Source organism: Gymnoscopelus braueri (assembly GCF_963280865.1).
Source record: "Gymnoscopelus braueri genome assembly, contig: SCAFFOLD_297, whole genome shotgun sequence".
Lineage (NCBI taxonomy): Eukaryota > Metazoa > Chordata > Actinopteri > Myctophiformes > Myctophidae > Gymnoscopelus > Gymnoscopelus braueri.
In genome coordinates, this window is record NW_027660943.1 from 1 (window position 1) to 72,089 (window position 72,089).

The following is a 72,089-nucleotide window of genomic DNA, read 5'->3' on the forward strand; positions in this document are numbered from 1 at the left end:
CAAACTGAAGGAGACATGTGGAGATGTAGGTGAAGGTAAGCTTTGTTTGACAACACTGTGGTTTACACAACCTATAATTTGTGGTGAGCAACATGTTGAAACAGGAAAGCTATAGTACACGAGAGAGAGAGAGTGTAAGTGAGAAATAACAGTATGTTATTTCACCCCTGGACTGGCCCGTTTAACAGACAGACCACGGTGCGATGGCACATTTCCATTTTGGCAAAGTGTCCCGCAAGCAGAAAGTAATCGTATAAACCAGCATTTGCTGAGGTTTGAATTGCTCAAGGTGCAGTAGTTTTACTGTTCTTGAAGACGGAAGAGGAAGGTCTGGGATGAGAGTCAGATTGTCTCCATTTTCAATGTATACATTAAATGATTGCCATAACAAACAAGTATGTGTACTGTTTGTATATGAGTGTGCGTGCGTGCGCGCGTGCGTGCGTGCGTGCAGGTGTGTAGGTGTGTGTATGTGCGTGCGTGCGTGCGTGCGTGCGTGTGTTCGTGTGAGTGCGTGATTACGTATATGATAAAGCATAGAAGTTGATAGTTGTTTATCACGTCCGTGTACACTTTGAACAAAAAACACTTTACTGTGAGTCAAAACACACTTTGTTAGTTTGTTTCGTCTCACTAACCGTTAGAATGGCGGGTTGACTTACCGTATCCATTATCAAAGAACTCTGTGACGTAGCGTGCACTGCACGGTGACCACGGGGACGTCTTGTTGAGGTTGACAAACAGCGGGGCCATCAGATGATGTCCCCCCAGGTCTCCAAACAGCCTCTCACACGTCTTGGAGTCATCGTGAGGCATGCTCAACACGTGGCCTAGAGTGGGTGAAGATGCAATGAGAGTAATGTATCAGTTCCTCACCCACAGCCTGTGTGCACCGGCACACAGCATGGTATTGGTGTGCTGTGTGCCACGCCAATCTTCTGTTCTACTTCCTTCTGTCCCCCTTCCCCTTCTCCTCCTGTAGTGTGTCATACAATAATCTTACACTTAGAATCGGAATCCGTAACGTGGGATGTGTTTGTAGTGCATGCGTTTGTATTCCCACGGCAGACCAGTAGAAGAATTGCTTCCAAACTTAAATAAATATAAGACAGTGTGTGTGTGTGTGTGTGTGTGTGTGTGTGTGTGTGTGTGTGTGTGTGTGTGTGTGTGTGTGTGTGTGTGTGTGTGTGTGTGTGTGTGTGTGTGTGTGTGTGTGCGAATCGGAGGTCACTTAGATTAATGTTGAGTCGGTGTGTACATAGTCTGTACAAAAACATTGTCTGACTTCATAATTTCCTCTGGTCCCCTGCCAAATATAATTAATGATGTACAGCCGGATGTCATACTGTAATTCAACCACTGGTTGTCGAGGTGGTTTCCACATAATAACGTGGCCTTTATACGTGTATATATACAGTATATGATGTTATATAACGTTATAAATAAAGTGGCCTTTATAAATGTTAGGGAAACCTGCTCTGATTAGGAGAGAGGACATCCATCCAACTTGGGATGGTGTGAGGCTCATTTCTAGATGAGTTTATTGACAAACCATGCTCATCATGACCATCTACAGTTGGGACCAGGAGGCAGACTTGTACAGCTGTACACATTGTTCTGTGCTCCTACAACAGCCATGATGAGCCAGAGCCACCCACCCAAAACCCCATAGATTACACTAGAAGGTGATGGGGACAGCTGGGAGGAGGGCCGGCAGTGTCAAGGGGTACAGGTCTGGCCTGGGGCGGGGCGGGGGCCATTTAAGGTAGGAAGTGGCCAAACGCCCGAAGGGCACTTTTTTCTAGTCATAATAACCCAACTCAGGGGCATTTCAGCACAAAACATCCCTGCCAGAGAGTCACCTTCACCTTGCTGCACCCTAAAGCTGTACACATGCTTAGTTGTCACACACTGAAAATTGCCAATCTACAAGCTCACAACGCATCGCAGGGCAACACATTGTGAGCTTGTAAAGCTGCTATTTTTGGTGTGAGACACCATGCACGGAACGGAGTTTATGAAGCCCTTAACTGTCCTGCTGCTCCTCACTGCATTTCCCATACCTCCATTCACATTCTAAACTTAATGTGAAGAATCTCCAGCTATTGAATACGTCACTGGGAATGGAAACAGAAGCCAGTGGACCTCTGGAAAAACACCATAGCTATGAATCATGAATACAAATTCTTTCTCTTTCTTTTCCTCCATTTGGAATTGTGGGAGGAAGGAGTGGAATGGTAGAGAAAGATGTTCTCTTATGTTATTATTCATTCAATACAATTAAAACATATTCAATACCAAAATAGCTATTAGCAGATATGAATGCTGATCTATATTCAACAAGGGGAACAAAATAATCTTGTGTAAAATCTACACATCGGAAAGCGGAAAAGAGCTGCAATGCTTACTTGGATTAATTGTATCAATACAGTATGGAACCACTAAAGCAATTGGCCCTTTCCTTAAAGGCCCAATCCGGAATTTGTTTTGAACATATAAATTCATGTACAGTACTGTACATTGTTAAATAATTAGATTTGTGTTCATTACCCAAAATATAAATCAAACTACAGTATAGGTCTCTTTTATTCAAATGCTTACAGTACAAACATTACCAACCAAACTATAACATATACTATTATTACAACAATACAGAAAATTAGTCCTTCCATCAAGAGCTTAGTCATTCACGTCTCCACCTCTGTGAATTTTTTTGGGTGGTGGGGGCTCTTTGTTCACGTTTGGATTAGTGACTTTAAAGCGGCAATCTATAAGTTTGGTGTTATCTCCCGAAAGAGAGGTAATTGCAACTGTAACACCCAGGATTCAACCCCCAAACATCTACTGCTCACCAGTAGGTGTCCTACCCAACACCAGGGTCCAGACCACCTCCAGCCACTTCAGATGTGCTAGTTATTATATTGACATAACTTTACTATACAGATTGGTTAAAATAGCGTTTGCTTCATTAAAATAAGTTCCGGATTGCACCTTTAATATTACATCCACATCAGTTGAGCCTTTAGCACACAGAGCAGCCATCTTACCCAGCTCGTGCGCAGCAGTGAAAGCGGCTTGCAGGCCATTGTCCTCAATGACAGAGCAGCTTCTTTTGGGATCACACATCGTTCCCACGTCGGCCACACCTAAAGTGTCACAACTCTGGTGTCCACAGATGTCCTGGAAAGTTAGAGAAGATCATTTGTGACAGCAGCTGGACATTTTATTTTATTATTTCTTTAACAGATTATGAAAGTGCAGACTCTAAGCATTCAATTAGAGTGTCATGCATTGAAATCTGAAAATAGTTTTAAGAAGATATGCTTATGTGGATGTTGATACATCTAGAATCCAGTCTCCAGCCTTGAGTCCCAGGCTGCAGTGGACTTCACATAAGACAAACATGTTAACACATGTTTCACTGTTCAGGGAGACATTCATCATTCTGAAATTGCTATGTACTGATAACAATGGTCCTCTTCTAATGTATCCCAGAACAGAAGATTATTAGTGAAAAACCAGGAACACAACAACATCTGTCCCTATGACTCCCTGATTTAAAACTTTAACAAAGGATTATATCCGCAAAGACGAGGGGTTCGAATCCTCCACGGTGCCATGAATTACAACAAACACAATTGGCCGTGTTTGTGGGAGAGAAGCCGGACGGGGAGGGCGCTCTTTGTTGCTGCACTAGTGACTCTTACAAGGTGGTCAAGAGCGTTTGTCAACAGAGGTGTTGTTGACTGTGAGTGATAGAGTGTTCCTCCGCATGCACTATGTCCTCCCCAAATGAGAAGAAACACCATGCGATTCCATGTGTATCAGAGAAGGCAGGTGGTTCCAGTACCATCACTAGGACCAGCCTGTCCGAAGACCAACCAGTAAGGGGTCAGCCGCAACAAGATTACACACAAGTATGTGGGGCGATTGGGGCATTGGCATAACGACAACATTGGGGGAAAAGGCGGAAATATTGGCAAAAATAAATAAAAAAGAAACAATCTAATCTGAGATGAGATAAACCCCTGGATCATATTAGATCACATGAACATTATCTGGGCACTGTAGCTCTGGACATTGTACTAACAAATTAAAGACATTTCTACAGTTCTATTCGTCCACATCTGGCCACGGCTGTCAGCCAAAAGCCTAACAGGTAAATGTAAACTGTATGAAGAGCAGCTGCTGCAAGTGGATTTAAAAAGATAAACTGAAGTGAATTTATGGAGTAGTCGTTGGCATACTGCCATCTGTGGTGGCACATTGCATTGCACTCTCTAGTATCCTGCCAACCCCACTCCAAATATTAACCACCTTAAATCCCTATTCTGGAGGGTGAAGGGCGAAGAGTTTTGTGTTGAGGGGGAAAAAGGAGTGAGCTTGTGGATTGGCTTGGCAAAAAGATTTGGTGTTGCGGGAAAAAAGGACTCTGGTCAGGGACTCTGGTCAATGAACAGGGTTTTTAAAATCAAACAATTCTGAGAGCTGGGGTGGAGGAGTGCGTGTGTTATTTTTTCAAACATAAAATGACAAATCTTCATGTTTGTGTTGAGTTTTAGTTTTTTTACATGCTTCCATCGTAAAAAAAATGCAAGCGGATATATAAATCTAGGCGTGCTGTGGCAGATGAAAAACAACAGCATAGTGGATCAGAAAATGTATTCCAAACAAGGGTGACCTCTGAATCTTTCCCCTCCTGATGGCTGCCTTTGCAAGACAGAGATGAATGCGTCCTGGGCCCTCAGCCCCAAAACCACAAGACAACCTTAACCCTCCATGATTCAAAACACATCTGGACCCTGAGCAGCAGAGTTCTGCACAGCTTGTACACCTTGTTCTGCAGCCGTGTCAGTGGTGTACAGTACAAAGTCAAAGACACACATACGTGCATCAATCTGTGTACTGTAGTGGTACTCAAACTTTTTTCATGTCAAGGATCCCCAAATTGATGTGAATTTGGCTGCGGACCCCCATTTGAAAATAGTTTTTGTGCCAGGGACCCCCATACAAGATTTGTGTTATTATATTCCAAATTTGTCAAACATTCTCAAGATTGTTTTTGAAAATAGCAGATCTACAAGTGCACAACTTTCAAATGCATTGCTTTTGCACATAAATAGATAGACCAACAGCGCAAGACCCACACACACACACACACACACACACACACACACACACACACACACACACACACACACACACACAAATGAATGCACGCACGCACGCACGCACACGCACACACACACACACACACACACACACACACACACACACACACACACACACACACACACACACACACACAAATGAATGCACGCACACGCACGCACACGCACACGCACACACACACACACACACACACACACACACACACACACACACACACACACACACACACACACACAAAACTAAATGCCTGAGTTGTAAATTGTATATATGATGCAAGACCACAAACATCCACACGTGCAAAATGTTTCCACTACGTGCAGATAGCATGGAGTTTAGAGTTTCAAAACAGTGGCCGTGTGGTCTCCTCTGAGGAAGAGGAACATGGCACACATTTCTGGACAGTCAAGCTGGGCTCAGCCTGGCATTCAAGCCCAGTGATGTCATTACAGTGGCGCTAAAGTTAGCTCAAACGGCAGGAGCCTTAGTTTCAAACCACTCCACCACAAAAATTTAAAAACAACCCCTTGAATGATGTCTCCTTGATTGAAGCCCACTTACTGCAAGCCCATATGTTCTATGCATTTCATTTACGTACATATAAGATCAGATTGCACTCTTCAAATACCAGACTCATTCACTAAACACTTCTGCCACTGTCAAAACGGTCAAACACAAACTCAAGCTATGAAGACAGTTTGAATGTGGTCTGTCCTCTCTGTTCTGTCTGTCCAATGAAGCAGAAATACATGAAGAATAATCTTATAACATAAATAAGCTGCTGACACTAACTCAATTGCTTCATTTATCTCAATAATGCAGCATTGTATATGGTAATTCATTGTATTGCATTGTTGCAATAATGGTGCCATGTTGTTTGCACTGTTTGTCTCGTCTGATCTCATGTGTCTTGATGTGTGTTCAAGGGTAAACACACGTGCATTAATACTCAGGTGCTGAGTCCAAACACATCTAACATTAAATGCACTGAATCTCTGTATGTATGTATGTATGTATGTATGTATGTATGTATGTATGTATGTATGTATGTATGTATGTATGTATGTATGTATGTATGTATGTATGTATGTATGTATGTATGTATGTATGTATGTATGTATGTATGTATGTATATGTATGTACGTATGTATGTATGTGTTAGAGATGCGCGAATGGGGTTTATCATCACCCAAATCCGCATATACAGTAGATGATCATTATCCACCCGCCATCCAACCGCATTAATTATGCCATCCTATTTCTAGATCCGCACCAACCGCATCAAATTATTATTATTTTCCTGACGTTAGTTTTCTTATAAACAATGTTACTCACCACTGTCTGATGCGATGTAGTGACTGTACAATACATATCTATGGTAACAAGAAGACGGAGCTTCATTCACTTTAATTTCTTTTTATAAGCGACTTTTGGGCTAATTTGGCGCTTGTTTTGGGCTTGTTTTCATAGACCTGGCTGCTTATTTCTCTCACTAGATCTGGCAACACCGGCTGCATGCTGTACACTGTTGTCGACAACGTGCAGTAGGCGGCTAATTTGTGCCTGATGTAAAATGACGTAAAATAATACAAACGCACGCACGGCATGATTTCGTGCTTTTTAAAAGCTATGATAGGCCTATAGATTGATATCATTCATTTAATTCCCGCATTATTTCCCCCGCGGTTTATCCAATATTAATTAATAATTATATTTGATTGACACAAATCCACCCAAACTGCGAGTTAACCGTGGCTAAAACCGCGATCCGCGCATCGCTAGTATGTATGTATGTACGTACGTCTGTAATCCACGTATCTCGATAACCGTTCGACCGTCCGACTTCAAATTCGGCACACACGACACAGACGACCCGAGTGAGTGCAGTGCCCGGAGTCGACTCGGTCGGATAGGCGGATGTCCAGAACCACAAGAAAAGGCTCTGGCTGTGGCCCAAATGAGCCAAATTGATTGCCATGGCAACCCCAGCCTAAGTTGCACTTGCCAAATTCCCCACACCTGCCCTTTGCCCCATTTGATTACTAGTCAGTCCACTTCTCACAGTCAGTTTGCGCTCTTCAGACATTCTCCACACATTCACCACTGCACGAGGACTTTCCACAACTGCCAATCCCCCCATATGCCCATATATGGGCAGGCCCATATATGCCCATATACTGATACCATCAGGGATCTCCATATATGACCATAAAGGGACTAGGACAGACAGATATAGAGATCTCCATATATGGCCATAAAAGGGATACAGACAGACAGACAGACGGTTAAAACAGGTGTTATGACAACGGGTATAACAGGTATTGCATAACAAGGTTTTACAACTATTTTCATTGTTGTAAAAGTAGGCCGGTGCCCGACTGGCACAGGTCTAGTCTAACATAAAAAAGACATGAACTTGCTTACATTGCTGATGCTTACTGAACACAACAGTGAGCATCATTTTTACGTTAGATATGCATCATGGCAATAAGCTAAATGTTTTTTACTTTAGACACAAACTGAATTGAGTTGAAATGCCAAAATTACATCATTATTATTATTTATTATTATTCTTGTAATTAAGCTGCGGTATTTATTAGACTAATGGTCATGGCATAATGTTATGTGGCTGTGGTCATGAAGGAGAGCCTGACCTCTCTGGTGAACAGCAGGGCTGTGTCATAGTGCTCAGGATGCCTCTGGCTCGGTGGATTGAACAGCTGTTGCCAGGAGCAGAAGTTCCTGAGCGCCACGCCCCCGTTGCTGGAGACAGCTGGACCCACTTCTGGATCCTCCACCACCAACATCTTCGCCACAACCATCTGAACCGAGTTCTTTATGCTGGGGTGCTTGTAGAGCTGAGCAGCCATGGACACCAGCGTCAGAAGGTAGTGCTGCAGAGAGGAGAGGAGAGGAGAGGAGAGGAGAGGAGAGGAGAGGAGAGGAGAGGAGAGGAGAGGAGAGGAGAGGAGAGGAGAGGAGAGGAGAGGAGAAAGGACGGCAAAACACAAATGCAAAACCTTTCCTTTAGCCTCATACATACAGTAGGTCTGCACACTGTGGTTGGTACCCGATTGCTCTTTGCAGGAGCTTGTCAAGTTCAGAGGCTATAATGTGCTTCAGTGTGATGATTATGGCATGATGTAATGAAGGATATTTAACTTATATATATAGTATAGTTCGATAAAGGGCTAAATCAATCTGTAATTTGTCTTGTTATGAAGTCTATCTCACCATGCATCTTAGAGCCTCTAATATTCCACCAGTAATTATTTAACAGATGTAACAGATATAGTCCAAGCAATCTGCTACTATTTTAGAGTGCATCTCGTTTTTAAGGTTGCCCCTCCTTTACTCCGGCTCTAAATTAGGCTACTTGAGGACATTTAAATGGTGTAATCCAATTAGGAAAAATAAGTCAGATGCTCCAGATCTTTGTTGGATGATGCTTAGAGGCTGCTGCCAAGTAGTGACCAAGCCTGGATGAATGTGGAATAGCACATTGCTGACATTTCTGTGCCCTGACCTCTTTTCAGCATTTGGAAAACAGTGAACCCACTCATTTCCTATCAGGTCATCTCTACTCTGACGCCACCTGGACGAGAGGAATACTTAGCATTTGATTTAATTCTGGACCAGAATTTTACTCTCACAGAAACAAAAACAAAAAAAGGTTTATGCCCCAAGGGCAACATTTTAGTTTCATTTCCGAGATATAAAATAGCATGACGTACAACATTTCCATTCTCCTGTCCTGGTGACGTGTGCATGGGATTGACTTTGACACCATACAACACCACTGGAAAGGTCAATAGAATAGCTCAAACTAACATGGCAAATTGTTTAATGCTTTCTATGTGATCAATTGCTTAAATAATAATAATAATAATAATAATAATAATAATAACAATAATAATAATAGGCTAATAATAATGATAATAGGCTGATGATATTTATAATAATAATAGGCTAATAATAATAATATATTAAATACTTTCTGGCCTAGATATATTCTTCTCACCTTGATTTCGTCTCCATAGAAATGGGTCATGGACGCGTCTGCAACCACCAGGCTCTCGATGAATCGTGGCGCGGACACGAAGCGTCTTCGGCGAGGCTCACCATGACGCGCGTCACCCTGGTCACCCTGGCCATGGTGCGTAACGCTTTCCCCGGAGAGTATTTGTGGACTCTCCTCATCATGAGCGACATCCGGAGCTCCTTTAGCCAGTGTCCTCCTCTTGACGACGTGCAGCTGCTCCGCAGAGCTCGCTGTCCCCGAGCCGTCGCCGAGCCTGCGTTTCGGCTCGATGAAGTACTCCTTCCCCTCGGACACGAAGGTCCCAAAGACACCGTGACACAAACTGACGGCGACGACAGAATTCTGATTGTGATCCACGTTTCCCGAGTAAAAACAACCCCTCAGATCGCCCTCGGTCTCCTCCGTCTTGTGTAGGATCTTGTGGGAGTGTGGTGTTAATACAGCGGCGGTGCCCGATGGGACACCTGATGGGCTGCTGCGTAAAACGTCCAGATGTTTGGCTGTGATTCGCTGTATGGTGAAGGACGGGGCGATGAAGCTGGTGTCCGGCGTCAGATGTAGAGTGAAGTCTTTGCCAAACGCGCTGAGCATCAGACTCGGCCGCTCCTCGCTGCTCCTTTTCCAAAAACGACCGTTGCTTCTCCCGTTGATCCGAACAGGTACAATATCCTCCGATTCAAAAGGACTGGACAGTGATTTGTCAATTATTACGCAAATGGCTACGAAGACAAAAAAACACACCGTGGAACACATCTTGCAACTGAGAGATTGCACTTGTAGGAACAACTAAATTAAATACACAAACGTTTATTGTTTGTTTAGTCAATTGTCTCGGGGAAGTGCGCACAGCACAGTTACCCCGTGGGTGGGAGTATAATCCTCTAAAATCTAATTTCGAATGAAATATTTTCCAGTGCTGTAAAAGTCAGTCTTGGTCAAAAGTGTTCTGATATTTTTCAGTCCGTTTTTGCTTCTTCCATTCAGGTTTCTTTCTCCAGCCAAACTATTACTTGTCAGAAATTTGAGGCATCTAATCTAATTATTTGAAAGAATCTAATCTAATCTAATAGGCCTATATTTGAAGAATCTAATATCGAATCAAATATTTTCCAGTGCTGTAAAAGTCAGTCTTGGTCAAAAGTGTTGTGATATTTTTTTCAGTCCGTTTGCGTCCTCCTTTCAGGTTTCTTTCACTATAGTCAAACTACTACTTGTTCTACCTCTCTCTCTCTCCAGCACCGCAGCAGTGTGGGGATGGCGGTGGTATTTATACCTCTCACTCTCCTCTGGAGGACATGAGCGGCTTTATTTTTGATATCACAATCTCCTCCCACTCGCCACCAGTGGTGGGAAAAGTACTCAATGTTTTTACTTAAGTAAAAGTATCAATATACTGCAATGTAGAAATTACTCTGTTACAAGTAACATTCCGGAATTCAAAATGTACTTGAGTCAAAAGTACAAAAGTATTGGCATCAAAATGTACTTAAAGTACCAAAAGTAGAAAGTACTCATTATACAGAATGTCCCGTTTCACAAGTTTTCAAAAGTATACAAATCTTTTGAAAATAGCAGATCTACAAGCTCACAATGAGTGAGCTTGTAGATCGGCAAATGGCCTAAATGTATAGGGTTGAAGTTGTTAATATATGTTTTGTAATAATAATCTAAATCTGCAAAGTAACTAGTCACTAAAGTGTTTTAATAATAGTGGAGTAAAAGTGCAATATTTGGATCCGAGATGAAGTGGAGTAGAAGTAAAAGTAGGCCTACTAACAAATTGGAAATACTAAAAGTAAAAAGTAGCCTACCTCAAAATTGTAGTTATAGAAGCACAGTACTTGAGTAAAGGTCCTTGCACACTGGTGCGTCTTTTCGTTGCGTTTTTTTTTTTTTCATTGTTTTTTCAATTTTTTTCATTGTTGTAAAAAAAACGCAACGAAAAGACGCACCAGTGTGCAAGGACCTTTAATGTTCTTAGTTACTTTCCACCACTGCTCGCCACTTCATGAGAAAAAACTCGGATAAAACGGATCCAATGAGAATGGGGCCGGGGCCGAACCCCCCCCCCCCCTTCCGAAATAGCTTGACAACCCGATCCTATTATTAACCAGCAGCAGGACGTCTATGCATAGCTGGAGGTCCCCATGTCAACTATTTTAGAGCCGTCTTTGATTGACAGGTCCCTTCAGCAGTGGTGTAAAGTAACTAAGTACATTTACTCAAGTATACTGTACTTAAGTACTTTTTTTTTTTTACTTTACTGGAGTATTTCCAGTTTTCAATAGTTTTACTTCTACTCCACTCTCAGAGGCAAATATTGTGCTTTTACTCCACTACAATTATTTGAAAACTTTAAATTGTTGGGATACATATATTATAATATTATTATATATTATAAAACATATAACCACTTCAGCCCTATTTTATACATAGGCTATTTGAAAATAGCCGATCTACAAGCTCAAAACAAACATTATACAAACATTGAGTTTGTAGATCGGCTATTTTCAAACATTTTAGTAGTAGGCTACTTTTACTTTTGGTACATTCAGTACATTTTGGTGCCAAGACTTGGGTTTACTCACTTAACATTTTGAACACAGGCCTTTTACTTGTAATAGAGTATTTTTACATTGTGGTATTGCTGCTTTTACTTAAGTAAAATATGATATCTGAGTAGCCTACTTCTTCCACCACTGCCCTTCAGAGAAAGCAGCCCCCCTAAAGCTGTTATTATCCCGTTACAAAAGACCCGTAACAATAATAAATGTCGACCTATACGTTCAATTCACTACTGACTCTATATCCTTGTTAGACTGTTTTTTTTAACTCTTATAAACATAAAACGTATAGGATAATATTGCACAGAATAAAATAGAATAAAATACAATTCCCAATTTGAAAATGCAGACTAGGTATTTATAGCCTATTCGTTACATGGACTAAAATAGATTATTACAAACTGTTGAGAAGTTATGTTTATTGTTGTGTGTATTTATTAACGTGTATGCAATGCGTGCATTGATGACAGATGAAAGACAGCATTTTTTCCAATGTGGTTTCCACTCCCTAAGAGATTTCTATCATTACCCACCAGGTGGCAGCGTTGTATAACAATGCACCGCCCTGATGCTGGAGTCTTGTGCTGCTGGGCTACAGTTAGCTGTGGTCCATTATTTGACTTACTCCACTGCGCCCACTACAGATCTGGTCAATGCTCATTTATATTGACCAGCTGATCTGTAGAGGACGCAGTGGAGTAGGCCTAGATCAAATCATTTCCGTCTGGCGGACATATTCTATTTTCTGCCCAAAAAGTGTTTTATACAGAGAAGGTGGGGTGATGAGAGCCTTCCCACCCTGGAGAATAGACTTTCAGCAACACAAAACTGCCTTGGTTTTGGTGAATAGCGAAATAGTTTTGTTTATTTTGACTCCTAAAGTTGGAGACCTCGCACGGTAGTGGAATTTGGGGTCTATGAGAATAGCAGCGCGCCTGGCAGAGCGTTAGCGAGCTCTGGACCAGTATGGTCCCGGTTGACCGACACACGGCACAGATGATGACGAGGAGACTTTGCAACAGACGCAAAAAGAGGGCGCCCTTGCTGCATCTCAGATCGTACAGTAACAGTTCAACTTGTTTCCTTCCTAATTTGTAGCCTACAAACATTATATCAGTTAATTGTCACGAGGCTGCAGACAGTGCACTGCGCAGGCGGGTCTAGAAGTTTGCATTGCGCGTCAGGCGTCACCAAATAAAAACAAGGATGCGTTCTGACAGAAGTGCAATTAACGCAAGCTATTTGCATGGGTTCTAACCTGGTAACTTTATGGTAGGCTAATCGGCGAGCAGTTTTGTCTTTTTCTCTGCCTGGGGACTGGGGAGGATAGAGGCTGTTGATTATTGACTGATTGACTGACTGATTGACTGATTGATTGATTGATTGATTGATTGACTGATACAGTCAGATATTTGAGCTGAAAAATATTTACGGAAAAAAAAGTCCTGGGGACTTGTTTCCATTGTGGTCCTGCTATGTATTCAATTCATCAACATGTATATCTATCAGCCTCCCAGTGCGAGGTGGGAGGGGACGCGCGTTCCAGCTCGTGCCACACATGCTGTGCAGCAACAATAATATTTGGAGAGCTACAAGTGGTTGCGGTTTGCAGCACGAACCGGTCCGGGAGGCATGACCTCCTCCTCCTCTCTATAGCACCTCCTCCGATTCCCGATGACAATGTTCATCGATGTTTATACTTGACTTTAAAGCTCAAGTCTTGAATTGAAGTTGGTGGTCAGAGAGTGGAGCAACAAGATGGGTAACGGACCAGGAGCGCAATAGTTCCCCAGTCCTTTGAGGGTCTCACCAGTGACTTGCTGCGGTCCGCACCAGTGAGCACAGCTGTCTGGCTGCATGTGCTGCTGTGGACACACGGCAGATGATGACATTGACTGGGCTTTTCGTTTAACTCGGAGCAAAAGATGGCTGTATTTATTAGAGCTTTGGTCATTTTTGTGGACGTGCTTCTTATTCGTGTGAATCTGAACTATTGCATGGAGGTGGATTTCTGTACACCTGTTCGACTGGATCCCCAACAGTTAGAAAACCACCTCTCATCCTGGCCATCAGCGGAGAGGAGGATAAACGAAAAACGGATTGTTTTTAGAGTCAACGCTTTCAGACAGGAATTTTACCTCAACCTCAATCCGGATTCTAATTTCCTCGGTGCAAGTGTCGCGCCTCCTGAGAGCGACTCATCAGCAGCGTATAGTTCTGCAGCCACAGACTCTGTGGCTGCAGAACTATATGCTGATGGTGAGTCGATGCTGAGGCGCTGCTTCTACTCCGGTGATGTCAACGCGGACCCGGATTCCTTCGCCGCGCTCAGCATCTGCAAGGGTCTCCACGGGGCGTTCTCCTACCGGGGCATGGAATACTTCATCCACGGGGTTGGGAAGAAAGGGGACACCACGTCGACCGATGGTTTTGGGACAGATTTTGAGCGACATGTCATCCGTCGCCGTGGACGCGCGCACGACTCCAGTGGGAATCACACCAGCAGGTGTGGAGTCGCGGCGCACAGTCCCGACATCAACATCACCTCCTTGGAGAAATACAAATACATGCGAGAGTACACGATGGAGAGGGACAGCCTCACGGAGACCGTCTTAAATACGCTGGGGAGATCAAAGAGGTTCGCCTCTATCCCCAGGTTCGTGGAGGTGCTCGTGGTGGCGGACGATTCCATGGTGAAATTCCACGGAGATGACTTAAAGCATTACCTTCTGACCCTTATGTCCGTGGCCGCGAGGCTTTACAAGCACCCCAGCATCCTCAACTCAATAAACATAGTGGTGGTGGGCTTTATGGTGATAAATGACGCCGACAAGGGTCCTAAGGTCTCCAGTAACGCAGCCCTGTCTCTGCGCAATTTCTGCTCATGGCAGAAGAAGTTGAATAAACACAATGACAAGCACCCTGAGTACTGGGACACGGCCATACTGTTCACTAAACAGGTAAGATCAGGAGAAGTGGAGGCAATTAATGAACCAATATGAAATGAATAGGTTACAAAGTCAACAGAACGAAGCACATGTCTCACCTAAGGATATGCACAGGCTTCAGCATGTTTACCTGATGTGTGTTTGCAACAGTGCAACTAACTAACATCTGCAGAATAACATCTGCACATAACATCTGCATACTGTCAGACTCCTCTATTCAGTGGGTGGGTTGGCGCTGTGTTGGGACCGTGTCAGTGAGTCACTGGAAAAGCCATGCTATTTCCATTAAAGACATCACCACCACTGACTAATGACAAGGGAATAAATTAGGGCACTATAAACAAAATAGAGTAGGGATAGATTAGCCTATACATCTAACATTGGAGTGGTGTGGTCATTTTATGCTCTGGTCTTAGATCAGCTTGGCCTCCTCATTATGTACAGTATGAACAAGTCTCCCTTAAACCACTTGTTCAGCCTGTTACCCCAGCAGTCTCAGCTATAACACCTACCTCAATAGATTAATCACAATAGACCCAGTTAGTGAGCCTACATAGCAAAAATCGTCAGTGTTAGATTTACTCTGAGGTTGTAAAACTGGACCCTGTAATTGTGGTTGTGGCATGGAGTTTTGACCAGTTATGGAACTATTTGTCAAACCACTGGCCCACCCTTCTGTTGCCAAGCCATGCCAGTTTATCATATCAGTACAGTTAAGCCACCAAGTAGATGAGTGCAGGTTCTCATCATAGCTGAGTTCAGAGTACCCCTGTTATAATACTGCCTCCGTGCTGCTAGCCTCTCCAGGCTGCCTCTCACAGAGTACTGTCTACCAAGTAGCTTGTACAGGCTGCCCTATATCCATATCTATCTACCCACAGTAGTTTTAGACAAACTGTCTCAGATTGTTGGAACTCTTATGCCTGCTTCCCGTTAGGTTCAATTTGGCTTAGACGAACCATTTAATGCACGGTTCATTCAATGCACGTTCATCCGTGCATAGTATAGCAACATGCAAATACTGTTGTCTACATAGTTCAAGGTCAAGCAAGCCAGGTTTCCCTGGACAGACGTTCATATTTATTTATAGCAAGGAGGATGAGGATCTGTTGGAAAATACAAGGCATGGGCTGTTGTCCTTGTAGGGTGCAACACATGCTGTTCCACTGGAAAATCTCTTGTAATAGGTTATAAAGAGTCTGTGTTGTGGAACACATCGCTGTCAGGGCTTTATTTCTGTCTTACTGGAGGCTCTTTGTGAATTAAGGTCAACAGGTTTGCTGTCAGTCCTTTGCTCACCTCTCAAATAGATAAAAAGTGTTCAAATAAGGGTTAGAATGCATCATATCTTAAATTCCCTGTTTTTATTGTAGCAAGCTGAATAACATATTCAGCTAGATATCCTGTTAGCCAGGCAGCAATTCTTGTAAATATTAATTTGTTCCTGAGGGAAACTGCAGGTCAGAACTTTATCTGCAGATTTTAATAAGCGGACAATGTGCTGTGATATAATAACTGGCAAGCACATTTATTAGGGGAAAACATTGGTCCAGACAGGTTCAACAGCAGCCAACACTGCTGGTCAATTAAATGAGGAGGGAGGCACAGCCGACAAAGATATGGAGGCAGTGTTTGTTGAGAACTCATCAGGGCCGTCAGCTTGAAGAAGAAAGATTGCAGTGGAAAGTCAGAGCAGCACGGATCACTTGGACTGTACTTTAACATCCACCCTGGGGTTTGGGTCTTGCAGGTGTTGGATGTTTGTAGTCAAAGTTAACACACGCACATCAACTTTCCAGGTGCTTAATCAAAAGGATTTAGTCCATGTATACTTGACAAAGCAGTGTAATGTCTCTCTGTAATTGTATTGTATTTAAAAATAAGTCTGTGAATTTACCTGGGGCGCCTTCAGTATTGAGTCTTTTGAACTGTGTGTTAACAATACTCAAGACTATAAATATCAAAATTCCTTCATCTAGTCCTCTCTGTATGGGTGGAGGATGAACGATAAGCACCCAGATGTAAAAATATACTGTGGACTCTCCTCTATGGGAGAACATATTTGAAGTGGATAAAATGTATTAAAAATGAAAATACATTTCCAAGGTTCAAGGTAGATTCCCAGGTACTATAAGTTTAAACATACATGTGAAAAGTATTTTCTATGGGCAGGCTCTTCAGTGCATTTTGAGCAAAGGCAAGGAGAGCATATAAGTCAACCAAGAGTCTAGTGGGCTTTGTTAGTGCAGTTTATGGTCCATTCATTCTGCAGCCATTAGCTAGGTCTCTCAGGCACACATAACTTGGCTAAGCACATGCTACAACTTGGCAAGAAAAGGATATCATGCATCATGAGTGACATTTTTTCCCTGTAAATTAGCAAATTGATTTTCACCATTAGCCATTTTTTCAAAGCAGTCATTTTGTAACAGGACTTTCCCCAATCAGCACTCATGTGTGTTTGTCACCAGGATCTCTGTGGCGCTACCACCTGCGACACCTTGGGAATGGCAGACGTAGGAACCATGTGTGACCCTAAGAGAAGCTGCTCCGTCATCGAGGACGACGGCTTGCCTTCGGCTTTCACCACCGCACACGAACTAGGTGAGGCGTCACATTTTAAGAAATGGGTATGGTTGGCCGATAGTGGTTTAGCACGGAATCGCCACAGGTGGACGGTATTCGTTCATGCTAATGCATTCTTTGTACTGATCTGGAGCCAGCAGCTGTGTCAGTGTGCCTGGCACCGCTCAAGTACTGTACCTAATCTCAGACTGAAATGCCAAGAATGCTGTGACTGTGTGTGACAAAAGGACACACACATAATATAAACTATGTCGATGTGCAAACCATGGCCCCCAGGCTCTATGACACTCATGCATGTGATAAGGTTATATTGATTAGATTACCAACTTTCAAGCCTGAGTTATACTTGTGCATTGTGTCAGTGCATAGAAGATCTACAAGTTTATAATGCGTCACAGTGCAAGCTTGTAGATCTGCTATTTTCGGGGCGAGACACCTGCACACAACTAAGTACAAATTAGGTGTCAGCTGTCAGATGTGGCTGGTGGGAAGGAGTTTGCAGTCGAGCACTGCTAAAACCCCCCTTTCTCCTGTTTCCTAGAAATTAAATGTTTGCCATTAAACTGCATTACTGTTCAGCAACTTCAGCACAGGCTGAGGTATCTTTGGTTAAGACTGGAGTTATTAATGATGCAACAAGTGACAGTTGCTATCAAATGATTTCACTCATCGCCGGTTGGACAGACTGAAGAGAGAGAAGGGAGGGGGGTGTAATGCCTGGCTGAGAACATATGTAGGAGTGTTACCAGATGTGTTCAGGCCCTATGAGAGGCATCGGCTTACTAGTGCCCACTTACATGAAGTAATTATACAATTTCCCTTCGAAATGATCCTGTCTCACCATTCAAAATTGGTTTGTAAAGTCATCCTTTATGTTTTTTCCCCCTTTGTTACTTTTGAGTGGTACGCCAACTATATATACTGTACATGTAAGGAATGGAATGGCTTCCTTGGGAACACAATTCCCCTGGTAGACATGTTTTTAGTACATGGAAGTATGCCATGTTTTATATTCCCATGCATAACCACATTCTTCCCTACCCTGACGTCAGCCTCAAATCACTAGGAGGAAGCTTAGTTGACTGCATGTTGTGCTTTTGTATTGAGAAGGTAATGATGTGCAGTCAAGAGGTTTCACTCTGTATTAACTTTCTCATAAATCTGCTCTCGTTACCTTGGTGATTGTGTTGTGATTGCCACTCAACTGAGTAATTGCTTTGTAGTTGAAATATAAACCCATACAGACAGACCTTTCATGCTGTAACCGATCCGTCTCTGGCTTGAATGATCCATCATTTTAGTGCGAGTGTCTGATGAGATTCTCTGTCCTTGCCCTGTCTCCTTAAAGGACAATCAACAGAATCCACGTACCATCAGGAGAAATAGAGAATGTCAAATGAGAGGCTTATGATGAGAAATAAAACCATTCATCCGACAACTGAATCTATTTGTAAATTAAATCCACCTGAAAACTGAATCCATCTGAGAACTGATTCCAACTGATTTATAATCCAAGAGTCAAAAAGTACAACAAAACCCTTTTCTCCCCCTGATTCCTGATTGTGTCTGGATTCCGTGAGATGTTTTCCTGTTAGTTTGTCATAACGTTTCGTATTTAGGGCACCTATAATACCTAACCATTATATGGAATTCAATTCTGAACGTGTACAGTAGCACAGGACTAAATGTTTCTTCATCCTTCAGGTCACGTCTTCAATATGCCCCATGACAACGTGAAGGCGTGTGAGGAGGTGTTTGGAAAGCTACGGGACAACCATATGATGTCTCCCACCCTCATTCAGATCGACAGAAACAGACCGTGGTCTGTGTGCAGTGCAGCCATTATCACAGAGTTCCTGGACAGAGGCCATGGTTAGTAAGATGATGGGTAGAATGGGATGGGATATGATGGGATTGTATTGACATGGGATAATATGAGATGGTATGAGATGAGGTGAGATCAGATGATGAGATGAGATAAACTGAGATGAGATGAGATGAGATGAGATGAGATCAAACGAGACAGGATAAATATTTTTGATATACTTTTTCAAACATGTCTCAAGACATTAGCGTTGCCCTTTTCAGCTCAAGTGTCCCATAAAGCATTTCTAAAATGTTTTATGCATATAAGTAATGAACCTTAAAAAGCCTGAAAAGGACATTTAAAAAAAAACTCATTCTCACAGCATTCCCTGCATCCAGTGTGATATCAGTGTTGTTGGCTTTCCTCCTAGGGGACTGTCTGTTGGACCAGCCTCAGAAACAGATGTCCCTCCCAGACACCCTGCCTGGCTCAAGCTACAGCCTGCACCGTCAGTGTGAGCTGGCCTTCGGCACAGGCTCCAAGCCCTGCCCCTACATGCACCCCTGCTCCAAGCTGTGGTGCACAGGAAAGAACCGCGGGCAGCTGGTGTGCCAAACCCGGCACTTTCCTTGGGCGGATGGCACCAGTTGTGGCAACGGCAAGCTCTGTTTCAGAGGAGACTGCACTGACAAGAACAACACCATGCACACCAAGGTAGGCTTGCTATGAGTGGTACGACTGGCATTGAGGCAACATGGTTGTAGTGCTGTTCAGATTAATCTGAATTAACAGAGCATCACAACGGCAATGGATCCATTTAGTCTGAGTTCTGAGTTGTCAGCTTTCCCCCTTGGGCAGACCATGTTGTCATGGTTACTGATACCAGGACACATACTATGATGATAACTTGATAAAGACTAGAGTGAAGCCAAGGTGAACAGAGAAAGTTGAAATGTTACAAAAGGAGACACGACTTTATGAAATTAGACTTTATAATCGTGATAGTTTGCACATTTTAACAACAGAGCTGTAAGCCATTATTGTGCAAGTACTATACCTACGTTTCTCTTCTTCTTTTTTTTCCAGGTGGATGGCCGATGGGGGAAGTGGGGTGCGTTTGGTGACTGTTCCAGGACATGTGGGGGAGGTGTTCAGTTGGCCAAGAGGCAGTGTGACAAGCCCGTCCCTGAACATGGTGGAAAGTACTGTTACGGACTGCGCATCAAGTATCGTTCCTGCAACCTCAACCCCTGTCCTGAAACAGGTCAGCTCACAATTCCGAAGCTCACAAACACTTGACTTCCAACTACAACTGTTTTTGAGGACTTTTGTTCTACAAGCAAAAGTGGCGGATTGGTCATTTGACAGTCTGTGCACTGTATACATGTAGATATATATGGATATAGATATAGATAGAACTGAAAACATCCATTAAAGGTTTGAGTAGGTCATATGATTTATAAGTACGAGCTTATTGAATGGGTGTTAATCTTAAGGTTACAACTTAGCTTTACTAGTAAAACAGATGCTGTGACAGAACTAGATAACGTAAAACCGTATAGACACATTTAATTTGAATAGTAAATGCTTTGATCTGTTTTCTTCTCCTTTATCTGCTTGTTTGTTTTCTTTTGTACGTTTAACCTGGCAGCATTTTAAATTGGGGGTTAACCCCTCTATGTGTCCCTTTGGGTTAAGTAGCTACAATACAAAATCTTGTGTCAATTTAACACTCAGGAGGGACGGTATGTGTGAGTGGTATAGCTGCTGCTGACCTAGCTTGCTTATTGTTCTCAGGTAAGAGTTTCCGTGAGGAGCAGTGCGAGGCATTCAACGGATTCAACCTCAACACCAACAGACTCAGCACCACCGTGGTCTGGGTACCAAAGTACTCCGGAATCTCACCCAAGGACAAATGCAAGCTCATCTGCCGTGCCAATGGGACGGGATACTTCTACGTCCTGGCTCCAAAAGTATGTAACGTTCATAATGTATGTTGTGTTACTGTCAGATCCATGACGCATAGGAAATTATAAAAGAAATTAAATATCACCGCATTATATTGTTGTTGATTATGTTAATTGATCAAATCTAAGAAAGAATTATATAAAGTGTATAATAAAGTCATGAATTATATATGAAGCCATCAAATTGTTTAATACAAATAATCAAGAGTCATTCAAAAGTGATTCCTCTGGAGAATATAAACATGGTTAATATTGCTAGATCTTAACTACATTTGCGTCTGTGTGTGTGGTGTGTGTGTGTGTGTGTGTGTGTGTGTGTGTGTGTGTGTGTGTGTGTGTGTGTGTGTGCGTGTGTGTGCGTGTGCGTGCGTGTGTGTGTGGATTTGTAAATTCGGCAAGCACGTGATCAGACAATTATTATTTGCATAATCCCTGGAGAGATGGCAGCGGTCAAAGTTTGATGGATAGACTAGCAATGTAAGTGGAAGGTTTAAAGTGGCGTCGGGTGAACAAGTAACAAAACCAAAACAAACCGGACGTGTTTAACTCCCCATGAACAACATGTTTAATAGTCTTTCTCCCCCCCCAAAAACACAATGTTTTTGGCCTTTATCCATACATGGTGGAGAGAGACAGAGCAAAGCTGCTCATTGAACCAACATTTAAGCAGGGAGAGGCACAGTATGAGTGGTCAGTGTTGCCACATTTTGCGAGAGAAATAAGCATCTAGGTCTATGAAAACAAGCCTAAAAGAAGTGACTATAGGCTACATGAGCATCAGATATTTGAAAATAGCCGATCTACAAGCTCACAATGCGACGCGTTGTGAGCTTGTAGATCTGCTATTTTCAACAAAAAATATTGGAAAAAAAGTGAAACATTTTGAATATTCTTTTTACATTTTAACAACACCAATCTGGTACAGGGGTCACAAAATACTTTTAGATGGGGGTCCATGAGCAAATACATATACATTTGGGGTGACATTTTTGATAAACACTGGTTTAAACAACATCAGGAAACAAGCCCAAATAAGCAACTACACTTTAGAAACAAGCCCAAAAAAACGCAACCCGCAACTACCAATATTTACAAGCGACTTTACAGAAAAACAAGCTCAAAGTCGCTTCTAATAAGCGGACATGGCAACACTGTCTGTATGAGTGGTGTGAAGACCAAAGGGAACATTCAGGACTGTGTCACTTTACAGCTGTGTATTGTCAGCGAGTATTTATGCAACCGCCAATGAAACAAGCTTGTTACCTCAGTATTAGCCAGACCATCCAACTAGAATAGATACAGAAGTGTTCGCAGCTGGTAGCGCTCTCTCAAGCAAAATGCATGCAATACCATAAAACACACACACACGCACGCACGCACACACACACACACACACACACACACACACACACACACACACACACACACACACACACACACACACACACACACACACACACACACACACACACACACACACACACACACACACACACACACACACACACACACACTTGATAAGGCACATGTACCACTTGATACATGCTATCAAAAACACACCACACACAGCACTCAGTTTATGCACACATTTGCACTCAAAAGACCACAATGAAAATACACGCTCAAACTTCTTGTTAATTTTTTTTGGACAGATATGTACAAATACATGGTCATGTATTAGCTTTTTGGTCAATAAAAACATGCATCTATCAATCAATCAATCAATCAATCAATCAATCAATCAATCAATCAATCGTCTCCAGGTGGTGGATGGAACACCCTGCTCTCCAGACACTTCAGCTGTGTGCGTTCAGGGGCGATGCATCAAGGCCGGCTGTGACGGCAAGCTCAACTCAAACAAGAAGTTTGACAAGTGTGGTGTGTGTGGAGGGGACAACCAGGGCTGCAAGAAAATCTCAGGAATGTTCACCAAACCCATGTAAGTTAAAGCAATAAGCCACTAGAGGTCGCAGTTTATAGTTCGATTATTTTATAATGGCTGAGAGGCGTAGGTAGACACGAGGCGCTAGCCACCTCGCGTGTCTAAAACTGTTACAAATATGGCAACATGAAAATCATAGACACGTTCCAATTAAAACAGTTCTTTAATAATTCACAGAACAACTTCTACCAGAAAGTAGTTCCCGGCTACCAGGAAGAGACACTTCCTGAGAGACAATAGTGCCTGTTTACTCAGCCAGTCCGTGTTAGACATCAACTTTTCCCAAACAAACACACACAAAACTTTGTTTAACCTAACCTCATTGTAACATTGTAAAGATTTTCAATAGAAATTCATAACTTGTTAAAGCCAGATTTTGCTACTACGTCTGTGAACTTCCCACGTAAACTGCTAGCCTAGCTACTTAGCCTTGCAGCCGAGAATCCAGCACAGATGGTTTGCGAGGGATGGGGAGCGCTTGTTTTCCTTACAAGCCTTGCACGGCCGGGGCTTATAAGGAAAACAAGAGCTCCCTTTCCCTCATCCAGCTACATATACTGTACGCTGGATCACTGTAGAAACAAATCACACACCTGTGATTGATATAAACTGATCTAAGGTGTAGATTATAGTCTCTTTTAGTATGTCTACTAAACAGAAACTAATCAATTAGAATCAAGGATTTGGACTAACCGTTTTAGAAAGTTGTGTATCACACACAAGAGTCTTGTTCCATAGCCTACCTCTGAGACACAGTGCAAGTGGACAGAAATGGTAACACCCTATAGTGAGCATTAGTATGTTCCTTTAACAACAATTGAATAAATACAAAACTGGTAAATATCAGTCACTAGTTCACCTCCCTCCAGCCTGTTGCATTTATGACTCTTGTTGGCCAATTTAGCTTTATCAACTCACCCCTCAAAGCACAAAATGACCTGAGTTTCTCATCCTGCTGCTGAAGCTCTGGGTATGAGACGGGATCACAACAAAGATTGTTTAGGAAAACTAATCTCTAATTTGTTGGTTAGGCAGCACTTATGCTCACAAAAGGTATTAAAAACCCTTACTACAACTATAAGCACATCCACGTCATTCACATTTCACCTCTGCCCTTTAGACACGGCTACAACTTTGTGGTGATGCTGCCCATGGGAGCCTCCAACATCGACGTCCGACAGCGCGGCTACCGGGGGCTGGTGAGCGACGAGAACTACCTGGCCGTGAAGAACCGGCACGGCAAGTACCTTCTGAACGGCAACTACGTGGTGTCTGCGGTGGAGAGGGACCTGCTGGTGAAGGGCAGCCTGCTGCGCTACAGCGGCACCACCACCGCCACAGAGACACTCCAGGCCATCAGGCCTCTCCAGGAGCCTCTCACCGTGGAGGTGCTGTCCGTCGGGAAGATGACCCCTCCCAGAGTGCGTTACTCCTTCTACGTCTTCAAGGAGAGTAAGGAGGAGAAGATGCAGCGGAAGGAGGAGAGGAGCCATGTGGCTCAGAACAGCGTCCTGGCGGACAGCAAGAAGGTGGTACTGAAGGACCAGGCGGTGGACAAGAGGGCCTCCAGCCAGTGGGTGAGCGGGGGGTGGGACAAGTGCACGGTGACGTGCGGGAACGGGCTGCAGAAGAGGCTGGTGCAGTGCCAGAGCGCAGAAGGTCGCCCGGCAGCGGACTGCGAAAGCACCTCCAGACCTGCGGCAATAAGGGTATGTGGGGACCCCTGTCCGATGTGGGACATAGGACCCTGGTCTCATTGCTCAAAGACCTGTGGGAGGGGGTTCAAACGACGACCTGTGCGCTGTGTTACCCAGAACAGCCTCAATCTACCCAGAGAGCACTGCTCTGGACAGAGGAAACCTCAGGAACTGGACCTCTGCAGCCTGAGGCCGTGTTAGAGCCATTGCTAAGTGGACAACTTGTGATTTACAGTACATGTACTTCAGTCAAAGTGATGGAGATTTGGAAAAAAATGTCCAAATCATCACATTAATAGTGTCGTTGTTGTGTTCTGTGACAATGCTGAGGACTAAATGCTCAGCAGTCCAACTCGTCTCTGCAGAACTCTCAATGGCCTGTGGAGACAAACCAGTGGAGATGGACCCCAGCAGTGCCTGGCACTGGTTTGAAGAGGCAGAACATTATGTTTACACAAGACAAAGGAAGGGAAAGGGTTTTCTTGTACAGTAAATTGTCAGGTTTGACTCATGATTAGTCTACCTCCAGTGGGATACATGACGTGGTGCCTACATAATCACAGCAGCAGTCTTTCTACCTTGGGGTTAACACACATCTGATATTATCTAGATGGTGTTGAGATTGTGTTTAGCTGGATTACATTTACAGTGGGCATTGAAATACATTCCTAGCAGTACACACATTGGACAGTGTCTAAGGGAATATAGGCAAGAGAGAGAAGAAATATTGTGTGAAATTTAGGCAGAGTCACAAACACACGCACACGCGCACACACGCACACACGCACGCACGCACGCACACACACACACACACACACACACACACACACACACACACACACACACACACACACACACGCACACGCACACGCACACACACACACACACACACATGCAAGATTGATATTGAATGCAAACAGTATTTCCTTTATTGAGCCGTTCTGAGCTTCCAGTAAAGAGAGAGTGATAAATGATTAGATATAACTAGATAAGGTATTGAACATCAAGCCAGCAAGGAACAACTCAAAATGTGAAGCACGGTACAGTATCTGCAAAATGAAAGACCTGATTGGTCCATGCACTAGTTTTATTTCATTCAATCTTTTTTTCAGTTTTTTTCTTGAATTCATTTGAATGCCAAATCAAATTAATGCCAATTCAAATAACACTTGTTCAAAGTGTCACAATTGTCACAATGTCTTTAAAAAGATTAAAATACTTCCTTTAGTCTTTCACAGTGAATAGTAACAGGCTTTTTAGTTCCACATGAAGAACAGTCAGCAAAATATCCTACACACTTGAAAACATCTGCCATCATTGTCAAACCAATGATCAATTGTATCAAAGAATCTCTGGGTACTTGCTTTTGACCAAAACAATATGCATTTAAATGACCACTAGAGCCAAGCTCGTGCCATATTGTATGCAGTAAGCAGCAAATGCTGCATATGATGTAAAGTTGTCAGTCAGTCTGTAAATCGTTACGTCCACTTGTGTCAAAGCTCAGCTGTTTTCTCCTATGTTGCCAAAGAGAAAGCCTTTGTGTTGTAAAAGATAACTTGCTAGTTAACCTGACAGGTGCATGGCTAGCTCATATTATCCATACAGGCATATACATTTTGAAAAATGAAAAACATATTCTGGACACTCCTGCAAATGGGAGAAATGGATCTTGATTGGCCAAAATATATCTGTAAATTATTATTTTTTAATTCCAAAAATATGTTTGCAAATACATAATTTGGGCTTTTTTCAATGATATGAAACTTTAAGTATATATTTTTGGTGTATGTTTTGGTGGACAGTTATGCCTGTTAACTGCCTTAAAACCACCTGTATCCTAGTGTCCCTATTCTGGGACAAACATTCTGTGAATATAGCAGATCGACCAGCTTGACGTGATGCGACACTTCACGCAGATCTGCTATTTTCAGCAAAGAGATTTGGTGTTGTTGAGGGAAAAAAGGAGCAGACCTTTTATAGAACCTTGGGGGACCCCGGTCAACTAAGTATATAGGGTTTGGTGGTTTATGATGTTCCACAGTATACTGTATTGTGCACGTGTGCTGCTCTATGTTCCACAATAAGTCACTGTGAGCAAAGTGCTAGTTGGCGTCCAGTGGCTGCTGCTTGTGGACCATACCGCACAGTACATAATCTGCAGGGTTCTGCACGGCCTCTGCATGCTTGCTTACGTGCTTAAAATTCTATTTCCAGTGATGATACTTAATTCATTTCGGTCCCATTTGTTTCATTGTCAATTTATGCCAAACCCGTAACTCATGTTAGACCGCGAATATTTGCAACATTTAATTTTGTGTTGTGGTTTCTCACACCATGGCCTCTCTTAGAGGGAAGTGTGGTGAAAGGCCTGCATTACTTTAGTAAAAATCCAACTGTTACAAATGGATAGATTAACTCTGAGGATTCATATAAAACACAGGCAAAAGGCTTATTTTCGAGACAGATAACTCCATGGTGAACTGTAAATAAAGATAATATGATGGTACATACAGTACAGTATTATGTTCTGCAACTTGGTTCCACTCACTTGATTTCTGGTCCATCGTGGCTCAGAGGGTCTCATTATACCATCTAAAAGATGGACTTGTACAGTTGTTACCCTTTACTTTGTTTTTACACCATGTACGGATGTCTTTTTTATGAGCTGTGTTTTGTATTGTATACTATGTATACATTCATCTAGCTGTGTATGAAATAAAAAAAAAGTATATGAACACAACTTGCATGATTTGTATGGAACTTCAGATCTCTATGGTTTCTTGAGAAAAAAAAATATCATGCTTCAAATGCTGAAATTTAAAGCATTTGAAGCATAATAGCTGTCGGCCCCCACTTTGAAAACCTGCGGTTTTAAGGATGTTAAAAATACATTATGAGACATTATATATAGACATTGCTTGAGCTACCGTCCGTCAATAAATGACATAATTATCCTTTAAGGGGCCTCCATTAGTATCAGTAAAGCCATATCTGTTACAGCAGCAGTTTGTGCTGTGCCAAGCAGTCTTCCATCACAGGCAATGAGACGAACCTTGTTACCTCAGCTCTTCTCCAGACAAGCATGGCTGCCGATGAAAACACATTCATTCATCCTCTTTGGAATTCTGCTGATTCAAGCTCCGTTGTGGCAGCCATGCTGTAACAACACACCCAGCTCGGCTGCCACATGCCCAGTAAGCCTGATCCATTGTTGGGGTGAGCTGCTCCGGGCGTATCTATCTCACTCAGACAGTCTGCAACCATACACTGCTGGTTGTCAGGAACAGACTGACAGCCATACCTCATGTTCTGCACATCAAATATTACAAGAAAATAATTTGCTCCGACACCATATATTTACAGATGTTTCGGCACATAGTGACTTCTTAAGGGCAATACAAATAAAAAAAACTTGAAAGGGGCACTCCATGAAGGCAGATCTTCTCCACCAGGCCGGCTGTGCAAATCGTGGGCTGCAGCCGTTAAGACCAGAGGAAGGCAGCCGAGGTCCCCCTCTTTTGTGATCCTTCCTGCGAGTTGTTCCTTTTCTTTTCCTCTCAAGGGGTTTTTGTTAGGAGTTTTTCCTTGCCCGATTGAGGGTCTAAGGTCAGGGTGTATGGTTGCTTTCCTTTGTAGAATGTGGATCTGTAATTACTAATTCCCCTTTGAGACTGTAGTAATCAAGGACTATACAAATGAATTTGAGTTGAGTTGATGTTCTTGTCTCTCTACACTGTCTAATCAAAGTAGATATCTTGTTCTAAACACATTTTGTTCTGTGTAACTTGGACGCCATTTATTTGCATCCCAGTGGTGGACTATTTGGATTAGGGTTATTGGCTTGCCTGGGACTGTTGCTCTCTCCTGTTCACACCCCTCTAACTCTCCCTTCTCTCTGTAAATATTTATCACGTTAACAACATGGTTTTGTAGAACCATACAGCGACACACAGGGAAAAGTTCATTTTTTAATTTCTGATTTGACTCTTGGCAAAAGCATCCCTGCTTGCCCTTGATCAAATGTTAAACCGTCCAAGTTGAAACAGGTGGCCAAGACCAAACTATAAATGTGAGGGTAATAAAAACCTCCCCTGCTTGGAATTCCACAGAACATCACCTGACTTGCTTGTTTAACCCTGATTACTGAGCCAATAAACCAAAATGTGTTTTTTGTATTGATGGTTTTCTAGATGTTAATGACTAAACAGGCTTTAAGTTGCTTTATCCTTACTGCCTGGACAGTCTGTGAGTAAAATTAGCCAGGAACACATGTCTTTTAAATCAAATAAAAACGTATTTGAACTCTTGAACTTTTTCCAGCTGGATAGTTGTTTATAGGATGGATGTTTGTCAATTTCCGATTCACCATTTATGACAATATACATGTATAGTGTGAAGAAATAAAGTATGACAATATAGTAAGATAAAGTTTTTTATGACACCGAGCAAAACACTACAAGGTCTGTTCGTCCGTCTGCCCATCCATCCATCCGTCCGTCCGTCTGTCCGTCCTCACCACAGTTTGCCATTTTCAACATTTCACTCAGTCCATAAACAGAGTTCCTGCTGTTTCCTCCTTCTTTAAGTGTTTGGCTTCCCCTATGGCCCTGGTACTCAACACTGCCCTCCTATAGCATCCTGAAGGGGAGTTCTGAATGTGAGATTCAGGTCCAGAATCTTGCCTTTATGTAAATCCAGGAAATCGCCCGCTTGGAGTTCATCTTAAAACGTTTCTCACCCTGCAAAGACCTGTTAGAAGCAGAGAGGTGTGAAGAGGAGAATTCCTGTCCGGAAATCACATTATCTGCTTGAACACAACAACACAGCGGTTGACAAGGGCCTCAGCCAAGAAGAGAATAGACTTCACATCACTTTGCCCCCTCCTCTCCAACTGCATGACTGTCTAGCTATTCAGCCTTCCTCTCACACGGCCAACTACCACAAAGGGTTAATGTGTTGCTGTCTATGGGAACCATTGTTGCTCTAAGTTGGCCTTTCTCTATAATGGCTGGAAGCACATAGATAACCTCGGAAATCACCATGACCAGCGTTGCAGAATTAAATGCATATGGAGGGCTGTACACAGTTGGCTAGGAACATCATTTGCTGAGCCAAGCGTGAAATGCATCAAGATCTGTGCCAGTTTAAAAGAACAATCTTTACCATGTGGAGTACATTGTAAGAAGTACTGTCTGATAATACACTAGTGGTACAGATATATATATATATAATATATATATATATATATATATATATATATATATATATATATATATATATATATATATATATATATATATATATATATATATATATATATATATATATATTCCATGACGCTATGGAAAACAATTAATTTTTCTATTGCAGAGATCCTATTTTAAAGTGGAAAACAACAACAACCCCAAAACAACCCACTTTTGTCTGTTAAGTTTATTGATCAACGTCATGGAACAAGAAGATTAGTAACAGTTTCGTAAACTCGCTTTTCAGTATTTTGTTCTCTATGATGTTGTTCTGAGGTGATGCTTGTTTGCCACAAACACTAAATATACTCTGTAGCAGTTTGTTTGCCACAGGCCATGTCTGTGGTATTGTCGGGAGTTCCTCCAACACTCGCGGATATAGTCAAGTAGATGGTACAACAACACATGTATTGTACAGAGGGCAACATGGTACAAGCCAGAGCAGATGGAAAGTACTGTCATGACAAAGACTCTCTGAGAGAGACAGAGAGGGTGGGTGGGTGGTTGGGTGTTGGGGGCTGATTTATCCATGTGCACATCGATTAGATAGATATATACCTATACAAAACTGGTGTGTAGTCTCTCCCAGCTCTCAGACTAGGTGTAATGCTCCAGATCAGAGCTGATGGCCTCCCAAGTAGCCTATATGCCTGCAACCACAGCCCACAAGAGCGGACAAGCACTGTAGACAGAGTGGGAGGGCCATCACAGACTGCTTAAATGAGCCATTACTCACTCCACATACACATACTGTAGTGCTATGTAGTGAACAATAGTGATTCTAATTTAAATTCACATATTGGTCAAACTGCTAGAGTACAGACCTTCCACCAAAACACAGCGTTAAAGCTAATAAGGCTAGGACTTATTATATTATATTATGTTTATTTATTTTTTTAGTTAGAGTATGTTAATATAATATAACCAATACTGTACATCTGCAGGTGGTCTCCCTACTCTCGTCAATAAAGTTATTTGAAGCAGACAGGGCAGAGTGTTCCGGATTGAACACTAGATGCGCCTCCATCTTTAGTGCAGTTTGGACACTGTCGCAATTACCTCTCTGACGGGACATAACATGTACAGACTGAAGCTTTAAAGGTAGGGTAAGTGATTTGCAATTATTCAAATAATTGCAAAATGGGTCTATGTTCTGATAGTGCTCGTTACTATAGAGTGTCCTGTCCATATAAAGAGTCTCCATGTCTCTCCAGCTCTTTATAAAACAGAAAATGTATTTTGTAGTTTTTTTTTTTTTTTTTGTAGTTTCATTTCCAATTTTATCCAACCAGGACAGAGAACTCAATCAGGATATAGATTAAACAAGTGAAATTGGAAGTGATGACACTAAGAAATGAGCAGACAAAATTTTAACTGGAACACTATACAAATTAAGCTTAAAAATGGGTACTTTCTCCTGATTGGCTGAGATTTTGACACCTACCGAAAAATGTATTTTCTGTTTATTAAAGAGCTGGAGAGACAGGGAGACATCTGTTACTGAACAAACACTCTATAGCAATGATTACTATCAGAATATAGTATTTTAACCTTTTAACAAAATACTTTTTGTTTTAACCAAAAAATATCACTTACCCTACCTTTAAGTGAGGCATATGATACATAAAATATAAAATCTTAGATATTTGATCAGGGATTCTGGAAACTCCACCTTGACATCTAGACGTTAAAGCCCAACGGCTGAGACCTGTAAGGGTAATTTTTTACAGTACACAGAGACGGTAAATATACTGTAGAGTGTAGACACTACAGTACCGTCTCTCTGTACTGTAAAAATTGACCCTTACAGGAGAGTTTTCCATACTGTAAAAGTCAGGGGTTGAGACGGCTAAATGCTTTAAGTGAGGGTCAACCTTCTCAAGACATGTTATTACCTTTGACAAATTGAAGTCTCTCACACTTCAACCTGCCTTTCATCTCCCAGCATGTTGTGAGAGATGAGAGGAAGAGATAGGAAGGCATGGAAAGAGACCTGCTGTACTAAAAAGATAAAGTTCTTCTGAGACAACCGTGAGCAAAAACAGAAAAGGAGGGTTACACAGTGAGGGCTCAATTTCACTAACAAATAAGTTAAAAGTCTGCCAGAGGGCAAATCCATCTCTTGAGCCTTAGTGTTTATCTCTCTGTGGCAGAGAGAAGAGCAGTATTACTGTAAGTTCCTTCATCTCTGTTGACTCATCATGGACCGTTCCGTAGCAGTGCTGGTGGCCCAGCCACTTAGTGGTTGTATTGTACCATTAGTGTACACTTTGTAACAATGTGGATTCATTCACCCTTTAACCTGTGATGTAAGTCCTCTCTCTCTCTCTCTCTCTCTCTCTCTCTCTCTCTCTCTCTCTCTCTCTCTCTCTCTCTCTCTCTCTCTCTCTCCTGTACCGATAACAAATGCCTCAAAATGTACGTTGTCACTTTGCAGTGGAGCAGCCATATGATGCAGAAGACTATATGGAGCTTATTATATTCCGCCTGAGATGATGTTCAGAGAATGCGCTGTGATTTATTCGTTGAAAAGAGCTCTGCATGATGCAGAACCCGAGGCTGTATGTTCAAAGTTGAAGCGAGCAGCTTTAGTTCATTTGACTGGCGCCTGTGTCATCAGATGTTAAATCTTGACTCGGGTCAGAGGAGGAGACTTTATGGACGACCACTCTGAAAGGGATAGAGAGAGAGAGAGTCTGTGGTTGTGATTCTTCAAGGAAAAAATAAATCAAAAGTTTGATGCCTGTGTGTTGGTTCAGAGTGAGGACTTTATCCATCAGAATTTATCAGCCTTTCCTTCCGTTTGTTTTGAAGTGCACAACCAAAGTGTCTTCCTCCCCGCAAATTGTCATGTGAGTGGGAGCCAAAGCCACATGTACTGTATGCTGTTGGTAAAGGCTGCTTTTAATTACTGCTCAGCTGGAGGCGGTGGCCAAGCCATCAAATAGTTTTTTTCCCAAGACAATCTAATGAAAACTGTCTGATTACATAGAACAGGGGATCCCAAACATTTTCAGCTAGAGACCCGAAAGAGACATTTGGTGTCTCCCCCGGGACTCAAACGTACAAAAATACATAAATACATTATATATTTCCATAACATCTACATTTATAAAATACTGGCGTGGCAGCTTTCAACCTGGAAATTTACAGTGTTTCTATGAGGAAAATATGTTGACCTATCATCCCTGGAGGGACACTGTTGATCTCCCTCCCGGGAAGCACTGATTGTTCAGCTGTTGTATAACACCAATGAAGATACAGCTTTAGCTTGCGTAGATTGGTCAACTCAACTGTCATATCAGCCTTAGGGGTTATACGGCAGCTTTAATTATTGACCATAACTGTCCAGATGGCTGGTTCAGTGGTTCAGTGGTTCAGTGGTTAACACCCGACTGGGCCCATCCTGTGTGGAATTTCCATATTGTGTTCATGTGGGTTTCCTCCCACACCAAAAAAACAAGCATCAACAAGCATGTTAGGGACATACTCCTGCCAGTGCCCTTGAGCAAGACACTGGTCTTAGCTGGTCCCTACTCAGAGGCTCCTTATGATAAATATGGGTTAAATGCAGAGGACTCATTCCGGATGTGTGTAAATGCACTAGGTAAATAAATGACAATAATAAGCAAAGAAAGACAAACAGATGGCTCAAAGTACCACTTGGGGAGCTCATCAGAAAGCCATGGGCTTGAGTACCATATAATAAAGCAGAATTGTTTTTAAAATAATAGTTTTCTGTCCTACGCTGGAATGTCAGAAAGTCACTCAGTTCAGCCCTCCATCCTCCACTGGAATAATTTAACATAATCTTGGTGACTTAGCTGCTAATGTAAAGCTATAGCCAGACATTTAGGAATGATTTTTTTAAGGGATCTTAGTTTTAACACACAGGTACTTTATTTGATGGTATTGGCTGCCTTCTTCATCCTAAATACATTTACTAGCATAGGCAGCTACGAGTGTGCAGCGACTCTTTTATTCTCCCAGTCCTGTTTTAACAGCTAATAAACATATCTAAAATGAAGTATTTTGTAACTCTGGTTTATCTGGAAAAAGTCATCCAAGCTTTTACCGCGTCTCGTCTAGATTACTGCAACTCTATACTCTGGCCTCAAAAAGAAAAACCTATCACGTCTCCAATTAGTTCAGAATGCTTAACTAAAACCAGAAGAGCAATCCCTTGGTTACCTATTCATTTTAGAATTGAATTCAAGATTTAATTGATTACTTTTAAGGCACGGCACGGATCTGGTCATTCCAAAGTCTAGAAGAAAAGGCGATCAGGCCTTTGCAACCAGGGCCCTGGACTTTGGAATGACCTAGCTATAAGGTTGTTCTCTTTTAATCACAAATATATTTTTTCTTTATACTCTTTTATTATATTTCTTGTACATTCTGTTACCCTTTATGCTCTACTATTATGTTTCTCACACAATTTTCCCTTCGTTTTTTTATCTTTGATGCTGTGTGAAGCACTTTGTAACTATGTGCTATACAAATAAAGTTTTCATGATTATGGTGATTATTATTATTATTATTGTTATTACTATTACTATTACTATTATTATTACTATTACTATTACTATTACTATTACTATTATTATTACTATTACTATTACTATTACTATTACTATTACTATTACTATTAATATTAATATTTCTCTGGAACTCCATGTGCCTCTTCTGACCAAGGATCAAATCTCACTTAAGCCGTCTCTTCTGTTGACTCCATGTTTTCAAAGTGCAGCTGAGGATAGCTCTATAAGCCCAATTGGCTGATCTGTCAGAACCTCTGTGACAGCAGCCATAAACAACAAACAGCTGTTGTAAATGTACTGGCTGTCCCACACACAATAACACTCAGCTCCAGTAGTTCCGAGTGTTTAATTGCACTTCAGAGAAGTTTTATGTATCAGGGTCCCAAATGAGATTTTAACTCACTTAACGGAACACGGACACGCTGATAAACCTTAAACCAGGACACTGCAAACATGCACTTGGCCAGCACACAACATAAATTGTGTAGTCCCATTTGATAACATATATAGCCTAACCTTGTTTAAACTACTGGACTTAACTAAACCCTTGATCACGTGCACACTCACACACACACACACACACACACACACACACACACACACACACACACACACACACACACACCCCCCACACACACACACACCCACGCGCACACACACACACACACACACACACACACACACACACACACACACACACACACACACACACACACACACACACACACACACACACACACACACACACACACACACACACACACACACACACACACATACACACACACTTATCTAGATAAGATTTGTGAACATCTATGACCTGTAGGTCATCTCATCGTCCATTTCAGACATGGCTGCAGGCTGCTGTTATCTACAGTACAGAGTAGGATCTAAATGTGAGTCATTTAGCTCATGCTGTAACCAGACTGTCCTTAGAAGGAGTGGGCAGGCCAGACATGCTCCCACAAAACTGTTACATAATGCAGTGGTTTTCAAACCTTTTAATTTCAAGGTCCATTATTTATTCGTCATTTGAGACACTGACCACTATTTGATGAGATTCAGCCTCTCAGACCCAGAACTTAGTATAATATTTTGTTATTGCTGGATAAGAGTTTGTCCACAAATCCATGCTGTATTGATGTGGTACCATAGGAGAGATAACGGGCAAACGTTGATCAAAATAACAATTCTTTAATTATGTAATGCAGATGTTTAACAAAAATGTTACTCTTGAGACCGTAAAATGAAACCAAATGGACCCGTAAGGGTCCATTTGGTTTTCATTTTACACTCTCTTTTACAGTGTTCATTTTACACTCAAGAGTTAAAGATCTATAAGGGTCCATTTGGTTACCAACTCATGACTGGGATCTAATCATCATTTAGCTGGGGACCACCTGGAACCCCCTCAAGAACCACTCGTGGTCCCCGGACCACTGGTTGAGAACCACTGACATAATGTCAAACGGTTCCATTGACGAGCAGCTGTAGCCTAGTGGGTAGAGAGGCCGCCTGGCGTCTGCTAATCAGAAGGTCACCGGTTCGCCTCCCGGCTGCCCAGTAATACGTGTCGAAGTGTTGTTGATGAGCAAAACACTTAACTCCTTACAGCCCCCCCCCCCCCTGCCCCCTGTCTGGTATATAGAAGATGTACCAGACAGATCGCAACACAGTTGAATACCAATGAAGACAATGCTCTCCACCATCTTCTCCATGTAATGAGATGTAATCTTAATGAGACCTAATTATATAATGTAAACTTTCATCTTCTAATCTATTTAGTGATGTCTGTGGTGCTTTGCCCTTTACTGTGTGGCTAGGTTAGTTTTTCTGTCTATCTGCTGTACTCAGGTCCCTCTTGTAAAAGAGATCTTGATCTCAATGAGATTACTGGATTAAATAAAGGTTGTAAATGAGGGAACATACTGCAGATGAATGGTGTTCATCCCTCCAATAGAGTACCACAGACTTGGCAAGGACCACTGAAGCTGTTATGGACGCCTGTGGTGGCCTAGCCTCGGAAACCCATGCTTTGTGGTGGCCTGACTCCATACTAGTCTAAGACACACTGAGTTTTTCTTTAATTTGTCATCATGCTGTAGATACTACAAATGATTCATAGAATCATACAAGTTCATAAAGTAATAATAAGTGAATTCCTATGCACCTGCAATGCACCTTACTTGCAATTTACTTTTTTGAGACTATTTAAAATCTTGATACTTGACTGTCTCTAACTGCCACATGTATTCTTGAATTATTTAAAAGAATACAGTGTTCAATTAAACATTCTTAGGTCAGTGTACAGCATATCTATAATGTGGGTTGATTGACAAAAACGTTTAACTGAACTCAATATCTTTCCTGCAAATTTTGAGAGGCCATATATTTTCACTCACACTTGACTTCACACTCCTCGCAAAGAATACGAAAAAAACAAAAAACTTAATGAGGGCCAAAAGTGGGGTTTTTCCAGGGCCTACATAGGTTTAAGTTGCCATGGTGAGTGTGCAAAATAAGGGTAGGGCTCGGTTCTCTGTTCTCCAAAACGTTTCAGCAAACATCTCGGCTGTAATGAAAAGCAGCTCCCCAGAAATAGGTCTGTGTCACCAGCAGCTTCCTGGCGTCTCAGTGCAGTTAGACTCACAGTATCTCTACGAAGGCATACTGCCCAGGCTCATAATAGAGCTGAAATACATTACCCTATGCATTAACAACTTATTAACACGTCACTGTCAAATTTGTAGATTTGACCTGGTGACAACTGTGGTCATCGATAGAAAAAATTCTATTTTTCTGTTGCATTCTGAACAGGGCTGCGCTGTGTGATCCTTGAATACAATACCCAGAATTCAGTGCATAGGCTTGGTTCTCAAGCAGTTCTCGAGGTCATTGCCCCTAGTGGCAAAAGGGGATAATGACTGTAGTTTTTATGTCCATGCAACTGCGTCACTGACTTAGCACCATAGGTAGCTGAGTGGGTAGAGAGGCCAACTGGGAATTGGACCCCCAGCTCGCCCAGTTCACAGTATGTGTCGAATTGTTCCTGAGAGACACATCTAACTGCTAATAGGATGGTTTAATTGGAGAGGACAAATTCCAGGTATGTGCAAATGTACTTGGCAAACGCCCCAACAACAACTAAAGGGGACACCATTTATTATGATTTAATTTATTAGATAGGCCTTCATTGATCCCTGTGGGGAAATTCAGGGGTTAGCAGCAACAGCAGCAGAATGAAGAATTTTGTGTTATCCTTTTGTCATAGTTCAGGCCGAAAGGCATGGCGAGAGAGTATGTTTTGCCCCCTGTCCATCCGTCCGTGTGTGTGTCCGTCCTGTCTGTGTGTTAGCAGCTAATCTCAGGCACCGTTGGCCCGGTCGCTCCGAAACTGTGCACACACACTCCCTGGATGCCAATTCAGAACCTCTGCCCCAATTTTTTCACATGGGCCTGTTATAGCGCCACCAGGAGGCCGATTTGTGCAAAACCCATTTTTTTACATTACTCCTACAGATTTTATCCAAACGTCATGCAAATCGGTACACAGTATCTCTATAGTCATGTGATCAACTCCGATTTCCCATATTCCATCCTCATTGCCTAAGGTTGGCTTCCAAAGTTTGCAGGATTGGTCCGTTTTGAACAAAAAGCCTCAAACTATGCTTGCGATTTCCGTGAATTTTCACACGCACATTCCCACTAGGCTGAGGAAGAAATGCCACCCTTTTCACATTGGCCTGTTATAGCGCCACCAGCAGGTCTAATTTAGTAAAACACATTTTTGGAACAAAATGCCTCAAATCATGAATGCAGTGTCTGATTGCCGTGAAAGACCTAAGAATAAATGGCACCCTTTTCACATTGGCCTATTATAGCGCCACCAGGAGGCCAGAATAACGTACCTGACCTGGCGGAGACCTGTGCTCCGAGGAGCACTTTTTCTAGTTTTTATTGTAGCCTACTGCTGTACTGTTTAAAACAGCTAATAAAGTATTCAATCAATTCTGCTGGTCTTTGATTATAATACAATAATACAAATAGTAAAACCTCTTCCCCACATGGAATCTATTATATGGCTGGAGAAACAAATATACAGCAAATGCAGTGGATAGTAGGCTACAGTATGCACATCATTGGCTTCCTTTATAAATGTAACGGTGCTGTCACAAAAACATTTTCTTTTCAAATCACTATTAAACTTTTTCTATGTTTCTGCCTCTGTTCGTCTATGACCAACATAACTTAGCAATGTACTAGGAGTAATGAGCAGAATTGCCATGAAATGTGCTGTGCATGTTCATGCTGCACCATCAAGCAAAACCTTCTGGGGGATTTTGGGCCTTTGAATGTTGACTTGAGAAATCATGGCTGGATTTACATGAAGCTTGGGGGAAATATGATCAGTATGCTGCCCCCAAAAGATGATTAAGCATTTTCATTTTCATCCCTGTTTTGGGCATGTCATTATAGGCACAAGTAATTATTGAATTGGGAAGAAGATCCGGACTGGATCCACGGATCCGGAAGGGGATTATTTAAATAGTTTTTAAATATTAAGCATTCTACACTTAGAATCAGCAATATTGCTTTGTGTGTTTGCGTTCCCACGCCAGACCAGTAGTGCAATTACCTCCAAACTTGGCATAAATATAAGTCATAGGTCTGGCCTTTGAACAGGCTACTTTTCAATTGTCAAACTATTTTTAATTTGATTTTAAACTTTGATTAAACAGTCAGAGACATGCATACGTGCATGACTCACAGACAGAGAAGCGTTCTACAAAAAGATGCATGGACATCACTTTCAAACATTAAGGCATAAGTATGCCTTCATCACTTTCTGAGACGTGTGTGCTACAGAAATGAACAATTTCAGCGTGTTGCGTTGTTTGTGCACTGCAGCTACTTACAGGCAGCATCTGCATTGAGTAGAGTTACTTTTTGCGCATGTGTGTATGTACTGTATGTGTGTGTGACTGTGAGCGTGCATGCATGCAGCTCCGTGCGCATGATGTAGCGATGTCAGCTCCCCTTTGCACAAATCGGAGATCACTAAGATTCATATGACAAAACACACAAGGTGTATTAAACCAATAGTTCTCAAACATCTTTATGGCAAGGACCTCCACTTTGATATGCATTTGTCCGCAGACCCCCATTCGATATGTTTTTGTGCCAGGGACCCCCATAAGAGAAGATTTGTCAACATTTTTCAAAAAAGATTAACTAAAATTGTGTTTTGATATTTATTTTCTCCTTGCTCTCCCCACCCTTCTTTTTATTTTTCTCTTCCTGAAAACAACGGAAACGATGGAGCTGGCACAAAAACGAATTACGCCCACTTCCTTACACCTGGCTGTAAACCTGTGATGTGACAATAAAGTTGATTCCGATTCTGTTTATTTGAACTGTTCCTCATTTTGCTGGGGATCCCCTGCCCTCAAGGACCCCTGGGGGTCCCTGGCTCCTACCTTCAGAACCAGTGCACTGTTTACTGTGAAGCCATGATGAGTCATATAGAACACATTGTAATGTATAAATATCATTTGATTGTTAAGGGTATAAAAGTAATTTGGATTGAAGTTCAGGCGATCAGTCAGTCCTCCGTCCATTGTGGGCAGCAGAGTAGCTCAATGCATTTTACCAGTGAAAAAGTGCCCTTTGAGCCCCATCCTTAAGTCTTTCAAGTTTTAGAAATGTTTTGCTTTAGTCAGACAGGACAGTCAGTCAAGTAGAGAAATGCCATGAAACATTAACTAGTTCATCCACTAGAACACCACTCCCTTCATCCCCATGCGAGCCAGAGATCTGCTGGAGCTCATGACCTCTAAGCCGTGTTCATCCGGAACCAGATTCATCTGTTTCCTGATAGGACAAAGCTCCCAGCTCAGAGCTGCTCCACTGGAAGTCACTGGGTTTGCAAAGGTGACGCTGACTAAACAGTGAGAGCAACCATCTCTGCTTTGGGACCCTGAACACTCACACAACAGGGGCAAGTCACTCCCTCCCCCCACACCGACTTCAACTTTTCAAACGTTTGCTTGCTCTCTCGCAACAAAAAAAAGATTTTGTTATCCGGAGGAGACGCAGGCAGTGGATGTCAGGAACCAGTTGAAGACGCCAGCAGCAACCTCTGGTCCTGCTTTGGATGACAGCCACAGCATGTCCCCATTTGGACACAACGATGTCTACTGCACCAGAGATTACTTGACGCGCGCACGCACGCACGCACGCACGCACGCACGCACGCACGCACGCACACACACACACACACACACACACACACTCTGACAAGTGAGTATGCTCACATTGTGCATACGTGTGCGCACACATCCACATCACACATATCTGTCAAGCATGCCGCTATAAACACCACTATTCAAAGGTTTGAACTTGAACTCATGATAGAAGGAGTTAAAAGAAGGGAAAGAGAGGAGGAGGACAAACAAAGAAAAGGAAATGGAGGGAACGAGACAGAGAGAACAAATAGGAGAGAGAGAAAGAGAGAGAGAGAGAGAGAGAGAGGGGGGGGTGAGTATAGTGGGAGAGCTGTTTCTGGTTCAGTAAGAACGCTGACTTGGCCTGACGCTCTGAGGCAGCATGGCTTTAATCACAACACACTGTGTTTGTTTAACACGTTTACACTAAAGCACTGATCACCCACAAGCACGTGCACACACAAACACGCTCACACAGTCACACAGTCACACAGTCACACACACACACACACACACACACACACACACACACACACACACACACACACACACACACACACACACACACACACACACACACACACACACACACACACACACACACACACACACACACACACACACAGTTACGTTGGCAGGATAAAAGTAGTGAAATCTCTCTTCCCTCCTATAGAGAGACTTCAGTAATGTCTGGCAACTTAATTAACCACAATGCAGTCAGCCGTCTCCCTGTCCAGTCTACCAGTGCACCCACACACGCTTTCTCTCCCTCTCTCTCACACACACTCACACTCTCACACACAGTCACCCACACAGTTACACGCGCACACGCGTGCGCACACACACACACACACACACACACACACACACACACACACACACACACACACACACACACACACACACACACACACACACACACACACACACACACACACACACACACACACACACACCTGTTACAAATCACAAATTAAAAAGGTGAGGCAAGCCTAGGCAGTATTTATCAAACGCATACAGTAAATGGGCTAATTTTCTTGCGGTACATTGTCACTGGCTTAAGACATCATGCCATTCTGTATTCGTAACTCCAGGAACATTTCTAAATGTTCAGTAAGACTTAATACTACCTCCATATTAGTATCCCATTGTGTGTGTGTGTCAGTCAGTGTGTCAGTCAGTGTGTGTGCGCGTGTGCGTGTGTGTGTGTGTGTGTGTATGTGTGTGTGTGTGTGTGTGTGTGTGTGTGTGTGTGTGTGTGCGCCCGCGGGCGCATTCATGTGTGTCATACATTATTTCTTCAACATTTTGAGTTGAGAACATAATAAAGTCACGGCTAAGCACACAAGAGCCGTAGAACGGGCTATATAATATGCTTGTTCTCATGCTATGGGCCCGGTCTGTTTTCAATGTGACAACATTGGATCAAAGACCACAATCCTATAACATTATGAAACATTATGAAACACTCTCATGCCGGCAAACCAACCTCCTCGGTTCAATCGAGGTATCAGGTGTCTGGCTGAAGACAGGCAGTGTGATGTCATCAAACAACAGCAGACTGTTGCTCATGGGCAACGCAGCCCATCGATCATCCACATTCTTCAAAGAAATCTCATGCCATGAGTTAGAACGCTGCAGAGTTCAGCTGGGAGGTGAGCTGACGGGGTTCCAAAGTAAAACCATACTGTACACCACCAGGCCCAGGCTCTCTCTACACAACATGGTCCTCCCTGTACATGGCAGCTTAATGCTGCCATTGCTTTACGACGCTGCATTCTGTAAACATATTTGGTTAATAAAGGTTGTGTGCGCTGTAGTTAGCTGCAAGGTAATTATATGAACTAATCCTCATTTGTTTCTCACTAGATCCCAATTTAGACTCAAGCGCATGGACAATACTGTATGTATGTACTGTATATTCCATGCCTGTGTCAGTATTGCTCTTATTATAATGTACAACCATGTTGAAAAGTGCACAGCAGTGGTAACTGTGAACTTCTCACACACGTTGGTTGCTGTGGTTTTACAGAAGATCACAAGATCTTCTGTCCTTTACTGTAACATTTTGTCAAAAGAACCTGTAGCTCTTTAGGAACATCAAGACCTTGTAAAATCCAAACACTGCATGATCCCAGGCACTGGAAACAATAAAGAGGTTTCCTCTCATAGACAAGTTCCTTCTTTCATATTCCTTGAGGGCCTAGGTCGGGATCTACATGAAACTGACTTCAATAACAACACACATGTGGACACTATGACAAACTCCATCACTCCAACAATGTGTGTGTGTGTGTGTGTGTGTGTGTGTGTGTGTGTGTGTGTGTGTGTGTGTGTGTGTGTGTGTGTGTGTGTGTGTGTGTGTGTGTGTGTGTGTGTGTGTGTGTGTGTAAAAGAGAGAGAGTGGGAGAGATAGGAGTGCGTGAGTGCGTGCGTGCGTGCGTGCGTGCGTGCGTGCGTGCGTGCGTGCGTGCGTGCGTGCGTGCGTGCGTGCGTGCGTGTGAGAGAGAAAGAGAGAGATAAAGGATAACAAAGAAAAAGAGAATTTAGAGATAGAGAGAGATCATACACCTGGTCTCACTCCAAAAGTGACAACTAATTGTTGATCAAAGCCAGAGAATCAATCACTATGTCACTGTCACTTCTTCCTCTAATACTCATCTCATCAAAACAAAACCACCCAGATGTCAGTCAGTCAGTCAGTCAGTCAGTCCGTCCCAGCATGCTGAGTGGCTCCTATATCCCTTTTTGCAGAGAGACTATGACGCAAGAATTGTGTCCCATCTGGTACATATGAGAGATCAGATTTCTGAAAAAGACCATTGCACCATCTCTCCCCCATCCTGTCTTTGTGCTGAGGTTTGTAATAACTGCAAGTAAGAGCCAAGATTCACAATGAAGAGGAAATAAAATTCGGCCTCATGTCACTGTATCACATCTTCGCTGCTCCTTTTACTAACAGTAGATGAGCTCATGTCCTCTGCATTCCTCTGCATTCAGTTCCATTTGACTTGATTTGGTTTGGTTCAATTCAGTTGAATACGGTACAATTCAACACAGTAAAACCCAGAGGGCCCTATTATGCACGTCTTAATTACCACCACGCGGAGGCGTGGCCAATGCCATTTTGCCAATATGAGTGCGGTAATCTACGCACTGCTCCACGGCACTACGTGGTAAACGGCCCTGAATTAGTCATGGGTGTGGTTTGGGCGTTACTTTAATCAAACCAATCAGAGTATCGGCTGCCATTCCATTTAAGATCAGTGCAAGACGCAGTTGATCTTAAAGGGATGAGATGTCCAAGTGCACGCAGCCGTCATAATCACTGAAGCCTTTGTCTAATTATGTGACTGTCTCATGTCCAAAACACGTGTTATATCTCTTGACAAACCAACAAATATTCACATTCTCAGTTGCCTATTATTAACGCATCTCCTCTTCTGTTTATCTCAGCGCAACAAGTGGACCTAACATGGGTATGTTTCACAAATTTGCTGTGCTGCTACTGCTGTCCAAACATATCTGATCTCCAAGCTAAAAACGGTCGCTGCGTGACGTGTTGTATGCTTGTAGATTTATGTTTGCGCGGCATAAGTGAAAGTGAAAGTAAGAGGGAGGAAGAGAACGCACTCCATTTGTTTAACTTCTATAAGCTATTGGAAAAACAGCTGTAAAAACCTTTATTGTCTCCGCCAGGCCGTTTTACCCCCTGTCCGTCCGTCCGTCCTGTCTGTCCGTTAGCAGCTAATCTCCGGCACCGTTGGCCCGGTCACTGCGAGACTGTGCACACACACTCCCTGGATGCCAATTCAGAATCTCTGCCCCAAATTTTTCACATGGGCCTGTTATAGCGCCACCAGGAGGCCAATTTGTGCAAAACCCATTACTCCTACAGATTCTATCCAAACGTCATGCAAATCGGTACACAGTATCTCTATAGTCATGTGATCAACACGAATCTGTCCGATTTTCCATATTCCATCCTCATTGGCTAAGGTTGGCTTCCAAAGTTTGCAGGATTGGTCCGTTTTGAACAAAATGCCTCAAATCAGGGACGCAGCATGCGATTTCCATGAAATTTCACACGCATATTCCCACTAGGCAGAGGAAGAAATGCCACCCTTTTCACACTGGCCTGTTATAGCGCCACCAGCAGGTCTAATTTAGCAAAACAAATTTTTGGAACAAAATGCCTCAAATCATGAATGCAGTGTCCGATTGCCGTGAAAGGCCTAAGAAGAAATGGCACCCTTTTCACATTGGCCTATTATAGCGCCACCAGTAGGTCACAATAACGTACCTTAATTAACATATGAACACTTCGCCAGGGGTAAAATATGCTGGTGAGTCTTAAGCCTTAAGTGTTAGGGTTCAGCGTGACTTGTAAAATAGCGATTGCACATAAGATGGTGGCGTTATGACTTAATTACCACAAAAGACCTGGAAAAAAGACATACATAATAGGGTCCAGAGTGTTAAAAGAGCACTTCACCCATTTTCAACCGTATCTTCAAATAATTGGTCCTCACTAATGTCCATAATAAGATGGCACAATTTCCGCCAGTTTCCGAAAAACCTGCCTACCATAGTGACATCATCATGGGGATTTCAAGCTAATAGAATTTCTCTTCACTTCCTTTCGGAACTGTCCACAGCCCTCCTCTGAGACACAGACGGAATAGACAGAAATGGTCCCATCTTGCAATGAGCATTAGTGAGGACCAATTATATGAAGTTAGGCAATGGGTGAAGTGGTGCTTTAATACCGAGTTCTTGTGTTATGAATATTAGCTGGAGAAGCAGCAGATTGTAAGGTTTAACAACCAAAGAAAATAGGGAAATCATGTTAATATTCCCATTTAAAATATAAATGTATACACGACTTTGTAGTCATTTGGCTAAACATGCAAAATGTCATGTGTCGTGTTGTAAAATGTTTCTTTAACCACCTATTAGCACTATATACTTTGTTAAAGCAGAAATAGCCAATCTATAACCTCACAATGATTTGCGATGCAATGTGTCGTGAGAATTGAGCTACCGGTATATAAGAACTGGAGGAGGCATCTCAATTAAACTTGTTCACCCAGCGCATACTCCCTAGAAGCATCTGCAGCTGGCCACTTGTCAACCTTTTCCTCAAGTAGTCCTCCCTGCACTGGGGGCTTTTCGCTTGGTAGTGAGCTTGTAGATCTGCAATTTTGAAAATGCTGAATTTTTTTTGCCCATAATGACCTGCCCGAAATAGTTTGAAAGTGGTTAAAAAGGCACCGCTCTGCTCTTTGTTCCATATGTTTTAGTTGGGATTGAGGGAGAAGGAATATAGTGCACACCCTCCACCTCATGTCTTTACATCATCCCTCTATTTTATTTTACCGAGTTAGTCAGGATGTCAATAAGGCCTTTTACTATAAATGTCAAGTCAAACCACAAGTAGTTCCACTGCGGCTGTGAGGGAGAATTACTCAACCCCTGTGGTATAAGAGAGAGGTGGGTTTACATACCGTCAGTCAATATTTAAGCAGAGACGCTTTTCCCCCCTCGCTCTCTTTTTTCTGTTCATGTGTGAGTGCATGTGTGTCTACACGCACAATCATACGTTACGTAGTACGTGATTTTGTGTGTTGCCACTGGTGTGATTACATGCGTGTTCGTGTGCATGTGCGTGCGTTAGCGCGTGTGTGTGTGTGTGTGTGTGACGTCTCAGGTTACCCCCCTCATCATTCCAATGCACTCTGCAATGCATCACTGTCAATCTGAATTTCTCCTCGTTCCAAGTGTTTTGCTCTGACGCAAACCACTTGAACACGATAGCATGGATTCTCATGAGAATTCCAGTACAGATATGTATAACATGCCAACCCCCCGCCCCCCAAACTGTGATGGTGTATCGCTGGAATCATGTTATCTGTGTGCTAGGTTTTGAGTCCATTTTATGTATCCCCAGAGAAACTGTAATTGTCTCCCATCCCTGGAACGATATGTAAGCCTTTGTGTCCTGTGTGTCCTCTGCGCGGTGACTCACTCTCAGCTTAATAACAATAATAGTTTTTAAAGAAAATACAGACAGGGGTCGGGGGGTTGGGGCAGAGCTTGAACTTTCAACTTCCCCTCAATAAAACCTGTGTGTGAGTACTCATTACTCAATGAGTCATGTAGCTCTAACCTACAAAAATAACAGCCATTTATCTGCCGAGAGTGAGACGCACACTTGTTACATCACATGCATGATGGAGTCAAATGGTATTCACCAGCAGGCCAGCAGCCAGAAGCTGCTGGCCTGCTTTTATAAGCTAACACTACATTACTGGAAATGGCTAGCATGGCTGATATGACATGGTCAACTCTCTTGGTGCCCTCCTGAGTTGAACTAGCCCACTTTGCAACATGACTTACATTCCGTTCGCAGAATGAAGACACAATCCACAATAGACTTCTGTAGTCACATGGTAGCGCTGAGATACCGGTGATACCGACCGTGATTTCTGTGCTGGCTGTGATTCCATTGCGTTGACCTGGAGGCCTTTGTCTGGCCTGCACAGTTCTGGAAACCACCTGATGCAAACCTCACTAACATGCACTCCTTTTTGACACACACACGCACACACGCACGCACGCACGCACTCACGCACGCACGCACGCACGGACACATGCACGCCTGCTAGGGTCATTACAGAGCATGTGTGCTGTTCTCCTGACTGCAGCAATGCGTGGCAGGGTGTTGCAATCGCTCCTGTTTGTCTGTCTATCTGTTAGCAGAATAACTTGAGAACAGATGGGTGGAAGTTCATGAAACTTGATGAGAATGATGAGTAGGCTAACCCAAAGGGAAACTTTTAGGCTGGAAAGGTCAAGAAAACAGAGAGGGTCAAGATGAACATTTTGAAAGGATGGGCATATTTTCATGAGACTTTGAAAACGGTCAAACGTCAAGGTCACGACCAAGGTCAAAATTACGTAGTCTTGTCTCAGGGAAGCAGAGACATAGAACAAGAAGGTGGTGCAGGGTAGGCCGGGTTTACTCATTTCGGATGCTGTCAATGCACTGAATGGGACATTATCACGTTTAATCAGACTATTGATTGGTCTAAGTAGGTGAGATACTAACCTACTGACGGGGTAGGTGTTTTGTAATAAAGTATAGTTTTGGACCGCGACGGAGGCTGAGTCGGCACAAGTTTATTTGAGGCGACTCAGCACCGTCTGAGTTATGTACTGATAGGCACAGAATCGTAAATCATGTTTTGGGGTGAACGTTTGCCCCAACTTTCATCAGCCCACAGAATAACGACAAAACACCTACTGAGCTCCATCGGTAGGTCAGTATCTCACCTACTTAGACCAATCAATAGTCTAGTTAAACGTGATAATGTCCCATTCAGTTCTTTCTTCAAGGTTTTATGATTATTTATACAATGTTTATTTGCCTCTGGTTAACAGATACATATACTGAATGCTACTTAATGTACATAACTTAGATACCTCTTCTTCCCAGTAGGGCGGGATCCAGTGTCATTATGTTCCTATATGTCAGGTCAGGCCTGCCTGTGGCTGCAGCCAGCGTGGGGAGACACCCAGACCTCCATGAAAGCCTTCCACAGGGAGATGGACGGTGGATGGATCCAGATGTTGTGTCTGTGATGGATGTTTGACTGCATGCTGTGTTTGGAGGCTAACGCCAAGATCAGACCATAGCCTGAACAGTAAAATCCTCAGTTTTAATTAAACTCTGGCAGTGTCCATAAGGGCCCAGTGTGTTATTGAAGTGGTTCCTGACTACATGAGTAATACAAGGTTTAGATAAATACAGCATTGCTTCTAAACAGTTTAGAGGATGCTCTGTTGGTTAGAAATGGAACCGTTCCCAGAATCACCAGAAACATGGTCGTCTTATTTTTTAGGCATTTATCATATGCAAGATCAGAGTAAATGGCATGAACTGTAGTCAACAAACGACAGGGTAAATGGTCACGTAAGTAGAGCGCAAAGAAAACAATTTAGTGCTTCAAAGAAAGTAGGATACCAGGTAAACATCAAAACTAGCATGTCTCCTTCCAATCATGCCCTGTTCCCCCCTCTTTTCTTCCTCTCCTCCTCTTCCTTCTTTTTCTGCTCGTTCCATCTCTGTTCTTTCATTCCCTCTCTCTGTTGCTGACAGACTCCACGGCTGACAGCTCCCTCATCTGCCATCTTCAGCTGTGACAAGGCCTCTCACTATGGAATGAACCTTGAGAGTAAGTCTTCCTCCACTCTCTTCCCCGCAGGGGGCCAAAATGCTGGCCAGGAGAAGTTTTTCACAGCCAGTCATCCAGCCTTCATCCATCAATGTCCACTGTCCGCTGGTCCATCATACTGTAAGTGAAAGGAATGAGGGAGGAACGAACGAGGCAGTACATGTCAGCGTTATGAAATATGAAGTCTGAAAGTATAAGCATGTGGATTTGCATGCCTTTACCGAAGTTATAAAAAAAGGGACAAGTGAGAGAAGAACATTTAGTGTGGCTTTCATCCAAAACACTGTCGAGGACTTCAGTGTTAACTCCCTTTCTCATCACTTCTTCGGTCCTGCTGAGAGGGAATGGAAGCCCTCAGCCTCAGCACTAGCAGCTCCAGTCAATGATCTTCTCTTAGGATCACAGATGAAGAAGTGGTCCCCACCACTTGTTTAAGGGGTCCACCATTATCCCCCAACCCAAGAACACCGCCCCAACCGGCCTGAATGACTACTGCCCCGTAGCGCTGACCTCAGTGGTCATGAAGTTCTTTGAGAGGCTAATAAAACACTGCATCTGCTCCTCTGTCCCCAGCACCTACATTTACTCGACTCACTGCATTTTGCCTACCGTCCCAACAGATCCACCTACAACGCGTGCCTCCTTCCCCTACCTCAACAACAACAGGAAAGGGGGCTATGTTATAGGCTGTTATTGACACAGCTTGGCCTTTAACACTGTAGCAAACTTCAGACCTGGATTGCCTGTGTTATGTACCTGGGTCCCGGACTTCTTGTCTGGACTTCAGACTTGGATTGAACCCTGTACCTGGGTCCTGGACTTCTTGTCTGCCATACCCCAGGTGGCCAGGGTGGGCTGTCACACCTCTACCACCGTCACCCTCAGTACTGGAGGCCCCCAGGGTTGCATAGAGAGCCCTTCATGTACTCCCTATACACCCACGACTGTATAGCCATGCAGAAACAGCTCCAACACCATTGTCAAGTTTCCCGATGATGACACAGTGGTCAAGGGCCTGATCTCAAACGACGATGAGGGGGCCTGTATGGAGGAGGTGGCAGACCTGTCACAGTGGTCCCAGGAAAACTTCTTGAACATCAGAAATACCAAACAGATGATTGTAAACTTCTGTATGCAGAGCGGCAGAGGTCTTACCTGGCCCATTTGATCAACGGGACATCAGTGGAGCGGGTGAGCAGCTTCAAGTACCTCGGTGTACACATCATAGAGGACCTGACTTTGAGAATGCACACAGAGACAAGGTCTTCCGATCTGGGAGCCCTGTGGAAGGTGACCGAACGAACCACATGGGGCTCCTTCACGTCCCTGTAGCAGGATGCAATGGTAACATGTGAAATCCTGCAATAAAAAAAATAAAAAAATGAAAAATATATAGGAAGGGGGAAGGGTTCACGTCAAGATCACTTGAGTACAGGCAGGTGTGGTAGGGCTGTGGTCTGTAATGTAAGTCAATCAATCATTGCACTAATGTACTGTACATACAGTACCGGCCTTGCCAAGAACTTTATTGTATCTTAATTCCAGTATTATCACTTTTATTATCTTACTATATTGTGTTGTTGTTAGAACATGCCACACCAATATTTTGCTGCTTGTACCTGTATGATTGAGTGACAAATAAACCCTCTTGAATCTTGACAACATAATGGAGGCTGGCTACAGAGCTCAGTTAATATTCTAACAGTCAATATACTAATTGTCAATCACTAATCACTAATTGACAGTCAGTTAGACTTTACAGACTGGAGTTGTGCCTCAAGGCCTATAGAGCCTTGGCTTGTCCTCCATGACCAATCATTATTGATTACAGATCATTTATATGTTCCAAATGGGCAATCCATCTGAGTTTCCAGACCGGACATTTTGTCTTAAGACACCAGCATGTGACATTAGACATCTATCACAGTCTCTTTGACAGCTTTTAGATACTAAATACTTCATCTTCATTGGCAGTGATGGAGAAACTGTAGAACCACTGGGGAGTCGTTCCAGTGGTCTATCTACTGATGCAGTGACACAAGCCATGAATCTTGTCCTACTCTGGGAGAGCTGTCAAGTGTTACTTCAACATTACTCCAGTAAGTGCTGTTTGAAAAATGATGTGACCAAATTCAAGGCTTTTGCAATGATGGACCAATGGTTAATGGTGACACTAACGGTGTAATTTGTTGTGTTTAATGGACACTAAATGGTGATATATCTGACTAGCCGTTGGCTTTAGAATGAAATATCACAGGGTAGAATGGAGGAGTAGACAATACGACTGGGCAGGCATATACAGTAAAAACAAAAAAGGTGTGAAAGGAAAAAAAAGAACAAAAACTAGCACCAACGACTTCCATTAAAAAATTACATTTAAATATTTATACAAATATAAAACAAAGTATATGAAAAAAACTGTGGAGCTACTTCTGTGGCCTACTGGGAGTGTGCATATTTGCAATTGATTGGTCCAGCAGTTTGCTAGATTAGCTCTGGACACAGACACACGCGCACGCACACGCACACACACACACACACACACACACACACACACACACACACACACACACACACACACACACACACACACACACACAATCCTGCACACACAATCCTGCAGAGCCATGCAATAAAATGTGAGTGTAAAAATCTAGCCTTATGGTCCATTTTATGAAAGTGTGACTCCAATATACCACACATATTATCCGAACAACAGCAAAAGAAATATGTTTACATAAGAATCTTCCAAAAGCCAATTCAATCTTCTGTCTAGCAGCAGCTGAGAGACAGAATCCAGGGCTGTGAGGTGCTGAGATTAAGAGAAGTGAAAGGCGCGAGGATAGCACTGGAGTGTGTTAAGACCGTCTCACAGTTTCCAGCTCACTCCATTTATCATTCTCAGATTCCATATGCACAAGGCGTTAGCTGCAGGGAGGAGAGGAGATGAGACGGGAGGCAGCGAGGCCCGGGACAGTTACTGATGGATCACCTGCATACCTTCTACATTTCTAATTAAATCTGGACAAAGAGGAGAAACAACAGGTGCCTCATTCTCTTACCTTTTACATTTTACACCTCCGCCACCCTCCCCTTCTCTCTTCTCCAGTAGGTCTGCCTGCTGTCTGAAACAGTGACTGATTTGGAAAAATGTCTCTGGCACAGTCTGGAGACTATTTGAACAAGAATGTATCTGTAGGAGTGATGCCAAATGGAGACGTATGCTGCGTCTGTGAAACAACGTCCCTGCAAGCTGTAGCATTCTGGAAAGGCTTTCTGTTCTTCATTAGAATACCTTCTGTCATCTTACTTTGAAGGAAACTTCAGCTCAACTTTCTTCATTCAAAGTTATATTAGACAAAATACTTTTTCACCTTGATACCTCCCTTCCTCCACATCTACAATGTTCACTGTGGTGTTTGAGTCAATGGAACCAGTTTGTGTCAATGGAACACAAACTGGTTTGTTTGTGTCAATGGAACCAGTGACCACTTCACTTTTCTCCCATCCATTCCCCCTTGATCATGAACCGTCTGTTAATTTTCTGTTCTTATTTATAATATTCTATAACTGTATGAACCCTATATCATCCCTATTTCCAACATTCAGAGAAAATAGCTAAAATAGATCTATAAAGCGTCACAATGCCACGTGTTGTGGGCATGTAGATCGGCTTACAGCTAAGAGATTTGGTGTAAGGGGAAACAAGGAGGGGGCCTAATATAGACCCGTGGAGGATAGTCTTTGTCAATTCCCCATGTATACTGTGGTTCCTGTTGCTGCCACTGTTGGTGTGTGGAGGGTGTAAACTAGAGATGCACGATATATTGGAAATCACATCGGAATCGGCCGATGTTAGTTATTTTTTAATACATCAGCATCGGTTCGATATTAAAAACGGCCTGACGTGAACAACCGATGATTGATTGCTTCTGTCTAGCTGCTGCAGTAGTGTGTCTGTGTGGTGGGGGGTAGGTGTGTCGGTGTGTGTTTGTGTGTGTGCATGGACTCCAGTCCGGCTGGAAGGGGCAGACCTTAGGCTTGTTATTAACTTTAAGCAGCCTGGGATTCAGACAGACAAACAGTAAACACCACTACACTAGCCTGTAATCCATACTGTTTCGCTCCTTTCAGCTACCTTGTTTTCTTTTTTTTATATCACTTTGAGAAGCGAAGTGATAGTCCGCTGAACACAGCGTATCAGTCCAGGCTACCACTACAAGAGGAAAAGAAAGAGGCAGCGATGTCGGCCGCCTGGGCATATTTTACGGTAAAAAAAAAGGAAAAGAAAGAAGTCACAAGAATTGCAATATGCAATACTTGCAAGGGCAAAGTTATGCGAAGAGGATGCCGTGTGTAACCATTCAACACTACCAATCTGATAACTCATGATTTGAAGCAGAAGCATCGTCATGACGCTGTTTACAAAGGGGTCATCCCTATGTTCCCTGGGTTCTATGTTCCCCCACTAAGGTTAGGGAATGGTTTGGGTTGGACTTCAGTGCTAAGCCTTTTTTAGAAAGGGCATCCTTTCCGAAAAAGGCAGAGCAAGGAATTTTTGCTCTCGCCATCTTGTTTTTGAAAGAAAGTCTTTTTGGGATCCTGTTACTCTTTAATTTTAAGGTCCTTGTACTTTTACATTCTGTTTACTAAGTCTTTAATCTAAATTCTAAATCTTAGCCCTAAGTTCTTTTTGGCTGTTTCGCCTTTCCTAAGAAAGGATTCCCCATTAGGGTTAACCATTTTCCCTTTCTTCAAGGTTTAGGTTTTTAGGCATGTTTACAAACTATAAATAAAATTGCCAGTGAACTTTGTGAGGAATGTTCACTGGGGACTGTGCATGGCAGGTACGTCCAGTCATCCTGAGTCCCACCTTAGTTGGACCGCATACCAAAAATCATCCATAGTCTCATTATAAGAATGTTTACAGGACTAGGACTCAATAAAAGATTTAAGAATACAAATGTAGTTATGGACCCAACCGCGATGGAGGGGCGCAGTCTCAAGCGAACTTGAGCCACGGGAAGCACCACCGAGCGCGCTAAGGCGCGCGAGTTGCCGTGCTGAACGTTGCGAAGTTCGCTTTGAGCCTACTCAGCCCCGTCCGAATTATGTACCGATAGGCACAGAATAGTAAATTATGTTTGTGGGGACTGCGTTTGCCCCAACTGAACCTCCCAGTGACTACTGGTCAATCCTAGTGCGTCTTTCCTGAGACTAGAACAATTCTTTATTTCTGCTACAGGGGTTAGGCTTAGAGTAATGAGAACCTTAAGACATTTATTTTTAAGGTCCTTATTATTTTGCATTTGTTCATCTAAGTCTTCCTAGGTCCATTGTTTGATTATGTGTGTCTTTAACCCACTTAGTCCTTTTGAAGGTTGAGTGGGCATTTGGGTTGACTAATCTCACACCTATTTTGGTCTTAAGCTATGGGTCAGGAAGAAGCCCCTTGTCTTCCCCTAGGGTCGTTGATGCTTCTGTGATTGTCCTCAATCTAGTATCTAGGTCAGGTGTTACTCCTCCTTTCTCTGAGTGGGTTTTTGTTCTTTTAGTTCTCTCTGAGAACCTGGTGGTCTCTTTGTGTTTCTGTGAGTTTGTTTGATTGAATTAAGAAGGGTTGGTTTGTGTGTTTCTAATGTTTGTCATATTAAGTCCCTCTGGAAAAATTGTACCTAATCTGTTTATCCATTGTCTTTCGTTATATTGTCTTTGTCCTAGTGTCCAATTTGGGTTATGTTCTAGGCCAGAGACTTTTAGGGAATTTATGCCATGTGTCATAAAGTGTTGAACAATTATTAAATTGGTCTTCTTGGCATTATTTATATTATATCTATGCTGGTTTAATCTGGTGGCGATTGTGTTTTGTGTTTCACCCACATATTGAAGGTTACATTTGGTGCAGGTGATTAAGTAAATACAGTTTTTAGTGTTAGCTTGTATTTTTTGTTTAATGCCAAACACCCTTTTGTTGTGTCTGTTGGTCACCATTTGGGTGCTTTTAAAGTAATGTGGTCTCCTGTTAGTTGGTCCATTCGTTCCTTTAACTCATTCACTGCCTAGAACGACTAAAACGACTTTTGTCCTTTAAGCCCCCACTGCCAAGAACGACTAAAACGACTTTTAATTTTTTCAAAAAAAATATTTATTTATTTAATTTTTAACCTAAAGACCAAGGAGATATGATTTGTTGAAGATCTAGACTCCAATCCACTTCCTTGTTAACTTAAAACTTAAACATTTTGTATCTTGGCTCCTGAGTACTTTCTTTTTCTATGAAAAATCTCTGGCAGTTTGTCAAACGCAAAAATAAAAAAGTTCTGGCAGTGAATGAGAGTGCTGTGGACTAGATAATCTTTGAGGTTCTTATTTTTTCTGTAGGCTGAAATGATTTTACACCCATTTAAAAGAGTGTTTCCTCTGTTCTGGAAATTCCTTTTTATCCTGGTGTTAGCTAATTTGCTTTGTGAGGAGTATGTAGTTACCAGAGCCAGCTGTGGGCCCTGGTATTTTTCCTTTACTTCCAGAAAGGTGTCTTGGGCCTTTCGTAGGAAGGTCCTTGTGTACCCTCTTTTTCGTAGGGCGCAGAATAAGATCTTGCAGGCTTAAAATCCTGTTCTTGTGTGCAAATTCTGTGGAATCGTAGTAGCTGTGATTTAACAATCCCTGTGTAACAGTGTGGTGGGTGGAATGACGTTTTATGTAAGAGAGCGTGTTAAATGGTTAGGGTTAGGGTTAAGGTTAGGGTTAGGGTTAGGGTTAGGGTTAGGGTTAGGTTTAGGTAAGCGGGGAACATAGAACCCGGGGAACATAGAAGCCGGGGAACATAGACACGCAAGAGTATCAGGACAACCTTCCGAAGTTGCTGGACAGCAAATTTAGCTAAATACAGCATTTATTTATGACGGCAGCGTGCTGTTAGTGTTTGTGCCAAACGGCTAATCTGCGTCCGTGACCAGCGTTGCCAGATTTCGCGAAAGGAACAAGCAACCAGGTATATGAAAAGAAGCCCAAAATAAGCAACTAGGGCAGGTCAGTCTAACTTTATTGTCGAATGTTGTTTTAGAGTTGTGGCTGTCAAACATTTTCATGTCAAGGATCCCCAATATTTTCAATCGACTTTACAGAAAAACAAGCCCAAAGTAGCTTATAATAAGCAGACTTGGCAACACTGTCTGTGGCTTGCTCAGCGAATAGTGCCTATCTACAAGCTCAAAATACGTCACAGGGGCTCCGCGTTGTGAGCTTGTAGATCTATGGTACGTTTGGTGTGCGATACCATCGTACGACGAAGTATACACTAGGCTTTTAAAGTAACAGTACACACATTGCCTTCTGTCTGCTTGATGTTTTTTTGGAAAGTGTTTAATTATAGGCCACATTTTTTAAACATTTTAACAAAAAAATTTGCCAAATTTGCCAACAACAACTACCAACAATAGAAAAGGATTAATAGTGGGATCGATAAGGAATTTCAGCCAATCCGGAGAGAGTATATCGTTTTATCAGCTTAATTTTTAATAGTGTTCCAGTTCTAATTTTGTCTGCTCATTTATTCGTGTCATCACATCCAATTTCAATTGTTTATTCTGTATCCTGGCTGATTTCTCTATCCTGATTGGATAACATTGGTATCCCAACTTGAAAATGCATTTTCTGTTTAATAAAGAACTGGAGAGACATGGAGACTCCTGTTACTGAACAAACACTCTATAGCAACTCTATAACGGCCATAAATCGGTGCATCCCTAGTGTAAACAGCAACATGCCTCCCTATGATACACATGTAGTCACCACCAGCCACTGCTTGTCAATTAGTAGTTTCACTGGGAAAAAGTAACGGATCATGGCAACACAACAGTCTTCCCCAGTTCCCCTCCTTGCTGAACAGGTCCCCAGACCAACCAGAGGACATATAATGTACAATTTACAATGTACTCATTTAACAGTAGTAGAGTAAATGGCATGAACCCTGGTCAACAAACGACAAGGACATGACCCTTCGCCTGCTTCCCATCCACTGCCAATTGTGTTTGTTTGAGCGTCCGTCCAAACCGGAGGCACCGCTGCCAGGAGTTGCCCTCAGGACTCTGCATTGGTGGGTTAGCGCTTTAACTCTACGCCACCCAGACGCCCTACAATCAGATCCACCTCCTGCAAAGTATCCAATTTAAATGGTGACGTAAGGGGTGATTCAACTCTGGAATGCGTTAATACAGAGGGTGGGGCTCGGCCACGTGACACTAACAGTGTTCCATTAGCATCTTTAATACCTAAAGGGATATTTATGACGTAGGATTCTGCTAAATGACCGTTAACGTACTGTAACATTACTTTTTACAAGCCTAAAAACTTCCAGTAGCGCAGCCTTGCCTCTCTGTAATAAAACAGCACAGGGGTGTCATTAACCATTGATAGCAGCCCTGAGTCACACACTGTAAATCACAAGTGACAGTGGCAACACACCTGCATGTAAAAAGCCATCGTCATAATGCCACACACACACACACACACACACACACACACACACACACACACACACACACACACACACACACACACACACACACACACACACACACACACACACACACACACTACAGCCTGTAGCACAGTGAGGAACTGCATAAGCAAGAGCCAGGAAACAGACAGTTTATCTGTCTGCATGTCATTGTCTCTTCACACTTTCTCTCCATTCCTTTCTCCTTCATCTTTGTTCCCGTCTTTCCTCCTTTGTCCTTGTAAACTGATTATGTAATGTTGTTAGCAGTAAATGAGAATTTAGCTTCTTTTCTTTTTTTCTGGCAGGGGCTGTGAAACTGCAACAGGCTGATAAATAGACAGGAAGGAAAAGTGACATTTGCGCGACCTTTGCATGATTGGCCGATTGACAGCATCGGGACCTCGTCTGCTGGAAACCTTGTCCGCTGGAACTCGGCTGCAGCCAGCGGGGACGGAACAGAAATCGATAGGTCACCACATTCGGTGCAACACTCGGGTACCTTTCACATCTAAAGTCCTCTAAAAAGAACCTCACACGCACTCACATGAACAGGCCGTTTAGAGCATTTATAGGGAAAATCACTTCATTGCCATAGTCACTGGAGATATTTTACTAAATGCAAATTTTCTGCCACTATTTTCTGTCTCTCGACGAGTTTGTTCAGCCTTCTTTCCCCTTCCTCAGTTGTATAATGGAGTCTTGTAAATACTCTACTCCAGCCTCAGAGCACTTCATGGAGGAACTCTACACAACGGATATTTATTATGTTAGACTGTCTTTTATTAATCACAATGCCTGTCACTTCTCAACCAGGGAGAACCTTCTTTAGACATATTTGTCTAAAGAAGATAAGATGTCACTATGTACTGTAAGTGCATTGTTATTTTTGAGTCTTTGCTCTTTATGTAAGGCATAAACAATTTAAAAAATGTGTGTGTGAACACACAGCAAATCCTCTACATGTGTTCACACACTGTATTGAAAAGGCAGAGAAGCCTGTGGCATATGATTTATTCAAATCATTTCTTGTTTCTTTCTTTCTTTTTTGTCTGTTTCCTTGTGTTTGACTTGAGAACTTTATACTTGAGCAGAACAGATGATCATATGTTCTCATATTTTCAGTGATAAAAGTCACATTGTGGGTGGTTTTACATATTTCTGAATCCGGTTTCGCATTAAGAACACATTGGAAGACATGGATTAGCTCAAAAACTAAATCTGTTTCCATTCAGCTATGGACAGTATTTCTGTCAAGCATAACAGTAGAGAGCCACTAGGCATTATGGTCTGAAACCACACCTTGTCATCTTCTATACCGTGGTTGCTTTTGCATCTTTAACCGCCTCTTACTACTAGTATGTATAACAACCCACTCGTTCCTCCCCTTAGGAGGGAGTCTCAGTGTGCTGTTATCTTCCAGTTATGTTAGGTGTGGTCACTAAAAGTCATTATAGACAGCCTGACCCGTGACTAAAAGGTCACAGGTTCAGTCCTCACAATAGACAAGATGTGTCCACCAGTAGCCACGTGTCCAGGAGACACGGAACCGAGCTACTTGATGATTCACTGTAAATCGCTGTGGAACAAGGGGCGTTGGCTAAATGACCAGAGTGTAACATGGTTTACAGCGGTAACGACATGACGGAGAGGTCACAGTCTGAAACATATTAAACATCAGACATCTTCTCTCTCGCTGGAGAGAGGCTGTGAAGATATCGATTTGATTTGAGAACAGTGTCAGTGATGTTGATGATTTATACGGATCCATTGACATTTCTTGACTTCAGCTAATTCTTTAAGCATGATACTGTACTTTTTTAACATCTTTGCACCAGGTAAGGTTCGCCATTATTGGAGGATTATTTAAACCACTACTGTCTAAAAGTCATATAAATATGAATCAGAATAAAATATCATAACACCCACACCCGCTCACGCTCTCTCTCACACACACACACACACACACCACACACACCCCACACACCCCACACACACCAAACACGACACACACACCACACACACACACACACACACACACACACACACACACACACACACACACACACACACACACACACACACACAGCATTTAAAACAAATTAACGTCTCATAGTAATGTAACATGCTAGAAGGTAGCATGGCACTTAATGACATCATCAGCTACATTAGAATCTATGGCATTGATGAGTCAGCACTGGCTGATATGATCAAGGGGTCTCAACCAGTTTAGCCCGGGAACATCTTGCAACCCATTATTGGTTCCTAGTCTAATGGGCGAGAAGAACCACTGATTCAATGATTTTACTTCTACCTCATTTTGAGAAGACTTGTAGAGCCATCAAAATGAAGTTGGGCTCATGGAAGTAGACATAATTAGCTGGGTGTGACTGTCTGCTGTCTAGATGTTTACTGTGATGTTTGGAAGGAGGTTTTAATTGGACTTGTTTAGTCAAGTTTATATGGCAGGGTGGTTGTAGCCAAGCAACCCGATTGGTTAGACGGGCATTCCAGCTGAGTTTTATGAGCCTGTAAAGCTCACCTACTCATAGCTTTATGGATTGGTTGCTAAACTAACTACTGGTGGAACTATGACACTATTTATTATTCTGTTTCTGCACTCTCGTGTATGTGTTCGGTGGTAGCATAAATGGTCCCCATTTAGTAGCTCTGACTGACATCCTATTTCTATTTCACATTTTGGATCAGTTTTTTCTTTATTTAGACAGGATAGTAGAGAAAGGAAACTGAGGTGCAGATCAGGGTGGAAGGACTCAAGTCACAATCAAACCGGGGCTGTTGCAATTTTGTGGTCAAGCCACTAACCAACAATCACCTACTGGTGTAGCCTGGTAAACCATCCCCCTTCCGCAAATCTCATTTGCATTTGATTTCAGGAATTGGTCTGGCTCGGGTTCCACCTGATTGGCCTACCTCCGCTGTCAATCGCTGATTGGAGAGTTCATGTAATGAAACGCCCAGACAGCCCTGCAGGCCAGACTCCCTCCTGATATCAAATGGAAATGAGATATCCGGAGGGAGGGGTTTACCAGGCTACTAACGGTGTGCCCTATGGTTAAAAAAAACACTATGATTTAGGGGTTTATGAAAACCATCACTATACATCACCACTGCACCTATAGACAGTATAGAGAACAGCCATCCTCATATCATTGATGGTTTGTTGCATGTTCTGTTGTATCAGTGAATCATGTAACCGTAATTTTCCATTTACGAGATTCCCAATAAGTGCAACAGTACATATCCCCCTCTACATGGGATGTTTACAGCTTTGTGTTGAGTCTGTAAGTGACTACAGGAGCAGGAACGCAAAGGCGAACACGCGCGCGCGCGCGCGCGCGCACGCACACACACACACACACACACACACACACACACACACACACACACACACACACACACACACACACGTGTGTGCATGTGGCGCAAATGTATTATACAGTGGAGTTTACGCAGCCATATGACTTTATCCCTGGGATATGTGAGCACATGTGCAATCAATTAATGGCATCAATTATAGGCACTGAGGCTCATCTGAACAGTCCAAACTCTTCACCACGCATGATTTATTTGTGCACTCGTTGATGACTTGATGGATGACCCTTTAACAATCAGCAAAAGCTGAAAGCCTTTGAAATGCAAATCTGCTTTCCTTCAGTAGGAACTGCCTATCCTTCCAGTGATGTGTGAGTTGGGTTACTTTGGCTGAGCTATGAAAGACACTGATTGAATTTGTTTCCAGCCTGGCAAGGAGCTTTAAGTGAAAGCTTAGATGTATAGCTGTCGTCTCAGCATTAGCTAAAAGGTTTACTATACATCACTAAAAAGTCTCATGTGCTGGAGAAAGTTTGATAGATTTGATTTGATGCAGTAACATTTTCAAGGTCAGGAATGTTCTTCAATTGGATACTACTTTAAAATCCATCACGTGTTGGAAACACTATGCAGACTATGCAGTTTGAAAGTGCTGGAAATATGGAGGTGGTTAAAACAATGGTTGAATTTGAGTTTTGAGAAACGGTACATTCTTTTAGTCCAAAACCTCTCCCAGGACATCCCTATGTGGGTTTCACTGTACAGTATGGCTTTAACTACGTGTCACCAGGGAGGGAGTCACCACCTGGAGCCACCTTTAACAGACTGAGGGAGAAACAAATGTTCTCACTCTGTTAAATTAGAAGTCAATCAATTATATGGGCGCTTATAAATCTCTTACAATTAGTGTCTAATATGAGTGTGATTTCCTTAAACCAAAGCCCAGACCAGAAAGAGCTCCTTGTGTCTGGACATTGTCCAAGTACAGGCTCTGTGTGGCCGTGAATGCGTGTGTGTTCGCACATGTGTGTGTGTGCATGCATGCACGCTCCCCTGCCTACCAAATGTAAATGCACATAATATGCCCACAAATCACATACACACTTGCAGGAGTGACAGCACCTGGTCAAAATTACCTGTCGCAGAGCCAGACATTGATCAGCAATTAGCAGGGCACGGATACTGTACCTGGCATGGTCCTGCTGGACCAGTAAACAGCAGGGGGGAGCTTAGCGATCGGGTTTTACAACCAACACCTGCCGCACGCAGGCAGGAGGTACCGAACACTTCCCAACAGTCACTCCATTAATTCAAGGAATAGGAGTTCAGTTGTGGTCCCTCTAAATGTTTGTGAGCACCATGATGACCAACATCACAATGAGGCATACAGTCTCTTATTGTATGCACATGGTTTTAGAATTTGGTTAGATTTTTTTAAACTTACACTGTAAAATGTCATTTAAAAAAAAAGTTGTTGATCTACAAGCACACGATGTGTGCGTTGTTAGTGAGCTTGTAGATCTGCTATTTGAAAATCATTTTTGAAAAATAGGGAGTTTTTAGCAATATTCAAGCAGTACATTTTCACTTATTGTTTTTGGGGGGTAATACTCAAGGGAACGTCAGTCTGAACAAAGGTTCTTTGTGTAGACAAACACTAAAACACAACAGTGTCTCCACTGTCCTCGGTGGGTGGGTGGGTGGGTGAAGAAGAGGAGTGAAGAAAGCTTAGCTCCAGGCAAAGCAAAGCTTAAACGTCACAGAACTGACAATTAGAAAGAGAGAAACAGATTGATCCTACTGACAGGACTGAGCATTCCTCTTCGAGGCTATAGCCAGAGACATCAGCTCACTGGAGACGTACAGGACAGAACAGAACAGAATACGGGATGCAGAGGTGCTGCAAAGCTCCGGTTTCAAACCATCCATCAAAAGGTGGAACTCAGACCAAACAAAATGAAGCTGATAAAAGCCAGGCTTAATGCCACATACTTGGTTTCAAGGTTTTTTGTCTTACTATACAGCTGTCCCAACACTGCAGGCATTGAAATGCAGAAGATTAAAAAACAATCGAAACTAGACAGATTGCATTCAATAGAGTGCAAACCTCCACCAACTCTGTGCAACTGTCAAGATACAGTATGAGTATGATACTGTATGGGTGACAGATTTTGCCCGTGATTGTGACCTTGCTTGTTCTTTAACCTTTTCAATCAAAAACATAATAATTTCTCCGGGACTGCCGAATTTCCCACCATTTTCATGATTTCATGAAAATCCACTCATCCAATACAAATGTTTGCCTTGATTATAGCCTCGATCTCCAGGCTTTTATTGCTTAGTTTTGCTAAAAAATAAAAGCCTGGCCCAACCATAGCCTGTACTGTGTATGAGGAAGTGTTTCATTTCCCAACCAACCAGAGTGCAGTGGGCGTCGCTCGTAATGTTGTGTTAACGGGGCGGGGGTTGACGGACAGATCGGTGAACCAATGGGATCATGCGCAGTCTCTCGCCGGCTCTATACACACGCCCCTTTATACACGAAATCAGGAGGGTTGCAGCAGGCTACCTTGATTATGACCTTGACTTTGACATTTTCCACCAAAATGTTAATCATCTCTTTGAGGCAGCCTGCTTACAATTCCTTCCAAGTTTCATGAAAACCTGTCCATTTGTTCTTGAGTTATTTTGCTAATAGACAGGCAGACAAACAGAATGGGGTAAACATAACCTTGATCCAACTCCACTGGCAGAGGTTATAAACTATACAAATAGCATATGAACTATACCTAACCAGACAAATAGCATAGCTATTTATACCAAATGGTTAGCCATATCAATACAACAGAATAGATAAAGTTTAAAAAATACTATTGATTATTTTCTTAGCAATTCTATTGATTACTTTTTCGATAACCGGGTAAATGTATTATTGAGAAGAGTGTTTTTTTTATTGCCATTATTTTTTTTTATTATAATATATCAACGAATCCACGCAATTCTTTTTTTTAATAATAGACTAAATCAATTATTTAGATTAAGTGTTGCACTTACAACAACTGTACTGTACATTCTTATGGGAGAGTTTGAGAGCTAAAACCAGCAAGGTTCAGACCAACAATAAAATCACTGAAGGAAGAGAGCCTGGCAGCTGTGTGTGGTTCTCTAAGGCAGAAGTCTTCAACGTTTTTCAGGCCAAGGACCCCTTAGCTGAGGAAGAGATGAAGCAGGGACCCCCACTACATATTGGATTCATGTTAAATGTGTGTTTTCAAACATTTAACCACTTAAACCCTCAATACTTTGTAAACTTGACCTTTGGCTCGATACTTGGTCTGCTCTTTTTCCCTCTACACCAAAACCGAAAATAGCCGATCTACAAGCTCACAATGCGTCGCAGACGCATTGTGAGCTTGTAGATCGGCTATTTTCGGTTAAAGTTCCCCCCAGAATAGTGATGCGAGGGTTCAATTGGTTAATATAAAAAATAAAGTCCCTATCACACAAAGATTTGTCGGTCCCTCCTGCAGTATCTCTGAGGACCCCCTCAAGTGGTGAAGGTGAGAGAGGTTCTACTTGTCAGAATCCACAGACAGAGAAGTGTAACAAAAACAAAGATCATGTAGGGGAGTCAACAACGCCCAAACCAGAATGAATCAGTTCAGCATAACTCATACTTCACAACACGTTATTTATGACTTTGCAGATGTTGAGCTAACACATGGCGAACATACGTAACTATGTAAACAATTATAACACGCTGTATGTTCTTACATGCTTGCAACTCAGCACATTACTGTGAGTTGACTATAAAACCTACCAAAGTGCTTTAGAGCATCCAACCTGCCAGATGGATATCTGCAATGTTGTCTTCTTATCTGAGGATACACTGGAAGCCGTAGTAACCATGAAGTCTGGTCCAAATATGTTAAATAAAACAATGTTGCCCGATTGAAGCTACAATCCAGGACCTTTAGGACACTATGGACGCGCCACCATCTTTATTGCAGTTGCAATTACTTCTCTGGTAGAAATGTAGATTTACAGTTCTTATTTCTGTCCAGCTCAGTCACAACAACGAGACCCAGTGTTGCATCTCAATCCACAGTTTGAGAAGCACGATTTTTGGGGGGAAGCATTAATGCACAACACTATTGACTCCGTCACATGGCATGGAATAGAGGCTACACTTGTGAAATACACTCACAACAATAATCATCACACACCATCCTTTTATGGATTTTCAGCACCGTCTTAAAACTCCAATTGTGTGTGTGTGTGTGTGTGTGTGTGTGTGTGTGTGTGTGTGTGTGTGTGTGTGTGTGTGTGTGTGTGTGTGTGTGTGTGTGTGTGTGTGTGTGTGTGTGTGTGTGTGTGTGTGTGTGTGAGTGAGGTGTTCAAGTGAGTGTGTGAGGGGGTGAATGTGAGTGTGAGTGTGTGCGTGTGCGTGTGAGTGAGGTGTTCAAGTCAGTGCGTGAGGGGGTGAGTGTGTACGTGTGCGTGCCTGTGCCTGTGCGCGTGCGTGTGCGTGTGCGTGTGCATGCAGCATGTTACAGTGTCACCCACATGTGCAGTAGACACTACTCCCATTGTTGAGGAGAAGGAGCTAAATGGGAGGTATTGGGTATCAACACAGGCGAGTCATACATCAGGACGTTGTTTTCAGCACGTAGGAGGATCTCTCCGTTACCTGAGAGGATGTGGGCTCAAGTGGAAGCCACCAAGCAATCGTGCACTTTGTCACTTTGAAAACCTGCAACTATCCTCTCTGCCTAATAACAGGTGAGTTTGAGGAATGATGTCCGGAAGGTAAATACAGGAGAAGAGCTGTAGCTCAGGTGGATGACATCTGTCTTCACCCCAGACACTTAAGCCCTATTTTGGTTGTGTGTGGTGTCGCCCACTGAAAATAGCCGATCTACAAGAGCTTGTAGATCAGCTATTTTCTGTGGCACGCTAAGTACAGTATAAATCAGGCCTGCATGTGTGTGGTGTTGAAACTGATGTGAGGTCCGCATGCAAGAAGCACACTTAAACATCATAACACAAGTAAAACAACATCTGACACAGGCCAACGGTGAGAACGCATTGCTATCGTAAGTTTGATAAATAAAGGCTGTCAAAAGATGAGAAAATAATTCATTCAGATTAATCACAGTTTATCTGTGATTAATTATGATCAATCAGCATTAGTAAATATGTCCAAAATATGCCCATTTTCTCTGAAAATTGTTGTGGGAACGGAAAGATAAGTGAGGGCAGATATATACAGTACGTTTACTTATTTTTTTTATGACAAAAATAAAGTGTGCAACCTTGGTTGTGCTATTTATTTTTAAGTGTTGGTACTTTTTTTGTACTGTAAATATGATCTGATGCCAATACTTTTGTACTTTTTACAAAGAATGCAAGACTTTTATTTTCTAGTTTTACTTAAAGGTAGGGTAAGTGATATTTTTTGGTTAAAACAAAAAGTATTTTGTTAAAAGGTTAAAATACTATATTCTGATAGTAATCATTGCTATAGAGTGTTTGTTCAGTAACAGATGTCTCCCTGTCTCTCCAGCTCTTTAATAAACAGAAAATACATTTTTCGGTAGGTGTCAAAATCTCAGCCAATCAGGAGAAAGTACCAATTTTTAAGCTTAATTTGTATAGTGTTCCAGTTCCAATTTTGCATGCTCATTTCTTAGTGTCATCACTTCAATTTCACTTGTTTAATCTGTATCCTCATTGAGTTCTCTGTCCTGGTTGGATAAAATTGGAAATGAAACTGAAACTGAAACGAAAATGCATTTTCTGTTTAATAAAGAGGTGGAGAGACAAGGAGACTCCTAATATTGAACAAACACTCTATAGCAATGAGTACTATCAGAATATAGAGCTATTTAACAATTATTTTAACCAACGCAAATCACTTACCCTACCTTTAAGTAAAACATCAAAGTACTTTTTCAACCACTGGGTACTGCCTAAAACTCCCTCAAGGACCTTTGGGGCTTTCCATAGCAACGCAAGCAAGCTCCACCAATCAGAGATGTCGACGTTACCAGATGTTACACTTTAGAGTTGTGGGTAGTGAAGTATTTCTCTGTGAGATAGCAAATTAAACATATTTTTCTTAAAACTAGGTTGATGTGTGTGGCTTCTACAAGAGCATAATATAGCAACATTTTACAACCAGGAGCCGAGTGGTAAGTCGACATTTGTTTGTTATGACATTATAGCTGCTAATTCGCTGTGGAGAAAATGAATGGGATGGCATGCTTGATTCTGATTGGTCAATCACATCGCATTCTGCTGTCTGTTATGTATGGAACCCAGACCACTGCTATGAATAACATTGCTAATCGACGTAGTTCTGGTCAATAAACTGAGCGCCTGGATCATATCAATCTGCATGGTGCTTGGTTTTCCGGCGTATCCAACATAGAGGCCAAGTAACAAACAAACAATGTCATTTTAACAGCTAAACAGTACACTGAAGAATGTTTCTGAAAGCATTTGTGGCAAGAAAGAGGCAATGCAGTAACAAAATCTTGATTAATATTTGACCAGCACTGCCTAGCTTGACTGGAGTGTTGTGCCTTTGTTGTGCTGGATGGACATTTTTCTTTACCGAAAGCAATTAAATCCTTTTTTAATCATTTTTGTGTCACATTATTGATTTCTTTAGTAAGTAGCCATGTAGTAAGCAGCATAATGAAAAGTGAGCCATCATTATTGAGGTCAATAATGCCCACCTCGCGGTTCTTGTAAGTTGCTGTCATAACGCACATACTGCAACATTTTATACAAACATGTATGTTTGTCAGAGAAACTGAAGGAGTGCAGCGAGAGTGGGCAATTTTATATCACAGCAATAAGATCATGGTTCTTGCTTTGTGTGTAGCTCTATAATTGGTGTTCCACCAACACAGGCTCATGGGACCAGTACAGGCTTGAGGTAAATTTTATGTTGTGAACAAAAGAGCGAGAAAGCTCATTAGAGCTTGCTTCCATATTATTACATACCTGTACACACAACATGTCGCAACAGTCTCCAATCTGTTACAAGCTGTCATAGTGGAGTTATGGAGAAGAGGGACATATAATGAAGCCATAAAGAAGATAGCATATGGAAAATGCCACCCTGTTACCATTTCATGTTCACGCAGAGATTTTACTGCTGATATTTTCCTCCTAGCTGGTCTGCTATAAAAACGCCCCTTGCAATTACCGTGACACACTGCAGAGAATAGAGCTTCATTTTGCTCGGGTAACACAAATGTGCAGTACTAAATTATTGTAACAGGGTCTTTCACCATTAAGCTGGTTTACCTGGAAGCCACACTGTACTGTATGCAGAGCTTTGTTTCAACAGAAAAGCACAGGAGAGGGGGATGGATCGGCTCATAACTCCACACAACCACGGTTATTTTCCACAAAAACCAAGACAGAGCCGAGCTGTGCCAATTCTGCTGTTATGTCCTGTCAAATACAATGATGTCACTGTTGTCAAGTATTTGGCATAATGTGTGTGAGCTTGTATGTATGTGTATGGGTGTGAGCGTGTATTTCTGTGTGTGTCTGTGTGTGTGTGTGTGTGTGTGTGTGTGTGTGTGTGTGTGTGTGTGTGTGTGTGTGTGTGTGAGCGTGTATTTCTGTGTGTGTCTGTGTGTGTGTGTGTGTGTGTGTGTGTGTGTGTGTGTGTGTGTGTGTGTGTGTGTGTGTGTGTGTGTGTGTGTGTGTGGTGGGGGGGAGGAGGGGGGGAGAGTACATGGTCAGCTGTTGGCCTGCTAGCCCTGCATGACTGATGGCTAACAGAGCCACTGGCGAGGAGCTCCACAGCTGCGCTAGATGATGTCTGCACCCTGCCAAGCAATGCAAGCTAGCATTCCACCAGTTAGAGAACTAGAGTAGTGGCACACAATGGACACACACGCGAGACACACACACACACACACACACACGCATACACACGCACACACGCACACACACACACACACACACACACACACACACACACACACACACACACACACACACACACACACACACACACACACACACACACACACACACACACACACACACACACACACACACACACACACACACACACACACACCTAAAACATCACCACTGCTTTCCATAATTTAATAGTATTGTTTGGAGCATAAACCATATCAGTGTGAATGATTTAGACTGTGCACATCTTTCCATTTTCCACCTGAACAGAAATAAATCCCCCAACCATCATTGCATGGTTTATAGATATATACAAACTAATTAACAATTGTGCATACAGTATAACAACCCATAAACATATGCTAGCCCCTAAGTTAATAGGGGTATCTATGTACCTATTGTATGAGGTAGCGAAAAGGCCTCTATTCCAAGAAAGTCCCCAATATATTCCTCTGCCAGCACAATGAGTCAATGGAACTATTGCATAACTGAGGCTGTGAAAGTCGACCATGTGCCTTGTGATGTGGCATGTATAAATCAGATTACAATTACAGTATCACCAACAAATCACTGTGGTTTGCAGTGGCACGTGGCCTAAATTATGAGGAGATAGTGTCGTATGGAATTGTCATGACTTGCTGTCAAATTAAACTTGAACTGTGCCTTGGCTGTAAATGGTTGAGTCTACGGGGTTGTTTTCATCTCTGCTTTTCATGGCAGCACCCTGTAATAACAACTGCATATAAATCTTACCATAAACCTACATGCAAAATCTGTCTTTATTACATCCCACATACGTGGACATTTATTTCAGTTGATGCTCTTCTTTGCCTGCGTGTTTATGTGTTCAAGTGTGACCAGTGGTTGCAATGTACATATGTAGCCATGTGTGACTGACAGTATACAGTAGCTTTATAAGTATATTGTACAATCACACATAATATAATAGGCTGCATAATAGAAGTCAGTGCTCCCACTGCATATTGATCTTTTTATCCCTGCTAGTGGCAGGGCTCTAAGGATGGCTGTGTCAGTTGGTTGGTCGGTCGGACAGACGGACGGATGTCTGGTCCGTCCATCCAACAGTCTGATCTCAAATAAGATCTTGAAAACTAATGGCTGGATTGCTATGGATTTCTTTGTGCCTCTTCCTGTTTCCCAGACGATGGCCCAACACATTTTGGTGACCCAATGATGGCCTTTCCTGTAGTGCCACCCTTAAGCCAAACTGTCCACTTATACACAAGTTATCGCAAAATCTTGTATTGCTATACAATTTGCTGAGTGCATTCATGCTCCATGGAAGATGAACCCTAACAATTTGACTGACCAGGTGAAATAGTCTATACTAGTCATCCATTTCTTTTTTTAGTTGGTGAAGGGACACCATGTCGACGTCTTTATATCGCTTTATATATTGAGTATCCAAAATTGTACCTTTTCAGAAAATGGAAAAATCTGTGTTCTTGTTAATTCATTTCATTGGTTAAATATTTATGGAACCCACATACAGACTTAACCACTTTCAACCTGGCAGAGAATATTGAAGGCATAACATCCATATTGGTTTGTCCGCCATAAGAGACTAGATTATTACACATGATGCTGCCAGGGAGACTAGATTAGTACACATAATGCCAGGTTTAGCTTATCGTCAGACATCAATCACGTTTCTTAAGGCGGCTATGAACTGTGCTTTACAATGATAAACACTTCTGATAGGACAAGTTCCAGACATATTAACTGAATTTGTTATTTATTCTCTGCTCTTGCCGGTCTGTTTGAGGTGATGTAGATGTTATTTGACAACTCTGCAGCACCTGCAAAAGGATATCAAATTACCTTTAAGATTGCCGTCACTACTCGAGACCTGTTTTCTTCAAACAGAGCGCATAGTCTTGTTCAGTGATGATACAATTCAACACATGCATGACCCAGTTCTTCCTTGGTAGCGCAACTTTATATCACAACTAATCTATAGTATATGGCTGTCCAGTAAATAATAATCACCTGCTGCTACCATAGAGTATGTCCTTTTTTCACACGCATAAAACATTATATTTTTTATATAGCACATGTACAAACTCACAATTATAAGCAAAAAATAAAAGAACAAAGAAAATTGAGAATAAGTGGTTAATTGACACACAGTGTGACGTGCAAAAATCAAGACTTTATACTGGCTTAGGAGCACAAACGTGATGTGACGCTCCGCCTATCCGTGAAGCCAACGGTTGGGGTTGACCAATTAGGAAAGCCGATGCTTACAATCTCCCGAACTCAGGGAGAATTTCTACATCTTTCTCAGACCCACGGGCTGACAGATACAGATATTCGTGGTTTGTCTGTTCTCAGAAACTGTTGGTCAGTCCGAATTTCCCTTCGACGGGACACACCTCTGGGTCATATGAGACACACACGCCAAGTTTGAGCCCGAACGGTCAGACGCTTTCGGAGTTACGCCCGGGACAGGGTGACGCACACACACACACACACACACACACACACACACACACACACACACACACAGATATTGTGAATTATAGTATACTCACATGCAGGACCAAAGAGAGAACATCGCCAGTTGTCTCCCATGAAGAGAAATGTTAAATATGATTTCACCCCATATTATGTTAAGCAGCAGAACATCAAACTCTACATGAGACTGAATAGGATCAACATAAGAATTTAGTAAATCTTTCTCTGAAATGTCAGAAGAAATTAGCATTTTAAAACTGTTTCATAGGTATCTGCCTAGAGGAGCATGCCTCAGACCCCTATGGCAGGAAGTGTGTTCCTTATGTTCATTTGTTAAAGGTGGCAATCCTAGCTATAGCAACCAAGTCAGCGGAAAAAAAGACACATAAGCCTATTTTTTTAAGATAGCGAAAATAGTCTATCTACTGTACAAGCTCAATACGCATCTCGATGCTTGTATATCGGCTATTTTAGCTATTTCTGAAAAATAAAATAATATTATTGGCAAATAAATTTGCCTATAGTGGTATGTCCAAAATAGAGATGCCAGGTTGAAAGTGGCTAATGAATGTATGGCTGCAGACAAGAGAACACGTGTCTAAAACTTTTTCTCTCCTAATAAAGTTGTTTATTTTGATTTGTTTTGTAAAGCGACTATGGGCACTAAGAACATCGCTATATAAGTCTGATGTATTGTTATTGTTCATTATTCTAACGTGCAATATGTATAACGTATGTCACAGATGGGCATGGATTAAAACGCATTCAGCCCACATCTCATCTCATCTCATCTGCACAAAAATGTTCAGAGGTGGAGAAAAATATGCATAAAAGATCTGAATTTCAGGTTAA

At 42.4% G+C, this 72,089-nt stretch overlaps 2 protein-coding genes across 2 annotated transcripts; one reads left to right on the plus strand and one right to left on the minus strand.

The window, feature by feature from the left end:
* Window positions 1-662: 662 nt before the first annotated feature.
* LOC308081026 (A disintegrin and metalloproteinase with thrombospondin motifs 8-like) lies at window positions 663-10,329 on the minus strand (the record flags this gene model as incomplete). The annotated part of the gene is made up of 4 exons (XM_080457434.1): window positions 9,191-10,329; window positions 7,824-8,063; window positions 3,048-3,180; window positions 663-830 (listed from the first exon to the last, which is right to left on the minus strand). Coding segments are annotated over exons 1-4 (1,315 nt in total), but the record flags the coding sequence as incomplete, so codon positions are not given.
* Window positions 10,330-13,530: 3,201 nt separating this feature from the next.
* Window positions 13,531-27,454, plus strand: LOC308081027 (A disintegrin and metalloproteinase with thrombospondin motifs 15-like). Its single transcript, XM_080457435.1, has 8 exons — window positions 13,531-14,735; window positions 17,195-17,327; window positions 19,014-19,181; window positions 19,547-19,830; window positions 20,203-20,380; window positions 20,914-21,089; window positions 22,847-23,022; window positions 24,146-27,454. Exons 1-8 carry the CDS (start codon window positions 13,701-13,703, stop codon window positions 24,921-24,923), a joined length of 2,928 nt encoding a protein of 975 aa, XP_080313561.1. The 5' UTR covers window positions 13,531-13,700; the 3' UTR covers window positions 24,924-27,454.
* Window positions 27,455-72,089: the final 44,635 nt, after the last annotated feature.

Coding starts and splice junctions, on each gene's coding strand:
- LOC308081027 (XM_080457435.1), top strand. CDS start 13,701: ATGGCTGTATTTATTAGAGCTTTGGTCATTTTTGTGGACGTGCTTCTT. Junction 19,831..20,202: donor ACAACACCATGCACACCAAG/GTAGGCTTGCTA, acceptor TTTTTTTTCCAG/GTGGATGGCCGATGGGGGAA. Junction 20,381..20,913: donor CAACCCCTGTCCTGAAACAG/GTCAGCTCACAA, acceptor TATTGTTCTCAG/GTAAGAGTTTCCGTGAGGAG.